Raw genomic sequence first — 72,089 nt, 5'->3', positions numbered from 1 at the left:
TCCTCTGAGGCGATAGGCCCTGCAGTGGGTATGCCTGATTGAATGGTAGCTGAATATTTACCTTTTCAAGGCACCTTGTTTGTGTTTTCATTACTGGCTCTTACCATGTCCCACTTTGAACCAAGGGTATGCATTTCTCCACAACCCCTACAGCATTTATTTTTTACATAAATGTTGCTCATGGCCATTCTGACTGGTGTGAGCTGATAGGTTTTTGTAATTTGGATTTGCATGTCTTTCATAATTCCTAATGTTCAGCATTTTTCCACGCCTTTTTTATATCTGTTAAACAGAAACAGAAAAACAACTGTGAGTACAAGAAACCTCTTGAAATTGTCTTCTTGGAAGGTTGCCCTCTTTTGAATTTTTGGGTCGATTTTGGACCCCAGGATTTTTTTTGAGGGCAGGTGTCATTTACAGGCCTGCAATGAGTGTGAATATATAGTGACCATTCGCCCTAGGTTTAAATCTGCTGTTGTGGGAAATGGCCACAAGGCGGCAGCATTTCTCCATTCCCACACCTGATTACTAGGGCAGCAGAGCCTTTCTGGAACTCGTGTTCCCAGGCTGTAAATTAGAATGGAATGTGCCAGGAAAACCCTTCATAAGATTATGTCACATTACTTCTTGTTTGATATTTTAATTTTTTTAATCGGGGTAACGATTAGAATATTTTTTGTCTTAGGTGTACACAATCTGATTCATTTGTAATACATATGTGTGTATATATATATATATATATATATATATATATATATTCAAATACAGATCCTCTTCCAATGTAAATTATTACAGAGTGTTCCGTAGACCTCCGTTGCTATATGGTCGGTCTTTTTGATATATATATTTAATATGTATTTGTATACCTATGGTAAACCTAATCTTAATTTATCCATTCCCCCCACCTTTCCTTTTAGATAAGCGTGGTTTGTTTTTGAAGTCTCTGAGTGTCTTTCCCTGTGGAAATACGTTCATTTCTGTCAGCTCTTAGATAACGCCTATAAGTGATATCATAGGATATGTGTCTTTTGCTTTCCGACTACCTCATGTCCTGTGATTATATCTAGGCTCATCTATGGTGCCTCAAAGGGCAGTGTTTCGTTGTTTTCCTTCGTTAGTATGCCGTTGTGTACATGGACCGCTTCTTTATCCATTCATTTGTTGATGGACATTTTGGTTGCTTCTGTGCCATGGCTATTGTGAAAATGGCTGCAGTGCAGCTCTTGCAGCCTGTCTCTTCTCGGCTCTGGCCTTCTCAGGTGTGAGGCTCAGCGGAGGCCCTGCTGGATGGAATGGTGGCTCAATTTTTACTTTTAAATGCAGCTCCTTTCTGTTCTCATTACTGGCTCTTACCACTTTACATCTCACCAGCAGTTAGAGGGTACAGAGTTCTCTAAAACCCCTTTGGCATTTATTGTTTGTTGACTTTTTGCTGATGGTAGTTGACTAGTGTGAGTTGAATCCTTTATGTAGATTAGAGTTGCATGAGTCTAATAATTCCTGATGTTGAGCTGGTATCCATTTTTCTTTTTGGAAAAAGAGTGAGTGAAACTTACCTCTGCATACTATCTCCCTGAAACATTTGCCTGTTTTTAATTGTTTTTGGCCATTCCCAGCTCAGGACATTTTTTGAGGTCACGTGTCCTTTACTGCCCTGAGTCCTTGTGTATGTTGAGTGACCGTTAGCCGTGGGTTTAAAGCCGCTTTTGCGGGAAACGGCCACAAGGCGGCAGCACTTCTATATTTCCAAATCTGGGTTTTTGGGCAACAGAGCCTTCCTGGTAATCATGTCAGCAGGCTGCAAATTACACTGAAATGTGCCAGGGCAAACCCCCAAGAGCTTAAACCTCCTTACTTCTTGTTTGTTTTTTAAATTTAATTTTTATTTATTATCAGAGCAAATTTGATAAAAATATTGTGTGTGTTCTAGGTGTACAGAATCTGGTTCATTATATCTATGCATCGATCTATTCATCTTTGGATCCTTTCCCGTGTCGGTTATTACAGAGTTTTGAGTAGACCTGTCTTGGGATTCCATAGGTATTTTGTGATTATATATTTCATAAGTATTAGTACATGTCTGTTAACCCCCATACCCTAATTCATATGTTCCTTACGCCTTTCCATGTGGTTAAACATATTTTTGTTTTCGGAATCCGTGCGTGTCCTTCTCTTGGAACTAATTTCACGGGTATCAATTTTTAGGTAACACCTATAAGTGATATCCTAGGACATGAGTCTTTCTCTTTCTGACTTACTACAAGTTGTGTGATTACCTCTAGACTCATCTATGGTGCTGCAAATGGAATTGTGTCATTTTCTTCCTTGGCTAATATTCCGTGTGTACATTTACCAGTTCTTCTTTGTCCACTCATCTGTTGATGGACTTCTTGGTTGCTTTCATGGCTTGGCTATTGTAATACTGTTGCAATGCAGATTTGCCTGCCTGTGTCTTTCCAATTCTGTCTTCTTAGGTTATAGGCCCAGGAGTAGGCCTGCTGGATCATATGGTAGCTCAATGTTCACCTTGTAGAGGCACGTCCATTCTGTTCTCATTCGTGGCTCTTACCAGGTTACGTCTCACTTAACGTTGAGGGTATGCACTTCTCCACAATCCCTTCAGCATTTATTGTTTGTAGGTTTTTTCTGATTGTTTATTCTGACTGGTGTGAGCTGATACCTCTTTGTGGTTGGATTTGCATGGGTCTTATAATCCCTTGAAACTGAGCTTTCAGGCATGTCCGTTTTTTCTTCAAACTGTGAGTGCAGCTTACCTCTTCATATTGTTTTCCTGAAGTATGTGCCACATTTTGTAATATTTTGGCCATTACCTCCCTCAAGACATTTTGAGGGCAGGTTCATTTACAGCCCTCCAGTACTTGTGCATATGAAGTGGCACTTAGCACAGGTTTTAAGGCTGCTGTTGCAGGTAACGGCCAGAGGGTGGCAGCATTTCTGCTTTCCCCACTCTGGTAACTAGGGAAAGAGACCTTCCTGCCAGTCGTGTTCCTCAGTTATAAATTAGAGTGAAATGTGCCCGGATATTCCCCTAAATGCTGATGTCTCCTTACCTATTTTGGTTTTTTAATTTGAATTTATAGTTTTTATTGGAGCCATATGCCATTGTGTACATGGACCACTTCTTGGTTGTGCATTCCCCTGTTGATGGACATTTTCGTTGCTTCCAAATGTTGGCTATGGTAAATATAGCTGGAGTGCAGGATTGCCAGCCTGTGTCTTTTTCATTCTCATCCTCTGAGGCGATAGGCCCTGCAGTGGGTATGCCTGATTGAATGGTAGCTGAATATTTACCTTTTCAAGGCACCTTGTTTGTGTTTTCATTACTGGCTCTTACCATGTCCCACTTTGAACCAAGGGTATGCATTTCTCCACAACCCCTACAGCATTTATTTTTTACATAAATGTTGCTCATGGCCATTCTGACTGGTGTGAGCTGATAGGTTTTTGTAATTTGGATTTGCATGTCTTTCATAATTCCTAATGTTCAGCATTTTTCCACGCCTTTTTTATATCTGTTAAACAGAAACAGAAAAACAACTGTGAGTACAAGAAACCTTTTGAAATTGTCTTCTTGGAAGGTTGCCCTCTTTTGAATTTTTGGGTCGATTTTGGACCCCAGGATTTTTTTTGAGGGCAGGTGTCATTTACAGGCCTGCAATGAGTGTGAATATATAGTGACCATTCGCCCTAGGTTTAAATCTGCTGTTGTGGGAAATGGCCACAAGGCGGCAGCATTTCTCCATTCCCACACCTGATTACTAGGGCAGCAGAGCCTTTCTGGAACTCGTGTTCCCAGGCTGTAAATTAGAATGGAATGTGCCAGGAAAACCCTTCATAAGATTATGTCACATTACTTCTTGTTTGATATTTTAATTTTTTTAATCGGGGTAACGATTAGAATATTTTTTGTCTTAGGTGTACACAATCTGATTCATTTGTAATACATATGTGTGTATATATATATATATATATATATATTCAAATACAGATCCTCTTCCAATGTAAATTATTACAGAGTGTTCCGTAGACCTCCGTTGCTATATGGTCGGTCTTTTTGATATATATATTTAATATGTATTTGTATACCTATGGTAAACCTAATCTTAATTTATCCATTCCCCCCACCTTTCCTTTTAGATAAGCGTGGTTTGTTTTTGAAGTCTCTGAGTGTCTTTCCCTGCGGAAATACGTTCATTTCTGTCAGCTGTTAGATAACGCCTATAAGTGATATCATAGGATATGTGTCTTTTGCTTTCCGACTACCTCATGTCCTGTGATTATATCTAGGCTCATCTATGGTGCCTCAAAGGGCAGTGTTTCATTGTTTTCCTTCGTTAGTATGCCGTTGTGTACATGGACCGCTTCTTTATCCATTCATTTGTTGATGGACATTTTGGTTGCTTCCGTGCCATGGCTATTGTGAAAATGGCTGCAGTGCAGCTCTTGCAGCCTGTCTCTTCTCGGCTCTGGCCTTCTCAGGTGTGAGGCTCAGCGGAGGCCCTGCTGGATGGAATGGTGGCTCAATTTTTACTTTTAAATGCAGCTCCTTTCTGTTCTCATTACTGGCTCTTACCACTTTACATCTCACCAGCAGTTAGAGGGTACAGAGTTCTCTAAAACCCCTTTGGCATTTATTGTTTGTTGACTTTTTGCTGATGGTAGTTGACTAGTGTGAGTTGAATCCTTTATGTAGATTAGAGTTGCATGAGTCTAATAATTCCTGATGTTGAGCTGGTATCCATTTTTCTTTTTGGAAAAAGAGTGAGTGAAACTTACCTCTGCATACTATCTCCCTGAAACATTTGCCTGTTTTTAATTGTTTTTGGCCATTCCCAGCTCAGGACATTTTTTGAGGTCACGTGTCCTTTACTGCCCTGAGTCCTTGTGTATGTTGAGTGACCGTTAGCCGTGGGTTTAAAGCCGCTTTTGCGGGAAACGGCCACAAGGCGGCAGCACTTCTATATTTCCAAATCTGGGTTTTTGGGCAACAGAGCCTTCCTGGTAATCATGTCAGCAGGCTGCAAATTACACTGAAATGTGCCAGGGCAAACCCCCAAGAGCTTAAACCTCCTTACTTCTTGTTTGTTTTTTAAATTTAATTTTTATTTATTATCAGAGCAAATTTGATAAAAATATTGTGTGTGTTCTAGGTGTACAGAATCTGGTTCATTATATCTATGCATCGATCTATTCATCTTTGGATCCTTTCCCGTGTCGGTTATTACAGAGTTTTGAGTAGACCTCTCTTGGGATTCCATAGGTATTTTGTGATTATATATTTCATAAGTATTAGTACATGTCTGTTAACCCCCATACCCTAATTCATATGTTCCTTACGCCTTTCCATGTGGTTAAACATATTTTTGTTTTCGGAATCCGTGCGTGTCCTTCTCTTGGAACTAATTTCACGGGTATCAATTTTTAGGTAACACCTATAAGTGATATCCTAGGACATGAGTCTTTCTCTTTCTGACTTACTACAAGTTGTGTGATTACCTCTAGACTCATCTATGGTGCTGCAAATGGAATTGTGTCATTTTCTTCCTTGGCTAATATTCCGTGTGTACATTTACCAGTTCTTCTTTGTCCACTCATCTGTTGATGGACTTCTTGGTTGCTTTCATGGCTTGGCTATTGTAATACTGTTGCAATGCAGATTTGCCTGCCTGTGTCTTTCCAATTCTGTCTTCTTAGGTTATAGGCCCAGGAGTAGGCCTGCTGGATCATATGGTAGCTCAATGTTCACCTTGTAGAGGCACGTCCATTCTGTTCTCATTCGTGGCTCTTACCAGGTTACGTCTCACTTAACGTTGAGGGTATGCACTTCTCCACAATCCCTTCAGCATTTATTGTTTGTAGGTTTTTTCTGATTGTTTATTCTGACTGGTGTGAGCTGATACCTCTTTGTGGTTGGATTTGCATGGGTCTTATAATCCCTTGAAACTGAGCTTTCAGGCATGTCCGTTTTTTCTTCAAACTGTGAGTGCAGCTTACCTCTTCATATTGTTTTCCTGAAGTATGTGCCACATTTTGTAATATTTTGGCCATTACCTCCCTCAAGACATTTTGAGGGCAGGTTCATTTACAGCCCTCCAGTACTTGTGCATATGAAGTGGCACTTAGCACAGGTTTTAAGGCTGCTGTTGCAGGTAACGGCCAGAGGGTGGCAGCATTTCTGCTTTCCCCACTCTGGTAACTAGGGAAAGAGACCTTCCTGCCAGTCGTGTTCCTCAGTTATAAATTAGAGTGAAATGTGCCCGGATATTCCCCTAAATGCTGATGTCTCCTTACCTATTTTGGTTTTTTAATTTGAATTTATAGTTTTTATTGGAGCCATATGCCATTGTGTACATGGACCACTTCTTGGTTGTGCATTCCCCTGTTGATGGACATTTTCGTTGCTTCCAAATGTTGGCTATGGTAAATATAGCTGGAGTGCAGGATTGCCAGCCTGTGTCTTTTTCATTCTCATCCTCTGAGGCGATAGGCCCTGCAGTGGGTATGCCTGATTGAATGGTAGCTGAATATTTACCTTTTCAAGGCACCTTGTTTGTGTTTTCATTACTGGCTCTTACCATGTCCCACTTTGAACCAAGGGTATGCATTTCTCCACAACCCCTACAGCATTTATTTTTTACATAAATGTTGCTCATGGCCATTCTGACTGGTGTGAGCTGATAGGTTTTTGTAATTTGGATTTGCATGTCTTTCATAATTCCTAATGTTCAGCATTTTTCCACGCCTTTTTTATATCTGTTAAACAGAAACAGAAAAACAACTGTGAGTACAAGAAACCTTTTGAAATTGTCTTCTTGGAAGGTTGCCCTCTTTTGAATTTTTTGGTCGATTTTGGACCCCAGGATTTTTTTTGAGGGCAGGTGTCATTTACAGGCCTGCAATGAGTGTGAATATATAGTGACCATTCGCCCTAGGTTTAAATCTGCTGTTGTGGGAAATGGCCACAAGGCGGCAGCATTTCTCCATTCCCACACCTGATTACTAGGGCAGCAGAGCCTTTCTGGAACTCGTGTTCCCAGGCTGTAAATTAGAATGGAATGTGCCAGGAAAACCCTTCATAAGATTATGTCACATTACTTCTTGTTTGATATTTTAATTTTTTTAATCGGGGTAACGATTAGAATATTTTTTGTCTTAGGTGTACACAATCTGATTCATTTGTAATACATATGTGTGTATATATATATATATATATATATATATATTCAAATACAGATCCTCTTCCAATGTAAATTATTACAGAGTGTTCCGTAGACCTCCGTTGCTATATGGTCGGTCTTTTTGATATATATATTTAATATGTATTTGTATACCTATGGTAAACCTAATCTTAATTTATCCATTCCCCCCACCTTTCCTTTTAGATAAGCGTGGTTTGTTTTTGAAGTCTCTGAGTGTCTTTCCCTGCGGAAATACGTTCATTTCTGTCAGCTGTTAGATAACGCCTATAAGTGATATCATAGGATATGTGTCTTTTGCTTTCCGACTACCTCATGTCCTGTGATTATATCTAGGCTCATCTATGGTGCCTCAAAGGGCAGTGTTTCATTGTTTTCCTTCGTTAGTATGCCGTTGTGTACATGGACCGCTTCTTTATCCATTCATTTGTTGATGGACATTTTGGTTGCTTCCGTGCCATGGCTATTGTGAAAATGGCTGCAGTGCAGCTCTTGCAGCCTGTCTCTTCTCGGCTCTGGCCTTCTCAGGTGTGAGGCTCAGCGGAGGCCCTGCTGGATGGAATGGTGGCTCAATTTTTACTTTTAAATGCAGCTCCTTTCTGTTCTCATTACTGGCTCTTACCACTTTACATCTCACCAGCAGTTAGAGGGTACAGAGTTCTCTAAAACCCCTTTGGCATTTATTGTTTGTTGACTTTTTGCTGATGGTAGTTGACTAGTGTGAGTTGAATCCTTTATGTAGATTAGAGTTGCATGAGTCTAATAATTCCTGATGTTGAGCTGGTATCCATTTTTCTTTTTGGAAAAAGAGTGAGTGAAACTTACCTCTGCATACTATCTCCCTGAAACATTTGCCTGTTTTTAATTGTTTTTGGCCATTCCCAGCTCAGGACATTTTTTGAGGTCACGTGTCCTTTACTGCCCTGAGTCCTTGTGTATGTTGAGTGACCGTTAGCCGTGGGTTTAAAGCCGCTTTTGCGGGAAACGGCCACAAGGCGGCAGCACTTCTATATTTCCAAATCTGGGTTTTTGGGCAACAGAGCCTTCCTGGTAATCATGTCAGCAGGCTGCAAATTACACTGAAATGTGCCAGGGCAAACCCCCAAGAGCTTAAACCTCCTTACTTCTTGTTTGTTTTTTAAATTTAATTTTTATTTATTATCAGAGCAAATTTGATAAAAATATTGTGTGTGTTCTAGGTGTACAGAATCTGGTTCATTATACCTATGCATCGATCTATTCATCTTTGGATCCTTTCCCGTGTCGGTTATTACAGAGTTTTGAGTAGACCTCTCTTGGGATTCCATAGGTATTTTGTGATTATATATTTCATAAGTATTAGTACATGTCTGTTAACCCCCATACCCTAATTCATATGTTCCTTACGCCTTTCCATGTGGTTAAACATATTTTTGTTTTCGGAATCCGTGCATGTCCTTCTCTTGGAACTAATTTCACGGGTATCAATTTTTAGGTAACACCTATAAGTGATATCCTAGGACATGAGTCTTTCTCTTTCTGACTTACTACAAGTTGTGTGATTACCTCTAGACTCATCTATGGTGCTGCAAATGGAATTGTGTCATTTTCTTCCTTGGCTAATATTCCGTGTGTACATTTACCAGTTCTTCTTTGTCCACTCATCTGTTGATGGACTTCTTGGTTGCTTTCATGGCTTGGCTATTGTAATACTGTTGCAATGCAGATTTGCCTGCCTGTGTCTTTCCAATTCTGTCTTCTTAGGTTATAGGCCCAGGAGTAGGCCTGCTGGATCATATGGTAGCTCAATGTTCACCTTGTAGAGGCACGTCCATTCTGTTCTCATTTGTGGCTCTTACCACGTTACGTCTCACTTAAAGTTGAGGGTATGCACTTCTCCACAATCCCTTCAGCATTTATTGTTTGTAGGTTTTTTCTGATTGTTTATTCTGACTGGTGTGAGCTGATACCTCTTTGTGGTTGGATTTGCATGGGTCTTATAATCCCTTGAAACTGAGCTTTCAGGCATGTCCGTTTTTTCTTCAAACTGTGAGTGCAGCTTACCTCTTCATATTGTTTTCCTGAAGTATGTGCCACATTTTGTAATATTTTGGCCATTACCTCCCTCAAGACATTTTGAGGGCAGGTTCATTTACAGCCCTCCAGTACTTGTGCACATGAAGTGGCACTTAGCACAGGTTTTAAGGCAGCTGTTGTAGGTAACGGCCAGAGGGTGGCAGCATTTCTGCTTTCCCCACTCTGGTAACTAGGGAAAGAGACCTTCCTGCCAGTCGTGTTCCTCATTTATAAATTAGAGTGAAATGTGCCCGGATATTCCCCTAAATGCTGATGTCTCCTTACCTATTTCGGTTTTCTAATTTGAATTTATAGTTTTTATTGGAGCCATATGCCATTGTGTACATGGACCACTTCTTGTTTGTGCATTCCCCTGCCGATGGACATTTTCGTTGCTTCCAAATGTTGGCTATGGTAAATATAGCTGGAGTGCAGGATTGCCAGCCTGTGTCTTTTTCATTCTCATCCTCTGAGGCGATAGGCCCTGCAGTGGGTATGCCTGATTGAATGGTAGCTGAATATTTGCCTTTTCAAGGCACCTTGTTTGTTTTTTCATTACTGGCTCTTACCATGTCCCACTTTGAACCAAGGGTATGCATTTCTCCACAACCCCTACAGCATTTATTTTTTACATAAATGTTGCTCATGGCCATTCTGACTGGTGTGAGCTGATAGGTTTTTGTAATTTGGATTTGCATGTCTTTCATAATTCCTAATGTTCAGCATTTTTCCACGCCTTTTTTATATCTGTTAAACAGAAACAGAAAAACAACTGTGAGTACAAGAAACCTCTTGAAATTGTCTTCTTGGAAGGTTGCCCTCTTTTGAATTTTTTGGTCGATTTTGGACCCCAGGATTTTTTTTGAGGGCAGGTGTCATTTACAGGCCTGCAATGAGTGTGAATATATAGTGACCATGCGCCCTAGGTTTAAATCAGCTGTTGTGGGAAATGGCCACAAGACGGCAGCATTTCTCCATTCCCACACCTGATTACTAGGGCAGCAGAGCCTTTCTGGAACTCGTGTTCCCAGGCTGTAAATTAGAATGGAATGTGCCAGGAAAACCCTTCATAAGATTATGTCACATTACTTCTTGTTTGATATTTTAATTTTTTTAATCGGGGTAACGATTAGAATATTTTTTGTCTTAGGTGTACACAATCTAATTCATTTGTACTACATATGTGTGTATATATATATATATATATATATATATATATATATATATTCAAATACAGATCCTCTTCCAATGTAAATTATTACAGAGTGTTCCGTAGACCTCCGTTGCTATATGGTCGGTCTTTTTGATATATATATTTAATATGTATTTGTATACCTATGGTAAACCTAATCTTAATTTATCCATTCCCCCCACCTTTCCTTTTAGATAAGTGTGGTTTGTTTTTGAAGTCTCTGAGTGTCTTTCCCTGTGGAAATACGTTCATTTCTGTCAGCTGTTAGATAACGCCTATAAGTGATATCATAGGATATGTGTCTTTTGCTTTCCGACTACCTCATGTCCTGTGATTATATCTAGGCTCATCTATGGTGCCTCAAAGGGCAGTGTTTCGTTGTTTTCCTTCGTTAGTATGCCGTTGTGTACATGGACCGCTTCTTTATCCATTCATTTGTTGATGGACATTTTGGTTGCTTCCGTGCCATGGCTATTGTGAAAATGGCTGCAGTGCAGCTCTTGCAGCCTGTCTCTTCTCGGCTCTGGCCTTCTCAGGTGTGAGGCTCAGCGGAGGCCCTGCTGGATGGAATGGTGGCTCAATTTTTACTTTTAAATGCAGCTCCTTTCTGTTCTCATTACTGGCTCTTACCACTTTACATCTCACCAGCAGTTAGAGGGTACAGAGTTCTCTAAAACCCCTTTGGCATTTATTGTTTGTTGACTTTTTGCTGATGGTAGTTGACTAGTGTGAGTTGAATCCTTTATGTAGATTAGAGTTGCATGAGTCTAATAATTCCTGATGTTGAGCTGGTATCCATTTTTCTTTTTGGAAAAAGAGTGAGTGAAACTTACCTCTGCATACTATCTCCCTGAAACATTTGCCTGTTTTTAATTGTTTTTGGCCATTCCCAGCTCAGGACATTTTTTGAGGTCACGTGTCCTTTACTGCCCTGAGTCCTTGTGTATGTTGAGTGACCGTTAGCCGTGGGTTTAAAGCCGCTTTTGCGGGAAACGGCCACAAGGCGGCAGCACTTCTATATTTCCAAATCTGGGTTTTTGGGCAACAGAGCCTTCCTGGTAATCATGTCAGCAGGCTGCAAATTACACTGAAATGTGCCAGGGCAAACCCCCAAGAGCTTAAACCTCCTTACTTCTTGTTTGTTTTTTAAATTTAATTTTTATTTATTATCAGAGCAAATTTGATAAAAATATTGTGTGTGTTCTAGGTGTACAGAATCTGGTTCATTATACCTATGCATCGATCTATTCATCTTTGGATCCTTTCCCGTGTCGGTTATTACAGAGTTTTGAGTAGACCTCTCTTGGGATTCCATAGGTATTTTGTGATTATATATTTCATAAGTATTAGTACATATCTGTTAACCCCCATACCCTAATTCATATGTTCCTTACGCCTTTCCATGTGGTTAAACATATTTTTGTTTTCGGAATCCGTGCGTGTCCTTCTCTTGGAACTAATTTCATGGGTATCAATTTTTAGGTAACACCTATAAGTGATATCCTAGGACATGAGTCTTTCTCTTTCTGACTTACTACAAGTTGTGTGATTACCTCTAGACTCATCTATGGTGCTGCAAATGGAATTGTGTCATTTTCTTCCTTGGCTAATATTCCGTGTGTACATTTACCAGTTCTTCTTTGTCCACTCATCTGTTGATGGACTTCTTGGTTGCTTTCATGGCTTGGCTATTGTAATACTGTTGCAATGCAGATTTGCCTGCCTGTGTCTTTCCAATACTGTCTTCTTAGGTTATAGGCCCAGGAGTAGGCCTGCTGGATCATATGATAGCTCAATGTTCACCTTGTAGAGGCACGTCCATTCTGTTCTCATTCGTGGCTCTTACCAGGTTACGTCTCACTTAAAGTTGAGGGTATGCACTTCTCCACAATCCCTTCAGCATTTATTGTTTGTAGGTTTTTTCTGATTGTTTATTCTGACTGGTGTGAGCTGATACCTCTTTGTGGTTGGATTTGCATGGGTCTTATAATCCCTTGAAACTGAGCTTTCAGGCATGTCCGTTTTTTCTTCAAACTGTGAGTGCAGCTTACCTCTTCATATTGTTTTCCTGAAGTATGTGCCACATTTTGTAATATTTTGGCCATTACCTCCCTCAAGACATTTTGAGGGCAGGTTCATTTACAGCCCTCCAGTACTTGTGCACATGAAGTGGCACTTAGCACAGGTTTTAAGGCTGCTGTTGCAGGTAACGGCCAGAGGGTGGCAGCATTTCTGCTTTCCCCACTCTGGTAACTAGGGAAAGAGACCTTCCTGCCAGTCGTGTTCCTCAGTTATAAATTAGAGTGAAATGTGCCCGGATAATCCCCCAAATGCTGATGTCTCCTTACCTATTTCGGTTTTCTAATTTGAATTTATAGTTTTTATTGGAGCCATATGCCATTGTGTACATGGACCACTTCTTGTTTGTGCATTCCCCTGCCGATGGACATTTTCGTTGCTTCCAAATGTTGGCTATGGTAAATATAGCTGGAGTGCAGGATTGCCAGCCTGTGTCTTTTTCATTCTCATCCTCTGAGGCGATAGGCCCTGCAGTGGGTATGCCTGATTGAATGGTAGCTGAATATTTACCTTTTCAAGGCACCTTGTTTGTGTTTTCATTACTGGCTCTTACCATGTCCCACTTTGAACCAAGGGTATGCATTTCTCCACAACCCCTACAGCATTTATTTTTTACATAAATGTTGCTCATGGCCATTCTGACTGGTGTGAGCTGATAGGTTTTTGTAATTTGGATTTGCATGTCTTTCATAATTCCTAATGTTCAGCATTTTTCCACGCCTTTTTTATATCTGTTAAACAGAAACAGAAAAACAACTGTGAGTACAAGAAACCTTTTGAAATTGTCTTCTTGGAAGGTTGCCCTCTTTTGAATTTTTGGGTCGATTTTGGACCCCAGGATTTTTTTTGAGGGCAGGTGTCATTTACAGGCCTGCAATGAGTGTGAATATATAGTGACCATTCGCCCTAGGTTTAAATCTGCTGTTGTGGGAAATGGCCACAAGGCGGCAGCATTTCTCCATTCCCACACCTGATTACTAGGGCAGCAGAGCCTTTCTGGAACTCGTGTTCCCAGGCTGTAAATTAGAATGGAATGTGCCAGGAAAACCCTTCATAAGATTATGTCACATTACTTCTTGTTTGATATTTTAATTTTTTTAATCGGGGTAACGATTAGAATATTTTTTGTCTTAGGTGTACACAATCTGATTCATTTGTAATACATATGTGTGTATATATATATATATATATATATATATATATATATATATATATATTCAAATACAGATCCTCTTCCAATGTAAATTATTACAGAGTGTTCCGTAGACCTCCGTTGCTATATGGTCGGTCTTTTTGATATATATATTTAATATGTATTTGTATACCTATGGTAAACCTAATCTTAATTTATCCATTCCCCCCACCTTTCCTTTTAGATAAGCGTGGTTTGTTTTTGAAGTCTCTGAGTGTCTTTCCCTGTGGAAATACGTTCATTTCTGTCAGCTGTTAGATAACGCCTATAAGTGATATCATAGGATATGTGTCTTTTGCTTTCCGACTACCTCATGTCCTGTGATTATATCTAGGCTCATCTATGGTGCCTCAAAGGGCAGTGTTTCGTTGTTTTCCTTCGTTAGTATGCCGTTGTGTACATGGACCGCTTCTTTATCCATTCATTTGTTGATGGACATTTTGGTTGCTTCCGTGCCATGGCTATTGTGAAAATGGCTGCAGTGCAGCTCTTGCAGCCTGTGTCTTCTCGGCTCTGGCCTTCTCAGGTGTGAGGCTCAGCGGAGGCCCTGCTGGATGGAATGGTGGCTCAATTTTTACTTTTAAATGCAGCTCCTTTCTGTTCTCATTACTGGCTCTTACCACTTTACATCTCACCAGCAGTTAGAGGGTACAGAGTTCTCTAAAACCCCTTTGGCATTTATTGTTTGTTGACTTTTTGCTGATGGTAGTTGACTAGTGTGAGTTGAATCCTTTATGTAGATTAGAGTTGCATGAGTCTAATAATTCCTGATGTTGAGCTGGTATCCATTTTTCTTTTTGGAAAAAGAGTGAGTGAAACTTACCTCTGCATACTATCTCCCTGAAACATTTGCCTGTTTTTAATTGTTTTTGGCCATTCCCAGCTCAGGACATTTTTTGAGGTCACGTGTCCTTTACTGCCCTGAGTCCTTGTGTATGTTGAGTGACCGTTAGCCGTGGGTTTAAAGCCGCTTTTGCGGGAAACGGCCACAAGGCGGCAGCACTTCTATATTTCCAAATCTGGGTTTTTGGGCAACAGAGCCTTCCTGGTAATCATGTCAGCAGGCTGCAAATTACACTGAAATGTGCCAGGGCAAACCCCCAAGAGCTTAAACCTCCTTACTTCTTGTTTGTTTTTTAAATTTAATTTTTATTTATTATCAGAGCAAATTTGATAAAAATATTGTGTGTGTTCTAGGTGTACAGAATCTGGTTCATTATACCTGTGCATCGATCTATTCATCTTTGGATCCTTTCCCGTGTCGGTTATTACAGAGTTTTGAGTAGACCTCTCTTGGGATTCCATAGGTATTTTGTGATTATATATTTCATAAGTATTAGTACATGTCTGTTAACCCCCATACCCTAATTCATATGTTCCTTACGCCTTTCCATGTGGTTAAACATATTTTTGTTTTCGGAATCCGTGCGTGTCCTTCTCTTGGAACTAATTTCATGGGTATCAATTTTTAGGTAACACCTATAAGTGATATCCTAGGACATGAGTCTTTCTCTTTCTGACTTACTACAAGTTGTGTGATTACCTCTAGACTCATCTATGGTGCTGCAAATGGAATTGTGTCATTTTCTTCCTTGGCTAATATTCCGTGTGTACATTTACCAGTTCTTCTTTGTCCACTCATCTGTTGATGGACTTCTTGGTTGCTTTCATGGCTTGGCTATTGTAATACTGTTGCAATGCAGATTTGCCTGCCTGTGTCTTTCCAATTCTGTCTTCTTAGGTTATAGGCCCAGGAGTAGGCCTGCTGGATCATATGGTAGCTCAATGTTCACCTTGTAGAGGCACGTCCATTCTGTTCTCATTCGTGGCTCTTACCAGGTTACGTCTCACTTAAAGTTGAGGGTATGCACTTCTCCACAATCCCTTCAGCATTTATTGTTTGTAGGTTTTTTCTGATTGTTTATTCTGACTGGTGTGAGCTGATACCTCTTTGTGGTTGGATTTGCATGGGTCTTATAATCCCTTGAAACTGAGCTTTCAGGCATGTCCGTTTTTTCTTCAAACTGTGAGTGCAGCTTACCTCTTCATATTGTTTTCCTGAAGTATGTGCCACATTTTGTAATATTTTGGCCATTACCTCCCTCAAGACATTTTGAGGGCAGGTTCATTTACAGCCCTCCAGTACTTGTGCATATGAAGTGGCACTTAGCACAGGTTTTAAGGCTGCTGTTGCAGGTAACGGCCAGAGGGTGGCAGCATTTCTGCTTTCCCCACTCTGGTAACTAGGGAAAGAGACCTTCCTGCCAGTCGTGTTCCTCAGTTATAAATTAGAGTGAAATGTGCCCGGATATTCCCCTAAATGCTGATGTCTCCTTACCTATTTTGGTTTTTTAATTTGAATTTATAGTTTTTATTGGAGCCATATGCCATTGTGTACATGGACCACTTCTTGGTTGTGCATTCCCCTGTTGATGGACATTTTCGTTGCTTCCAAATGTTGGCTATGGTAAATATAGCTGGAGTGCAGGATTGCCAGCCTGTGTCTTTTTCATTCTCATCCTCTGAGGCGATAGGCCCTGCAGTGGGTATGCCTGATTGAATGGTAGCTGAATATTTACCTTTTCAAGGCACCTTGTTTGTGTTTTCATTACTGGCTCTTACCATGTCCCACTTTGAACCAAGGGTATGCATTTCTCCACAACCCCTACAGCATTTATTTTTTACATAAATGTTGCTCATGGCCATTCTGACTGGTGTGAGCTGATAGGTTTTTGTAATTTGGATTTGCATGTCTTTCATAATTCCTAATGTTCAGCATTTTTCCACGCCTTTTTTATATCTGTTAAACAGAAACAGAAAAACAACTGTGAGTACAAGAAACCTCTTGAAATTGTCTTCTTGGAAGATTGCCCTCTTTTGAATTTTTGGGTCGATTTTGGACCCCAGGATTTTTTTTGAGGGCAGGTGTCATTTACAGGCCTGCAATGAGTGTGAATATATAGTGACCATTCGCCCTAGGTTTAAATCAGCTGTTGTGGGAAATGGCCACAAGGCGGCAGCATTTCTCCATTCCCACACCTGATTACTAGGGCAGCAGAGCCTTTCTGGAACTCGTGTTCCCAGGTTGTAAATTAGAATGGAATGTGCCAGGAAAACCCTTCATAATATTATGTCACATTACTTCTTGTTTGATATTTTAATTTTTTTAATCGGGGTAACGATTAGAATATGTTTTGTCTTAGGTGTACACAATCTGATTCATTTGTACTACATATGTGTGTATATATATATATATATATATATATTCAAATACAGATCCTCTTCCAATGTAAATTATTACAGAGTGTTCCGTAGACCTCCGTTGCTATATGGTCGGTCTTTTTGATATATATATTTAATATGTATTTGTATACCTATGGTAAACCTAATCTTAATTTATCCATTCCCCCCACCATTCCTTTTAGATAAGCGTGGTTTGTTTTTGAAGTCTCTGAGTGTCTTTCCCTGCGGAAATACGTTCATTTCTGTCAGCTGTTAGATAACGCCTATAAGTGATATCATAGGATATGTGTCTTTTGCTTTCCGACTACCTCATGTCCTGTGATTATATCTAGGCTCATCTATGGTGCCTCAAAGGGCAGTGTTTCGTTGTTTTCCTTCGTTAGTATGCCGTTGTGTACATGGACCGCTTCTTTATCCATTCATTAGTTGATGGACATTTTGGTTGCTTCTGTGCCATGGCTATTGTGAAAATGGCTGCAGTGCAGCTCTTGCAGCCTGTCTCTTCTCGGCTCTGGCCTTCTCAGGTGTGAGGCTCAGCGGAGGCCCTGCTGGATGGAATGGTGGCTCAATTTTTACTTTTAAATGCAGCTCCTTTCTGTTCTCATTACTGGCTCTTACCACTTTACATCTCACCAGCAGTTAGAGGGTACAGAGTTCTCTAAAACCCCTTTGGCATTTATTGTTTGTTGACTTTTTGCTGATGGTAGTTGACTAGTGTGAGTTGAATCCTTTATGTAGATTAGAGTTGCATGAGTCTAATAATTCCTGATGTTGAGCTGGTATCCATTTTTCTTTTTGGAAAAAGAGTGAGTGAAACTTACCTCTGCATACTATCTCCCTGAAACATTTGCCTGTTTTTAATTGTTTTTGGCCATTCCCAGCTCAGGACATTTTTTGAGGTCACGTGTCCTTTACTGCCCTGAGTCCTTGTGTATGTTGAGTGACCGTTAGCCGTGGGTTTAAAGCCGCTTTTGCGGGAAACGGCCACAAGGCGGCAGCACTTCTATATTTCCAAATCTGGGTTTTTGGGCAACAGAGCCTTCCTGGTAATCATGTCAGCAGGCTGCAAATTACACTGAAATGTGCCAGGGCAAACCCCCAAGAGCTTAAACCTCCTTACTTCTTGTTTGTTTTTTAAATTTAATTTTTATTTATTATCAGAGCAAATTTGATAAAAATATTGTGTGTGTTCTAGGTGTACAGAATCTGGTTCATTATATCTATGCATCGATCTATTCATCTTTGGATCCTTTCCCGTGTCGGTTATTACAGAGTTTTGAGTAGACCTCTCTTGGGATTCCATAGGTATTTTGTGATTATATATTTCATAAGTATTAGTACATGTCTGTTAACCCCCATACCCTAATTCATATGTTCCTTACGCCTTTCCATGTGGTTAAACATATTTTTGTTTTCGGAATCCGTGCGTGTCCTTCTCTTGGAACTAATTTCACGGGTATCAATTTTTAGGTAACACCTATAAGTGATATCCTAGGACATGAGTCTTTCTCTTTCTGACTTACTACAAGTTGTGTGATTACCTCTAGACTCATCTATGGTGCTGCAAATGGAATTGTGTCATTTTCTTCCTTGGCTAATATTCCGTGTGTACATTTACCAGTTCTTCTTTGTCCACTCATCTGTTGATGGACTTCTTGGTTGCTTTCATGGCTTGGCTATTGTAATACTGTTGCAATGCAGATTTGCCTGCCTGTGTCTTTCCAATTCTGTCTTCTTAGGTTATAGGCCCAGGAGTAGGCCTGCTGGATCATATGGTAGCTCAATGTTCACCTTGTAGAGGCACGTCCATTCTGTTCTCATTCGTGGCTCTTACCAGGTTACGTCTCACTTAAAGTTGAGGGTATGCACTTCTCCACAATCCCTTCAGCATTTATTGTTTGTAGGTTTTTTCTGATTGTTTATTCTGACTGGTGTGAGCTGATACCTCTTTGTGGTTGGATTTGCATGGGTCTTATAATCCCTTGAAACTGAGCTTTCAGGCATGTCCGTTTTTTCTTCAAACTGTGAGTGCAGCTTACCTCTTCATATTGTTTTCCTGAAGTATGTGCCACATTTTGTAATATTTTGGCCATTACCTCCCTCAAGACATTTTGAGGGCAGGTTCATTTACAGCCCTCCAGTACTTGTGCATATGAAGTGGCACTTAGCACAGGTTTTAAGGCTGCTGTTGCAGGTAACGGCCAGAGGGTGGCAGCATTTCTGCTTTCCCCACTCTGGTAACTAGGGAAAGAGACCTTCCTGCCAGTCGTGTTCCTCAGTTATAAATTAGAGTGAAATGTGCCCGGATATTCCCCTAAATGCTGATGTCTCCTTACCTATTTTGGTTTTCTAATTTGAATTTATAGTTCTTATTGGAGCCATATGCCATTGTGTACATGGACCACTTCTTGGTTGTGCATTCCCCTGTTGATGGACATTTTCGTTGCTTCCAAATGTTGGCTATGGTAAATATAGCTGGTGTGCAGGATTGCCGGCCTGTGTCTTTTTCATTCTCATCCTCTGAGGCGATAGGCCCTGCAGTGGGTATGCCTGATTGAATGGTAGCTGAATATTTACCTTTTCAAGGCACCTTGTTTGTGTTTTCATTACTGGCTCTTACCATGTCCCACTTTGAACCAAGGGTATGCATTTCTCCACAACCCCTACAGCATTTATTTTTTACATAAATGTTGCTCATGGCCATTCTGACTGGTGTGAGCTGATAGGTTTTTGTAATTTGGATTTGCATGTCTTTCATAATTCCTAATGTTCAGCATTTTTCCACGCCTTTTTTATATCTGTTAAACAGAAACAGAAAAACAACTGTGAGTACAAGAAACCTCTTGAAATTGTCTTCTTGGAAGGTTGCCCTCTTTTGAATTTTTGGGTCGATTTTGGACCCCAGGATTTTTTTTGAGGGCAGGTGTCATTTACAGGCCTGCAATGAGTGTGAATATATAGTGACCATTCGCCCTAGGTTTAAATCTGCTGTTGTGGGAAATGGCCACAAGGCGGCAGCATTTCTCCATTCCCACACCTGATTACTAGGGCAGCAGAGCCTTTCTGGAACTCGTGTTCCCAGGCTGTAAATTAGAATGGAATGTGCCAGGAAAACCCTTCATAAGATTATGTCACATTACTTCTTGTTTGATATTTTAATTTTTTTAATCGGGGTAACGATTAGAATATTTTTTGTCTTAGGTGTACACAATCTGATTCATTTGTAATACATATGTGTGTATATATATATATATATATATATATATATATATATATATTCAAATACAGATCCTCTTCCAATGTAAATTATTACAGAGTGTTCCGTAGACCTCCGTTGCTATATGGTCGGTCTTTTTGATATATATATTTAATATGTATTTGTATACCTATGGTAAACCTAATCTTAATTTATCCATTCCCCCCACCTTTCCTTTTAGATAAGCGTGGTTTGTTTTTGAAGTCTCTGAGTGTCTTTCCCTGTGGAAATACGTTCATTTCTGTCAGCTGTTAGATAACGCCTATAAGTGATATCATAGGATATGTGTCTTTTGCTTTCCGACTACCTCATGTCCTGTGATTATATCTAGGCTCATCTATGGTGCCTCAAAGGGCAGTGTTTCGTTGTTTTCCTTCGTTAGTATGCCGTTGTGTACATGGACCGCTTCTTTATCCATTCATTTGTTGATGGACATTTTGGTTGCTTCTGTGCCATGGCTATTGTGAAAATGGCTGCAGTGCAGCTCTTGCAGCCTGTGTCTTCTCGGCTCTGGCCTTCTCAGGTGTGAGGCTCAGCGGAGGCCCTGCTGGATGGAATGGTGGCTCAATTTTTACTTTTAAATGCAGCTCCTTTCTGTTCTCATTACTGGCTCTTACCACTTTACATCTCACCAGCAGTTAGAGGGTACAGAGTTCTCTAAAACCCCTTTGGCATTTATTGTTTGTTGACTTTTTGCTGATGGTAGTTGACTAGTGTGAGTTGAATCCTTTATGTAGATTAGAGTTGCATGAGTCTAATAATTCCTGATGTTGAGCTGGTATCCATTTTTCTTTTTGGAAAAAGAGTGAGTGAAACTTACCTCTGCATACTATCTCCCTGAAACATTTGCCTGTTTTTAATTGTTTTTGGCCATTCCCAGCTCAGGACATTTTTTGAGGTCACGTGTCCTTTACTGCCCTGAGTCCTTGTGTATGTTGAGTGACCGTTAGCCGTGGGTTTAAAGCCGCTTTTGCGGGAAACGGCCACAAGGCGGCAGCACTTCTATATTTCCAAATCTGGGTTTTTGGGCAACAGAGCCTTCCTGGTAATCATGTCAGCAGGCTGCAAATTACACTGAAATGTGCCAGGGCAAACCCCCAAGAGCTTAAACCTCCTTACTTCTTGTTTGTTTTTTAAATTTAATTTTTATTTATTATCAGAGCAAATTTGATAAAAATATTGTGTGTGTTCTAGGTGTACAGAATCTGGTTCATTATACCTATGCATCGATCTATTCATCTTTGGATCCTTTCCCGTGTCGGTTATTACAGAGTTTTGAGTAGACCTCTCTTGGGATTCCATAGGTATTTTGTGATTATATATTTCATAAGTATTAGTACATGTCTGTTAACCCCCATACCCTAATTCATATGTTCCTTACGCCTTTCCATGTGGTTAAACATATTTTTGTTTTCGGAATCCATGCGTGTCCTTCTCTTGGAACTAATTTCATGGGTATCAATTTTTAGGTAACACCTATAAGTGATATCCTAGGACATGAGTCTTTCTCTTTCTGACTTACTACAAGTTGTGTGATTACCTCTAGACTCATCTATGGTGCTGCAAATGGAATTGTGTCATTTTCTTCCTTGGCTAATATTCCGTGTGTACATTTACCAGTTCTTCTTTGTCCACTCATCTGTTGATGGACTTCTTGGTTGCTTTCATGGCTTGGCTATTGTAATACTGTTGCAATGCAGATTTGCCTGCCTGTGTCTTTCCAATACTGTCTTCTTAGGTTATAGGCCCAGGAGTAGGCCTGCTGGATCATATGATAGCTCAATGTTCACCTTGTAGAGGCACGTCCATTCTGTTCTCATTCGTGGCTCTTACCAGGTTACGTCTCACTTAAAGTTGAGGGTATGCACTTCTCCACAATCCCTTCAGCATTTATTGTTTGTAGGTTTTTTCTGATTGTTTATTCTGACTGGTGTGAGCTGATACCTCTTTGTGGTTGGATTTGCATGGGTCTTATAATCCCTTGAAACTGAGCTTTCAGGCATGTCCGTTTTTTCTTCAAACTGTGAGTGCAGCTTACCTCTTCATATTGTTTTCCTGAAGTATGTGCCACATTTTGTAATATTTTGGCCATTACCTCCCTCAAGACATTTTGAGGGCAGGTTCATTTACAGCCCTCCAGTACTTGTGCACATGAAATGGCACTTAGCACAGGTTTTAAGGCTGCTGTTACAGGTAACGGCCAGAGGGTGGCAGCATTTCTGCTTTCCCCACTCTGGTAACTAGGGAAAGAGACCTTCCTGCCAGTCGTGTTCCTCAGTTATAAATTAGAGTGAAATGTGCCCGGATAATCCCCCAAATGCTGATGTCTCTTTACCTATTTTGGTTTTCTAATTTGAATTTATAGTTCTTATTGGAGCCATATGCCATTGTGTACATGGACCACTTCTTGTTTGTGCATTCCCCTGCCGATGGACATTTTCATTGCTTCCAAATGTTGGCTATGGTAAATATAGCTGGAGTGCAGGATTGCCAGCCTGTGTCTTTTTCATTCTCATCCTCTGAGGCGATAGGCCCTGCAGTGGGTATGCCTGATTGAATGGTAGCTGAATATTTACCTTTTCAAGGCACCTTGTTTGTGTTTTCATTACTGGCTCTTACCATGTCCCACTTTGAACCAAGGGTATGCATTTCTCCACAACCCCTACAGCATTTATTTTTTACATAAATGTTGCTCATGGCCATTCTGACTGGTGTGAGCTGATAGGTTTTTGTAATTTGGATTTGCATGTCTTTCATAATTCCTAATGTTCAGCATTTTTCCACGCCTTTTTTATATCTGTTAAACAGAAACAGAAAAACAACTGTGAGTACAAGAAACCTCTTGAAATTGTCTTCTTAGAAGGTTGCCCTCTTTTGAATTTTTGGGTCGATTTTGGACCCCAGGATTTTTTTTGAGGGCAGGTGTCATTTACAGGCCTGCAATGAGTGTGAATATATAGTGACCATTCGCCCTAGGTTTAAATCTGCTGTTGTGGGAAATGGCCACAAGGCGGCAGCATTTCTCCATTCCCACACCTGATTACTAGGGCAGCAGAGCCTTTCTGGAACTCGTGTTCCCAGGCTGTAAATTAGAATGGAATGTGCCAGGAAAACCCTTCATAAGATTATGTCACATTACTTCTTGTTTGATATTTTAATTTTTTTAATCGGGGTAACGATTAGAATATTTTTTGTCTTAGGTGTACACAATCTGATTCATTTGTAATACATATGTGTGTATATATATATATATATATATATATATATATATATTCAAATACAGATCCTCTTCCAATGTAAATTATTACAGAGTGTTCCGTAGACCTCCGTTGCTATATGGTCGGTCTTTTTGATATATATATTTAATATGTATTTGTATACCTATGGTAAACCTAATCTTAATTTATCCATTCCCCCCACCTTTCCTTTTAGATAAGCGTGGTTTGTTTTTGAAGTCTCTGAGTGTCTTTCCCTGTGGAAATACGTTCATTTCTGTCAGCTGTTAGATAACGCCTATAAGTGATATCATAGGATATGTGTCTTTTGCTTTCCGACTACCTCATGTCCTGTGATTATATCTAGGCTCATCTATGGTGCCTCAAAGGGCAGTGTTTCGTTGTTTTCCTTCGTTAGTATGCCGTTGTGTACATGGACCGCTTCTTTATCCATTCATTTGTTGATGGACATTTTGGTTGCTTCTGTGCCATGGCTATTGTGAAAATGGCTGCAGTGCAGCTCTTGCAGCCTGTGTCTTCTCGGCTCTGGCCTTCTCAGGTGTGAGGCTCAGCGGAGGCCCTGCTGGATGGAATGGTGGCTCAATTTTTACTTTTAAATGCAGCTCCTTTCTGTTCTCATTACTGGCTCTTACCACTTTACATCTCACCAGCAGTTAGAGGGTACAGAGTTCTCTAAAACCCCTTTGGCATTTATTGTTTGTTGACTTTTTGCTGATGGTAGTTGACTAGTGTGAGTTGAATCCTTTATGTAGATTAGAGTTGCATGAGTCTAATAATTCCTGATGTTGAGCTGGTATCCATTTTTCTTTTTGGAAAAAGAGTGAGTGAAACTTACCTCTGCATACTATCTCCCTGAAACATTTGCCTGTTTTTAATTGTTTTTGGCCATTCCCAGCTCAGGACATTTTTTGAGGTCACGTGTCCTTTACTGCCCTGAGTCCTTGTGTATGTTGAGTGACCGTTAGCCGTGGGTTTAAAGCCGCTTTTGCGGGAAACGGCCACAAGGCGGCAGCACTTCTATATTTCCAAATCTGGGTTTTTGGGCAACAGAGCCTTCCTGGTAATCATGTCAGCAGGCTGCAAATTACACTGAAATGTGCCAGGGCAAACCCCCAAGAGCTTAAACCTCCTTACTTCTTGTTTGTTTTTTAAATTTAATTTTTATTTATTATCAGAGCAAATTTGATAAAAATATTGTGTGTGTTCTAGGTGTACAGAATCTGGTTCATTATACCTATGCATCGATCTATTCATCTTTGGATCCTTTCCCGTGTCGGTTATTACAGAGTTTTGAGTAGACCTGTCTTGGGATTCCATAGGTATTTTGTGATTATATATTTCATAAGTATTAGTACATGTCTGTTAACCCCCATACCCTAATTCATATGTTCCTTACGCCTTTCCATGTGGTTAAACATATTTTTGTTTTCGGAATCCATGCGTGTCCTTCTCTTGGAACTAATTTCATGGGTATCAATTTTTAGGTAACACCTATAAGTGATATCCTAGGACATGAGTCTTTCTCTTTCTGACTTACTACAAGTTGTGTGATTACCTCTAGACTCATCTATGGTGCTGCAAATGGAATTGTGTCATTTTCTTCCTTGGCTAATATTCCGTGTGTACATTTACCAGTTCTTCTTTGTCCACTCATCTGTTGATGGACTTCTTGGTTGCTTTCATGGCTTGGCTATTGTAATACTGTTGCAATGCAGATTTGCCTGCCTGTGTCTTTCCAATACTGTCTTCTTAGGTTATAGGCCCAGGAGTAGGCCTGCTGGATCATATGATAGCTCAATGTTCACCTTGTAGAGGCACGTCCATTCTGTTCTCATTCGTGGCTCTTACCAGGTTATGTCTCACTTAAAGTTGAGGGTATGCACTTCTCCACAATCCCTTCAGCATTTATTGTTTGTAGGTTTTTTCTGATTGTTTATTCTGACTGGTGTGAGCTGATACCTCTTTGTGGTTGGATTTGCATGGGTCTTATAATCCCTTGAAACTGAGCTTTCAGGCATGTCCGTTTTTTCTTCAAACTGTGAGTGCAGCTTACCTCTTCATATTGTTTTCCTGAAGTATGTGCCACATTTTGTAATATTTTGGCCATTACCTCCCTCAAGACATTTTGAGGGCAGGTTCATTTACAGCCCTCCAGTACTTGTGCATATGAAGTGGCACTTAGCACAGGTTTTAAGGCTGCTGTTGCAGGTAACGGCCAGAGGGTGGCAGCATTTCTGCTTTCCCCACTCTGGTAACTAGGGAAAGAGACCTTCCTGCCAGTCGTGTTCCTCAGTTATAAATTAGAGTGAAATGTGCCCGGATATTCCCCTAAATGCTGATGTCTCCTTACCTATTTTGGTTTTTTAATTTGAATTTATAGTTTTTATTGGAGCCATATGCCATTGTGTACATGGACCACTTCTTGGTTGTGCATTCCCCTGTTGATGGACATTTTCGTTGCTTCCAAATGTTGGCTATGGTAAATATAGCTGGAGTGCAGGATTGCCAGCCTGTGTCTTTTTCATTCTCATCCTCTGAGGCGATAGGCCCTGCAGTGGGTATGCCTGATTGAATGGTAGCTGAATATTTACCTTTTCAAGGCACCTTGTTTGTGTTTTCATTACTGGCTCTTACCATGTCCCACTTTGAACCAAGGGTATGCATTTCTCCACAACCCCTACAGCATTTATTTTTTACATAAATGTTGCTCATGGCCATTCTGACTGGTGTGAGCTGATAGGTTTTTGTAATTTGGATTTGCATGTCTTTCATAATTCCTAATGTTCAGCATTTTTCCACGCCTTTTTTATATCTGTTAAACAGAAACAGAAAAACAACTGTGAGTACAAGAAACCTCTTGAAATTGTCTTCTTGGAAGGTTGCCCTCTTTTGAATTTTTGGGTCGATTTTGGACCCCAGGATTTTTTTTGAGGGCAGGTGTCATTTACAGGCCTGCAATGAGTGTGAATATATAGTGACCATTGGCCCTAGGTTTAAATCAGCTGTTGTGGGAAATGGCCACAAGGCGGCAGCATTTCTCCATTCCCACACCTGATTACTAGGGCAGCAGAGCCTTTCTGGAACTCGTGTTCCCAGGTTGTAAATTAGAATGGAATGTGCCAGGAAAACCCTTCATAAGATTATGTGACATTACTGCTTGTTTGATATTTTAATTTTTTTAATCGGGGTAACGATTAGAATATTTTTTGTCTTAGGTGTACACAATCTGATTCATTTGTACTACATATGTGTGTATATATATATATATATATATATATATATATATATTCAAATACAGATCCTCTTCCATTGTAAATTATTACAGAGTGTTCCGTAGACCTCCGTTGCTATATGGTCGGTCTTTTTGATATATATATTTAATATGTATTTGTATACCTATGGTAAACCTAATCTTAATTTATCCATTCCCCCCACCTTTCCTTTTAGATAAGCGTGGTTTGTTTTTGAAGTCTCTGAGTGTCTTTCCCTGCGGAAATACGTTCATTTCTGTCAGCTGTTAGATAACGCCTATAAGTGATATCATAGGATATGTGTCTTTTGCTTTCCGACTACCTCATGTCCTGTGATTATATCTAGGCTCATCTATGGTGCCTCAAAGGGCAGTGTTTCGTTGTTTTCCTTCGTTAGTATGCCGTTGTGTACATGGACCGCTTCTTTATCCATTCATTTGTTGATGGACATTTTGGTTGCTTCCGTGCCATGGCTATTGTGAAAATGGCTGCAGTGCAGCTCTTGCAGCCTGTCTCTTCTCGGCTCTGGCCTTCTCAGGTGTGAGGCTCAGCGGAGGCCCTGCTGGATGGAATGGTGGCTCAATTTTTACTTTTAAATGCAGCTCCTTTCTGTTCTCATTACTGGCTCTTACCACTTTACATCTCACCAGCAGTTAGAGGGTACAGAGTTCTCTAAAACCCCTTTGGCATTTATTGTTTGTTGACTTTTTGCTGATGGTAGTTGACTAGTGTGAGTTGAATCCTTTATGTAGATTAGAGTTGCATGAGTCTAATAATTCCTGATGTTGAGCTGGTATCCATTTTTCTTTTTGGAAAAAGAGTGAGTGAAACTTACCTCTGCATACTATCTCCCTGAAACATTTGCCTGTTTTTAATTGTTTTTGGCCATTCCCAGCTCAGGACATTTTTTGAGGTCACGTGTCCTTTACTGCCCTGAGTCCTTGTGTATGTTGAGTGACCGTTAGCCGTGGGTTTAAAGCCGCTTTTGCGGGAAACGGCCACAAGGCGGCAGCACTTCTATATTTCCAAATCTGGGTTTTTGGGCAACAGAGCCTTCCTGGTAATCATGTCAGCAGGCTGCAAATTACACTGAAATGTGCCAGGGCAAACCCCCAAGAGCTTAAACCTCCTTACTTCTTGTTTGTTTTTTAAATTTAATTTTTATTTATTATCAGAGCAAATTTGATAAAAATATTGTGTGTGTTCTAGGTGTACAGAATCTGGTTCATTATATCTATGCATCGATCTATTCATCTTTGGATCCTTTCCCGTGTCGGTTATTACAGAGTTTTGAGTAGACCTCTCTTGGGATTCCATAGGTATTTTGTGATTATATATTTCATAAGTATTAGTACATGTCTGTTAACCCCCATACCCTAATTCATATGTTCCTTACGCCTTTCCATGTGGTTAAACATATTTTTGTTTTCGGAATCCGTGCGTGTCCTTCTCTTGGAACTAATTTCACGGGTATCAATTTTTAGGTAACACCTATAAGTGATATCCTAGGACATGAGTCTTTCTCTTTCTGACTTACTACAAGTTGTGTGATTACCTCTAGACTCATCTATGGTGCTGCAAATGGAATTGTGTCATTTTCTTCCTTGGCTAATATTCCGTGTGTACATTTACCAGTTCTTCTTTGTCCACTCATCTGTTGATGGACTTCTTGGTTGCTTTCATGGCTTGGCTATTGTAATACTGTTGCAATGCAGATTTGCCTGCCTGTGTCTTTCCAATTCTGTCTTCTTAGGTTATAGGCCCAGGAGTAGGCCTGCTGGATCATATGGTAGCTCAATGTTCACCTTGTAGAGGCACGTCCATTCTGTTCTCATTCGTGGCTCTTACCAGGTTACGTCTCACTTAAAGTTGAGGGTATGCACTTCTCCACAATCCCTTCAGCATTTATTGTTTGTAGGTTTTTTCTGATTGTTTATTCTGACTGGTGTGAGCTGATACCTCTTTGTGGTTGGATTTGCATGGGTCTTATAATCCCTTGAAACTGAGCTTTCAGGCATGTCCGTTTTTTCTTCAAACTGTGAGTGCAGCTTACCTCTTCATATTGTTTTCCTGAAGTATGTGCCACATTTTGTAATATTTTGGCCATTACCTCCCTCAAGACATTTTGAGGGCAGGTTCATTTACAGCCCTCCAGTACTTGTGCATATGAAGTGGCACTTAGCACAGGTTTTAAGGCTGCTGTTGCAGGTAACGGCCAGAGGGTGGCAGCATTTCTGCTTTCCCCACTCTGGTAACTAGGGAAAGAGACCTTCCTGCCAGTCGTGTTCCTCAGTTATAAATTAGAGTGAAATGTGCCCGGATATTCCCCTAAATGCTGATGTCTCCTTACCTATTTTGGTTTTTTAATTTGAATTTATAGTTTTTATTGGAGCCATATGCCATTGTGTACATGGACCACTTCTTGGTTGTGCATTCCCCTGTTGATGGACATTTTCGTTGCTTCCAAATGTTGGCTATGGTAAATATAGCTGGAGTGCAGGATTGCCAGCCTGTGTCTTTTTCATTCTCATCCTCTGAGGCGATAGGCCCTGCAGTGGGTATGCCTGATTGAATGGTAGCTGAATATTTACCTTTTCAAGGCACCTTGTTTGTGTTTTCATTACTGGCTCTTACCATGTCCCACTTTGAACCAAGGGTATGCATTTCTCCACAACCCCTACAGCATTTATTTTTTACATAAATGTTGCTCATGGCCATTCTGACTGGTGTGAGCTGATAGGTTTTTGTAATTTGGATTTGCATGTCTTTCATAATTCCTAATGGTCAGCATTTTTCCACGCCTTTTTTATATCTGTTAAACAGAAACAGAAAAACAACTGTGAGTACAAGAAACCTCTTGAAATTGTCTTCTTGGAAGGTTGCCCTCTTTTGAATTTTTGGGTCGATTTTGGACCCCAGGATTTTTTTTGAGGGCAGGTGTCATTTACAGGCCTGCAATGAGTGTGAATATATAGTGACCATTGGCCCTAGGTTTAAATCAGCTGTTGTGGGAAATGGCCACAAGGCGGCAGCATTTCTCCATTCCCACACCTGATTACTAGGGCAGCAGAGCCTTTCTGGAACTCGTGTTCCCAGGTTGTAAATTAGAATGGAATGTGCCAGGAAAACCCTTCATAAGATTATGTGACATTACTGCTTGTTTGATATTTTAATTTTTTTAATCGGGGTAACGATTAGAATATTTTTTGTCTTAGGTGTACACAATCTGATTCATTTGTACTACATATGTGTGTATATATATATATATATATATATATATATATATTCAAATACAGATCCTCTTCCATTGTAAATTATTACAGAGTGTTCCGTAGACCTCCGTTGCTATATGGTCGGTCTTTTTGATATATATATTTAATATGTATTTGTATACCTATGGTAAACCTAATCTTAATTTATCCATTCCCCCCACCTTTCCTTTTAGATAAGCGTGGTTTGTTTTTGAAGTCTCTGAGTGTCTTTCCCTGCGGAAATACGTTCATTTCTGTCAGCTGTTAGATAACGCCTATAAGTGATATCATAGGATATGTGTCTTTTGCTTTCCGACTACCTCATGTCCTGTGATTATATCTAGGCTCATCTATGGTGCCTCAAAGGGCAGTGTTTCGTTGTTTTCCTTCGTTAGTATGCCGTTGTGTACATGGACCGCTTCTTTATCCATTCATTTGTTGATGGACATTTTGGTTGCTTCCGTGCCATGGCTATTGTGAAAATGGCTGCAGTGCAGCTCTTGCAGCCTGTCTCTTCTCGGCTCTGGCCTTCTCAGGTGTGAGGCTCAGCGGAGGCCCTGCTGGATGGAATGGTGGCTCAATTTTTACTTTTAAATGCAGCTCCTTTCTGTTCTCATTACTGGCTCTTACCACTTTACATCTCACCAGCAGTTAGAGGGTACAGAGTTCTCTAAAACCCCTTTGGCATTTATTGTTTGTTGACTTTTTGCTGATGGTAGTTGACTAGTGTGAGTTGAATCCTTTATGTAGATTAGAGTTGCATGAGTCTAATAATTCCTGATGTTGAGCTGGTATCCATTTTTCTTTTTGGAAAAAGAGTGAGTGAAACTTACCTCTGCATACTATCTCCCTGAAACATTTGCCTGTTTTTAATTGTTTTTGGCCATTCCCAGCTCAGGACATTTTTTGAGGTCACGTGTCCTTTACTGCCCTGAGTCCTTGTGTATGTTGAGTGACCGTTAGCCGTGGGTTTAAAGCCGCTTTTGCGGGAAACGGCCACAAGGCGGCAGCACTTCTATATTTCCAAATCTGGGTTTTTGGGCAACAGAGCCTTCCTGGTAATCATGTCAGCAGGCTGCAAATTACACTGAAATGTGCCAGGGCAAACCCCCAAGAGCTTAAACCTCCTTACTTCTTGTTTGTTTTTTAAATTTAATTTTTATTTATTATCAGAGCAAATTTGATAAAAATATTGTGTGTGTTCTAGGTGTACAGAATCTGGTTCATTATATCTATGCATCGATCTATTCATCTTTGGATCCTTTCCCGTGTCGGTTATTACAGAGTTTTGAGTAGACCTCTCTTGGGATTCCATAGGTATTTTGTGATTATATATTTCATAAGTATTAGTACATGTCTGTTAACCCCCATACCCTAATTCATATGTTCCTTACGCCTTTCCATGTGGTTAAACATATTTTTGTTTTCAGAATCCGTGCGTGTCCTTCTCTTGGAACTAATTTCACGGGTATCAATTTTTAGGTAACACCTATAAGTGATATCCTAGGACATGAGTCTTTCTCTTTCTGACTTACTACAAGTTGTGTGATTACCTCTAGACTCATCTATGGTGCTGCAAATGGAATTGTGTCATTTTCTTCCTTGGCTAATATTCCGTGTGTACATTTACCAGTTCTTCTTTGTCCACTCATCTGTTGATGGACTTCTTGGTTGCTTTCATGGCTTGGCTATTGTAATACTGTTGCAATGCAGATTTGCCTGCCTGTGTCTTTCCAATTCTGTCTTCTTAGGTTATAGGCCCAGGAGTAGGCCTGCTGGATCATATGGTAGCTCAATGTTCACCTTGTAGAGGCACGTCCATTCTGTTCTCATTCGTGGCTCTTACCAGGTTACGTCTCACTTAAAGTTGAGGGTATGCACTTCTCCACAATCCCTTCAGCATTTATTGTTTGTAGGTTTTTTCTGATTGTTTATTCTGACTGGTGTGAGCTGATACCTCTTTGTGGTTGGATTTGCATGGGTCTTATAATCCCTTGAAACTGAGCTTTCAGGCATGTCCGTTTTTTCTTCAAACTGTGAGTGCAGCTTACCTCTTCATATTGTTTTCCTGAAGTATGTGCCACATTTTGTAATATTTTGGCCATTACCTCCCTCAAGACATTTTGAGGGCAGGTTCATTTACAGCCCTCCAGTACTTGTGCATATGAAGTGGCACTTAGCACAGGTTTTAAGGCTGCTGTTGCAGGTAACGGCCAGAGGGTGGCAGCATTTCTGCTTTCCCCACTCTGGTAACTAGGGAAAGAGACCTTCCTGCCAGTCGTGTTCCTCAGTTATAAATTAGAGTGAAATGTGCCCGGATATTCCCCTAAATGCTGATGTCTCCTTACCTATTTTGGTGTTTTAATTTGAATTTATAGTTTTTATTGGAGCCATATGCCATTGTGTACATGGACCACTTCTTGGTTGTGCATTCCCCTGTTGATGGACATTTTCGTTGCTTCCAAATGTTGGCTATGGTAAATATAGCTGGAGTGCAGGATTGCCAGCCTGTGTCTTTTTCATTCTCATCCTCTGAGGCGATAGGCCCTGCAGTGGGTATGCCTGATTGAATGGTAGCTGAATATTTACCTTTTCAAGGCACCTTGTTTGTGTTTTCATTACTGGCTCTTACCATGTCCCACTTTGAACCAAGGGTATGCATTTCTCCACAACCCCTACAGCATTTATTTTTTACATAAATGTTGCTCATGGCCATTCTGACTGGTGTGAGCTGATAGGTTTTTGTAATTTGGATTTGCATGTCTTTCATAATTCCTAATGGTCAGCATTTTTCCACGCCTTTTTTATATCTGTTAAACAGAAACAGAAAAACAACTGTGAGTACAAGAAACCTCTTGAAATTGTCTTCTTGGAAGGTTGCCCTCTTTTGAATTTTTGGGTCGATTTTGGACCCCAGGATTTTTTTTGAGGGCAGGTGTCATTTACAGGCCTGCAATGAGTGTGAATATATAGTGACCATTGGCCCTAGGTTTAAATCAGCTGTTGTGGGAAATGGCCACAAGGCGGCAGCATTTCTCCATTCCCACACCTGATTACTAGGGCAGCAGAGCCTTTCTGGAACTCGTGTTCCCAGGTTGTAAATTAGAATGGAATGTGCCAGGAAAACCCTTCATAAGATTATGTGACATTACTGCTTGTTTGATATTTTAATTTTTTTAATCGGGGTAACGATTAGAATATTTTTTGTCTTAGGTGTACACAATCTGATTCATTTGTACTACATATGTGTGTATATATATATATATATATATATATATTCAAATACAGATCCTCTTCCATTGTAAATTATTACAGAGTGTTCCGTAGACCTCCGTTGCTATATGGTCGGTCTTTTTGATATATATATTTAATATGTATTTGTATACCTATGGTAAACCTAATCTTAATTTATCCATTCCCCCCACCTTTCCTTTTAGATAAGCGTGGTTTGTTTTTGAAGTCTCTGAGTGTCTTTCCCTGCGGAAATACGTTCATTTCTGTCAGCTGTTAGATAACGCCTATAAGTGATATCATAGGATATGTGTCTTTTGCTTTCCGACTACCTCATGTCCTGTGATTATATCTAGGCTCATCTATGGTGCCTCAAAGGGCAGTGTTTCGTTGTTTTCCTTCGTTAGTATGCCGTTGTGTACATGGACCGCTTCTTTATCCATTCATTTGTTGATGGACATTTTGGTTGCTTCCGTGCCATGGCTATTGTGAAAATGGCTGCAGTGCAGCTCTTGCAGCCTGTCTCTTCTCGGCTCTGGCCTTCTCAGGTGTGAGGCTCAGCGGAGGCCCTGCTGGATGGAATGGTGGCTCAATTTTTACTTTTAAATGCAGCTCCTTTCTGTTCTCATTACTGGCTCTTACCACTTTACATCTCACCAGCAGTTAGAGGGTACAGAGTTCTCTAAAACCCCTTTGGCATTTATTGTTTGTTGACTTTTTGCTGATGGTAGTTGACTAGTGTGAGTTGAATCCTTTATGTAGATTAGAGTTGCATGAGTCTAATAATTCCTGATGTTGAGCTGGTATCCATTTTTCTTTTTGGAAAAAGAGTGAGTGAAACTTACCTCTGCATACTATCTCCCTGAAACATTTGCCTGTTTTTAATTGTTTTTGGCCATTCCCAGCTCAGGACATTTTTTGAGGTCACGTGTCCTTTACTGCCCTGAGTCCTTGTGTATGTTGAGTGACCGTTAGCCGTGGGTTTAAAGCCGCTTTTGCGGGAAACGGCCACAAGGCGGCAGCACTTCTATATTTCCAAATCTGGGTTTTTGGGCAACAGAGCCTTCCTGGTAATCATGTCAGCAGGCTGCAAATTACACTGAAATGTGCCAGGGCAAACCCCCAAGAGCTTAAACCTCCTTACTTCTTGTTTGTTTTTTAAATTTAATTTTTATTTATTATCAGAGCAAATTTGATAAAAATATTGTGTGTGTTCTAGGTGTACAGAATCTGGTTCATTATATCTATGCATCGATCTATTCATCTTTGGATCCTTTCCCGTGTCGGTTATTACAGAGTTTTGAGTAGACCTCTCTTGGGATTCCATAGGTATTTTGTGATTATATATTTCATAAGTATTAGTACATGTCTGTTAACCCCCATACCCTAATTCATATGTTCCTTACGCCTTTCCATGTGGTTAAACATATTTTTGTTTTCGGAATCCGTGCGTGTCCTTCTCTTGGAACTAATTTCACGGGTATCAATTTTTAGGTAACACCTATAAGTGATATCCTAGGACATGAGTCTTTCTCTTTCTGACTTACTACAAGTTGTGTGATTACCTCTAGACTCATCTATGGTGCTGCAAATGGAATTGTGTCATTTTCTTCCTTGGCTAATATTCCGTGTGTACATTTACCAGTTCTTCTTTGTCCACTCATCTGTTGATGGACTTCTTGGTTGCTTTCATGGCTTGGCTATTGTAATACTGTTGCAATGCAGATTTGCCTGCCTGTGTCTTTCCAATTCTGTCTTCTTAGGTTATAGGCCCAGGAGTAGGCCTGCTGGATCATATGGTAGCTCAATGTTCACCTTGTAGAGGCACGTCCATTCTGTTCTCATTCGTGGCTCTTACCAGGTTACGTCTCACTTAAAGTTGAGGGTATGCACTTCTCCACAATCCCTTCAGCATTTATTGTTTGTAGGTTTTTTCTGATTGTTTATTCTGACTGGTGTGAGCTGATACCTCTTTGTGGTTGGATTTGCATGGGTCTTATAATCCCTTGAAACTGAGCTTTCAGGCATGTCCGTTTTTTCTTCAAACTGTGAGTGCAGCTTACCTCTTCATATTGTTTTCCTGAAGTATGTGCCACATTTTGTAATATTTTGGCCATTACCTCCCTCAAGACATTTTGAGGGCAGGTTCATTTACAGCCCTCCAGTACTTGTGCATATGAAGTGGCACTTAGCACAGGTTTTAAGGCTGCTGTTGCAGGTAACGGCCAGAGGGTGGCAGCATTTCTGCTTTCCCCACTCTGGTAACTAGGGAAAGAGACCTTCCTGCCAGTCGTGTTCCTCAGTTATAAATTAGAGTGAAATGTGCCCGGATATTCCCCTAAATGCTGATGTCTCCTTACCTATTTTGGTGTTTTAATTTGAATTTATAGTTTTTATTGGAGCCATATGCCATTGTGTACATGGACCACTTCTTGGTTGTGCATTCCCCTGTTGATGGACATTTTCGTTGCTTCCAAATGTTGGCTATGGTAAATATAGCTGGAGTGCAGGATTGCCAGCCTGTGTCTTTTTCATTCTCATCCTCTGAGGCGATAGGCCCTGCAGTGGGTATGCCTGATTGAATGGTAGCTGAATATTTACCTTTTCAAGGCACCTTGTTTGTGTTTTCATTACTGGCTCTTACCATGTCCCACTTTGAACCAAGGGTATGCATTTCTCCACAACCCCTACAGCATTTATTTTTTACATAAATGTTGCTCATGGCCATTCTGACTGGTGTGAGCTGATAGGTTTTTGTAATTTGGATTTGCATGTCTTTCATAATTCCTAATGGTCAGCATTTTTCCACGCCTTTTTTATATCTGTTAAACAGAAACAGAAAAACAACTGTGAGTACAAGAAACCTCTTGAAATTGTCTTCTTGGAAGGTTGCCCTCTTTTGAATTTTTGGGTCGATTTTGGACCCCAGGATTTTTTTTGAGGGCAGGTGTCATTTACAGGCCTGCAATGAGTGTGAATATATAGTGACCATTGGCCCTAGGTTTAAATCAGCTGTTGTGGGAAATGGCCACAAGGCGGCAGCATTTCTCCATTCCCACACCTGATTACTAGGGCAGCAGAGCCTTTCTGGAACTCGTGTTCCCAGGTTGTAAATTAGAATGGAATGTGCCAGGAAAACCCTTCATAAGATTATGTGACATTACTGCTTGTTTGATATTTTAATTTTTTTAATCGGGGTAACGATTAGAATATTTTTTGTCTTAGGTGTACACAATCTGATTCATTTGTACTACATATGTGTGTATATATATATATATATATATATATATTCAAATACAGATCCTCTTCCATTGTAAATTATTACAGAGTGTTCCGTAGACCTCCGTTGCTATATGGTCGGTCTTTTTGATATATATATTTAATATGTATTTGTATACCTATGGTAAACCTAATCTTAATTTATCCATTCCCCCCACCTTTCCTTTTAGATAAGCGTGGTTTGTTTTTGAAGTCTCTGAGTGTCTTTCCCTGCGGAAATACGTTCATTTCTGTCAGCTGTTAGATAACGCCTATAAGTGATATCATAGGATATGTGTCTTTTGCTTTCCGACTACCTCATGTCCTGTGATTATATCTAGGCTCATCTATGGTGCCTCAAAGGGCAGTGTTTCGTTGTTTTCCTTCGTTAGTATGCCGTTGTGTACATGGACCGCTTCTTTATCCATTCATTTGTTGATGGACATTTTGGTTGCTTCCGTGCCATGGCTATTGTGAAAATGGCTGCAGTGCAGCTCTTGCAGCCTGTCTCTTCTCGGCTCTGGCCTTCTCAGGTGTGAGGCTCAGCGGAGGCCCTGCTGGATGGAATGGTGGCTCAATTTTTACTTTTAAATGCAGCTCCTTTCTGTTCTCATTACTGGCTCTTACCACTTTACATCTCACCAGCAGTTAGAGGGTACAGAGTTCTCTAAAACCCCTTTGGCATTTATTGTTTGTTGACTTTTTGCTGATGGTAGTTGACTAGTGTGAGTTGAATCCTTTATGTAGATTAGAGTTGCATGAGTCTAATAATTCCTGATGTTGAGCTGGTATCCATTTTTCTTTTTGGAAAAAGAGTGAGTGAAACTTACCTCTGCATACTATCTCCCTGAAACATTTGCCTGTTTTTAATTGTTTTTGGCCATTCCCAGCTCAGGACATTTTTTGAGGTCACGTGTCCTTTACTGCCCTGAGTCCTTGTGTATGTTGAGTGACCGTTAGCCGTGGGTTTAAAGCCGCTTTTGCGGGAAACGGCCACAAGGCGGCAGCACTTCTATATTTCCAAATCTGGGTTTTTGGGCAACAGAGCCTTCCTGGTAATCATGTCAGCAGGCTGCAAATTACACTGAAATGTGCCAGGGCAAACCCCCAAGAGCTTAAACCTCCTTACTTCTTGTTTGTTTTTTAAATTTAATTTTTATTTATTATCAGAGCAAATTTGATAAAAATATTGTGTGTGTTCTAGGTGTACAGAATCTGGTTCATTATATCTATGCATCGATCTATTCATCTTTGGATCCTTTCCCGTGTCGGTTATTACAGAGTTTTGAGTAGACCTCTCTTGGGATTCCATAGGTATTTTGTGATTATATATTTCATAAGTATTAGTACATGTCTGTTAACCCCCATACCCTAATTCATATGTTCCTTACGCCTTTCCATGTGGTTAAACATATTTTTGTTTTCGGAATCCGTGCGTGTCCTTCTCTTGGAACTAATTTCACGGGTATCAATTTTTAGGTAACACCTATAAGTGATATCCTAGGACATGAGTCTTTCTCTTTCTGACTTACTACAAGTTGTGTGATTACCTCTAGACTCATCTATGGTGCTGCAAATGGAATTGTGTCATTTTCTTCCTTGGCTAATATTCCGTGTGTACATTTACCAGTTCTTCTTTGTCCACTCATCTGTTGATGGACTTCTTGGTTGCTTTCATGGCTTGGCTATTGTAATACTGTTGCAATGCAGATTTGCCTGCCTGTGTCTTTCCAATTCTGTCTTCTTAGGTTATAGGCCCAGGAGTAGGCCTGCTGGATCATATGGTAGCTCAATGTTCACCTTGTAGAGGCACGTCCATTCTGTTCTCATTCGTGGCTCTTACCAGGTTACGTCTCACTTAAAGTTGAGGGTATGCACTTCTCCACAATCCCTTCAGCATTTATTGTTTGTAGGTTTTTTCTGATTGTTTATTCTGACTGGTGTGAGCTGATACCTCTTTGTGGTTGGATTTGCATGGGTCTTATAATCCCTTGAAACTGAGCTTTCAGGCATGTCCGTTTTTTCTTCAAACTGTGAGTGCAGCTTACCTCTTCATATTGTTTTCCTGAAGTATGTGCCACATTTTGTAATATTTTGGCCATTACCTCCCTCAAGACATTTTGAGGGCAGGTTCATTTACAGCCCTCCAGTACTTGTGCATATGAAGTGGCACTTAGCACAGGTTTTAAGGCTGCTGTTGCAGGTAACGGCCAGAGGGTGGCAGCATTTCTGCTTTCCCCACTCTGGTAACTAGGGAAAGAGACCTTCCTGCCAGTCGTGTTCCTCAGTTATAAATTAGAGTGAAATGTGCCCGGATATTCCCCTAAATGCTGATGTCTCCTTACCTATTTTGGTGTTTTAATTTGAATTTATAGTTTTTATTGGAGCCATATGCCATTGTGTACATGGACCACTTCTTGGTTGTGCATTCCCCTGTTGATGGACATTTTCGTTGCTTCCAAATGTTGGCTATGGTAAATATAGCTGGAGTGCAGGATTGCCAGCCTGTGTCTTTTTCATTCTCATCCTCTGAGGCGATAGGCCCTGCAGTGGGTATGCCTGATTGAATGGTAGCTGAATATTTACCTTTTCAAGGCACCTTGTTTGTGTTTTCATTACTGGCTCTTACCATGTCCCACTTTGAACCAAGGGTATGCATTTCTCCACAACCCCTACAGCATTTATTTTTTACATAAATGTTGCTCATGGCCATTCTGACTGGTGTGAGCTGATAGGTTTTTGTAATTTGGATTTGCATGTCTTTCATAATTCCTAATGTTCAGCATTTTTCCACGCCTTTTTTATATCTGTTAAACAGAAACAGAAAAACAACTGTGAGTACAAGAAACCTCTTGAAATTGTCTTCTTGGAAGGTTGCCCTCTTTTGAATTTTTGGGTCGATTTTGGACCCCAGGATTTTTTTTGAGGGCAGGTGTCATTTACAGGCCTGCAATGAGTGTGAATATATAGTGACCATTGGCCCTAGGTTTAAATCAGCTGTTGTGGGAAATGGCCACAAGGCGGCAGCATTTCTCCATTCCCACACCTGATTACTAGGGCAGCAGAGCCTTTCTGGAACTCGTGTTCCCAGGTTGTAAATTAGAATGGAATGTGCCAGGAAAACCCTTCATAAGATTATGTCACATTACTTCTTGTTTGATATTTTAATTTTTTTAATCGGGGTAACGATTAGAATATTTTTTGTCTTAGGTGTACACAATCTGATTCATTTGTACTACATATGTGTGTATATATATATATATATATATATATATATATATTCAAATACAGATCCTCTTCCAATGTAAATTATTACAGAGTGTTCCGTAGACCTCCGTTGCTATATGGTCGGTCTTTTTGATATATATATTTAATATGTATTTGTATACCTATGGTAAACCTAATCTTAATTTATCCATTCCCCCCACCTTTCCTTTTAGATAAGCGTGGTTTGTTTTTGAAGTCTCTGAGTGTCTTTCCCTGCGGAAATACGTTCATTTCTGTCAGCTGTTAGATAACGCCTATAAGTGATATCATAGGATATGTGTCTTTTGCTTTCCGACTACCTCATGTCCTGTGATTATATCTAGGCTCATCTATGGTGCCTCAAAGGGCAGTGTTTCGTTGTTTTCCTTCGTTAGTATGCCGTTGTGTACATGGACCGCTTCTTTATCCATTCATTTGTTGATGGACATTTTGGTTGCTTCCGTGCCATGGCTATTGTGAAAATGGCTGCAGTGCAGCTCTTGCAGCCTGTCTCTTCTCGGCTCTGGCCTTCTCAGGTGTGAGGCTCAGCGGAGGCCCTGCTGGATGGAATGGTGGCTCAATTTTTACTTTTAAATGCAGCTCCTTTCTGTTCTCATTACTGGCTCTTACCACTTTACATCTCACCAGCAGTTAGAGGGTACAGAGTTCTCTAAAACCCCTTTGGCATTTATTGTTTGTTGACTTTTTGCTGATGGTAGTTGACTAGTGTGAGTTGAATCCTTTATGTAGATTAGAGTTGCATGTGTCTAATAATTCCTGATGTTGAGCTGGTATCCATTTTTCTTTTTGGAAAAAGAGTGAGTGAAACTTACCTCTGCATACTATCTCCCTGAAACATTTGCCTGTTTTTAATTGTTTTTGGCCATTCCCAGCTCAGGACATTTTTTGAGGTCACGTGTCCTTTACTGCCCTGAGTCCTTGTGTATGTTGAGTGACCGTTAGCCGTGGGTTTAAAGCCGCTTTTGCGGGAAACGGCCACAAGGCGGCAGCACTTCTATATTTCCAAATCTGGGTTTTTGGGCAACAGAGCCTTCCTGGTAATCATGTCAGCAGGCTGCAAATTACACTGAAATGTGCCAGGGCAAACCCCCAAGAGCTTAAACCTCCTTACTTCTTGTTTGTTTTTTAAATTTAATTTTTATTTATTATCAGAGCAAATTTGATAAAAATATTGTGTGTGTTCTAGGTGTACAGAATCTGGTTCATTATATCTATGCATCGATCTATTCATCTTTGGATCCTTTCCCGTGTCGGTTATTACAGAGTTTTGAGTAGACCTCTCTTGGGATTCCATAGGTATTTTGTGATTATATATTTCATAAGTATTAGTACATGTCTGTTAACCCCCATACCCTAATTCATATGTTCCTTACGCCTTTCCATGTGGTTAAACATATTTTTGTTTTCGGAATCCGTGCGTGTCCTTCTCTTGGAACTAATTTCACGGGTATCAATTTTTAGGTAACACCTATAAGTGATATCCTAGGACATGAGTCTTTCTCTTTCTGACTTACTACAAGTTGTGTGATTACCTCTAGACTCATCTATGGTGCTGCAAATGGAATTGTGTCATTTTCTTCCTTGGCTAATATTCCGTGTGTACATTTACCAGTTCTTCTTTGTCCACTCATCTGTTGATGGACTTCTTGGTTGCTTTCATGGCTTGGCTATTGTAATACTGTTGCAATGCAGATTTGCCTGCCTGTGTCTTTCCAATTCTGTCTTCTTAGGTTATAGGCCCAGGAGTAGGCCTGCTGGATCATATGGTAGCTCAATGTTCACCTTGTAGAGGCACGTCCATTCTGTTCTCATTCGTGGCTCTTACCAGGTTACGTCTCACTTAAAGTTGAGGGTATGCACTTCTCCACAATCCCTTCAGCATTTATTGTTTGTAGGTTTTTTCTGATTGTTTATTCTGACTGGTGTGAGCTGATACCTCTTTGTGGTTGGATTTGCATGGGTCTTATAATCCCTTGAAACTGAGCTTTCAGGCATGTCCGTTTTTTCTTCAAACTGTGAGTGCAGCTTACCTCTTCATATTGTTTTCCTGAAGTATGTGCCACATTTTGTAATATTTTGGCCATTACCTCCCTCAAGACATTTTGAGGGCAGGTTCATTTACAGCCCTCCAGTACTTGTGCATATGAAGTGGCACTTAGCACAGGTTTTAAGGCTGCTGTTGCAGGTAACGGCCAGAGGGTGGCAGCATTTCTGCTTTCCCCACTCTGGTAACTAGGGAAAGAGACCTTCCTGCCAGTCGTGTTCCTCAGTTATAAATTAGAGTGAAATGTGCCCGGATATTCCCCTAAATGCTGATGTCTCCTTACCTATTTTGGTGTTTTAATTTGAATTTATAGTTTTTATTGGAGCCATATGCCATTGTGTACATGGACCACTTCTTGGTTGTGCATTCCCCTGTTGATGGACATTTTCGTTGCTTCCAAATGTTGGCTATGGTAAATATAGCTGGAGTGCAGGATTGCCAGCCTGTGTCTTTTTCATTCTCATCCTCTGAGGCGATAGGCCCTGCAGTGGGTATGCCTGATTGAATGGTAGCTGAATATTTACCTTTTCAAGGCACCTTGTTTGTGTTTTCATTACTGGCTCTTACCATGTCCCACTTTGAACCAAGGGTATGCATTTCTCCACAACCCCTACAGCATTTATTTTTTACATAAATGTTGCTCATGGCCATTCTGACTGGTGTGAGCTGATAGGTTTTTGTAATTTGGATTTGCATGTCTTTCATAATTCCTAATGTTCAGCATTTTTCCACGCCTTTTTTATATCTGTTAAACAGAAACAGAAAAACAACTGTGAGTACAAGAAACCTCTTGAAATTGTCTTCTTGGAAGGTTGCCCTCTTTTGAATTTTTGGGTCGATTTTGGACCCCAGGATTTTTTTTGAGGGCAGGTGTCATTTACAGGCCTGCAATGAGTGTGAATATATAGTGACCATTGGCCCTAGGTTTAAATCAGCTGTTGTGGGAAATGGCCACAAGGCGGCAGCATTTCTCCATTCCCACACCTGATTACTAGGGCAGCAGAGCCTTTCTGGAACTCGTGTTCCCAGGTTGTAAATTAGAATGGAATGTGCCAGGAAAACCCTTCATAAGATTATGTCACATTACTTCTTGTTTGATATTTTAATTTTTTTAATTGGGGTAACGATTAGAATATTTTTTGTCTTAGGTGTACACAATCTGATTCATTTGTACTACATATGTGTGTATATATATATATATATATATATATATATATATATATATTCAAATACAGATCCTCTTCCAATGTAAATTATTACAGAGTGTTCCGTAGACCTCCGTTGCTATATGGTCGGTCTTTTTGATATATATATTTAATATGTATTTGTATACCTATGGTAAACCTAATCTTAATTTATCCATTCCCCCCACCTTTCCTTTTAGATAAGCGTGGTTTGTTTTTGAAGTCTCTGAGTGTCTTTCCCTGCGGAAATACGTTCATTTCTGTCAGCTGTTAGATAACGCCTATAAGTGATATCATAGGATATGTGTCTTTTGCTTTCCGACTACCTCATGTCCTGTGATTATATCTAGGCTCATCTATGGTGCCTCAAAGGGCAGTGTTTCGTTGTTTTCCTTCGTTAGTATGCCGTTGTGTACATGGACCGCTTCTTTATCCATTCATTTGTTGATGGACATTTTGGTTGCTTCCGTGCCATGGCTATTGTGAAAATGGCTGCAGTGCAGCTCTTGCAGCCTGTCTCTTCTCGGCTCTGGCCTTCTCAGGTGTGAGGCTCAGCGGAGGCCCTGCTGGATGGAATGGTGGCTCAATTTTTACTTTTAAATGCAGCTCCTTTCTGTTCTCATTACTGGCTCTTACCACTTTACATCTCACCAGCAGTTAGAGGGTACAGAGTTCTCTAAAACCCCTTTGGCATTTATTGTTTGTTGACTTTTTGCTGATGGTAGTTGACTAGTGTGAGTTGAATCCTTTATGTAGATTAGAGTTGCATGTGTCTAATAATTCCTGATGTTGAGCTGGTATCCATTTTTCTTTTTGGAAAAAGAGTGAGTGAAACTTACCTCTGCATACTATCTCCCTGAAACATTTGCCTGTTTTTAATTGTTTTTGGCCATTCCCAGCTCAGGACATTTTTTGAGGTCACGTGTCCTTTACTGCCCTGAGTCCTTGTGTATGTTGAGTGACCGTTAGCCGTGGGTTTAAAGCCGCTTTTGCGGGAAACGGCCACAAGGCGGCAGCACTTCTATATTTCCAAATCTGGGTTTTTGGGCAACAGAGCCTTCCTGGTAATCATGTCAGCAGGCTGCAAATTACACTGAAATGTGCCAGGGCAAACCCCCAAGAGCTTAAACCTCCTTACTTCTTGTTTGTTTTTTAAATTTAATTTTTATTTATTATCAGAGCAAATTTGATAAAAATATTGTGTGTGTTCTAGGTGTACAGAATCTGGTTCATTATATCTATGCATCGATCTATTCATCTTTGGATCCTTTCCCGTGTCGGTTATTACAGAGTTTTGAGTAGACCTCTCTTGGGATTCCATAGGTATTTTGTGATTATATATTTCATAAGTATTAGTACATGTCTGTTAACCCCCATACCCTAATTCATATGTTCCTTACGCCTTTCCATGTGGTTAAACATATTTTTGTTTTCGGAATCCGTGCGTGTCCTTCTCTTGGAACTAATTTCACGGGTATCAATTTTTAGGTAACACCTATAAGTGATATCCTAGGACATGAGTCTTTCTCTTTCTGACTTACTACAAGTTGTGTGATTACCTCTAGACTCATCTATGGTGCTGCAAATGGAATTGTGTCATTTTCTTCCTTGGCTAATATTCCGTGTGTACATTTACCAGTTCTTCTTTGTCCACTCATCTGTTGATGGACTTCTTGGTTGCTTTCATGGCTTGGCTATTGTAATACTGTTGCAATGCAGATTTGCCTGCCTGTGTCTTTCCAATTCTGTCTTCTTAGGTTATAGGCCCAGGAGTAGGCCTGCTGGATCATATGGTAGCTCAATGTTCACCTTGTAGAGGCACGTCCATTCTGTTCTCATTCGTGGCTCTTACCAGGTTACGTCTCACTTAAAGTTGAGGGTATGCACTTCTCCACAATCCCTTCAGCATTTATTGTTTGTAGGTTTTTTCTGATTGTTTATTCTGACTGGTGTGAGCTGATACCTCTTTGTGGTTGGATTTGCATGGGTCTTATAATCCCTTGAAACTGAGCTTTCAGGCATGTCCGTTTTTTCTTCAAACTGTGAGTGCAGCTTACCTCTTCATATTGTTTTCCTGAAGTATGTGCCACATTTTGTAATATTTTGGCCATTACCTCCCTCAAGACATTTTGAGGGCAGGTTCATTTACAGCCCTCCAGTACTTGTGCATATGAAGTGGCACTTAGCACAGGTTTTAAGGCTGCTGTTGCAGGTAACGGCCAGAGGGTGGCAGCATTTCTGCTTTCCCCACTCTGGTAACTAGGGAAAGAGACCTTCCTGCCAGTCGTGTTCCTCAGTTATAAATTAGAGTGAAATGTGCCCGGATATTCCCCTAAATGCTGATGTCTCCTTACCTATTTTGGTGTTTTAATTTGAATTTATAGTTTTTATTGGAGCCATATGCCATTGTGTACATGGACCACTTCTTGGTTGTGCATTCCCCTGTTGATGGACATTTTCGTTGCTTCCAAATGTTGGCTATGGTAAATATAGCTGGAGTGCAGGATTGCCAGCCTGTGTCTTTTTCATTCTCATCCTCTGAGGCGATAGGCCCTGCAGTGGGTATGCCTGATTGAATGGTAGCTGAATATTTACCTTTTCAAGGCACCTTGTTTGTGTTTTCATTACTGGCTCTTACCATGTCCCACTTTGAACCAAGGGTATGCATTTCTCCACAACCCCTACAGCATTTATTTTTTACATAAATGTTGCTCATGGCCATTCTGACTGGTGTGAGCTGATAGGTTTTTGTAATTTGGATTTGCATGTCTTTCATAATTCCTAATGTTCAGCATTTTTCCACGCCTTTTTTATATCTGTTAAACAGAAACAGAAAAACAACTGTGAGTACAAGAAACCTCTTGAAATTGTCTTCTTGGAAGGTTGCCCTCTTTTGAATTTTTGGTCGATTTTGGACCCCAGGATTTTTTTTGAGGGCAGGTGTCATTTACAGGCCTGCAATGAGTGTGAATATATAGTGACCATTGGCCCTAGGTTTAAATCAGCTGTTGTGGGAAATGGCCACAAGGCGGCAGCATTTCTCCATTCCCACACCTGATTACTAGGGCAGCAGAGCCTTTCTGGAACTCGTGTTCCCAGGTTGTAAATTAGAATGGAATGTGCCAGGAAAACCCTTCATAAGATTATGTGACATTACTGCTTGTTTGATATTTTAATTTTTTTAATCGGGGTAACGATTAGAATATTTTTTGTCTTAGGTGTACACAATCTGATTCATTTGTACTACATATGTGTGTATATATATATATATATATATATATATATATATATTCAAATACAGATCCTCTTCCAATGTAAATTATTACAGAGTGTTCCGTAGACCTCCGTTGCTATATGGTCGGTCTTTTTGATATATATATTTAATATGTATTTGTATACCTATGGTAAACCTAATCTTAATTTATCCATTCCCCCCACCTTTCCTTTTAGATAAGCGTGGTTTGTTTTTGAAGTCTCTGAGTGTCTTTCCCTGCGGAAATACGTTCATTTCTGTCAGCTGTTAGATAACGCCTATAAGTGATATCATAGGATATGTGTCTTTTGCTTTCCGACTACCTCATGTCCTGTGATTATATCTAGGCTCATCTATGGTGCCTCAAAGGGCAGTGTTTCGTTGTTTTCCTTCGTTAGTATGCCGTTGTGTACATGGACCGCTTCTTTATCCATTCATTTGTTGATGGACATTTTGGTTGCTTCCGTGCCATGGCTATTGTGAAAATGGCTGCAGTGCAGCTCTTGCAGCCTGTGTCTTCTCGGCTCTGGCCTTCTCAGGTGTGAGGCTCAGCGGAGGCCCTGCTGGATGGAATGGTGGCTCAATTTTTACTTTTAAATGCAGCTCCTTTCTGTTCTCATTACTGGCTCTTACCACTTTACATCTCACCAGCAGTTAGAGGGTACAGAGTTCTCTAAAACCCCTTTGGCATTTATTGTTTGTTGACTTTTTGCTGATGGTAGTTGACTAGTGTGAGTTGAATCCTTTATGTAGATTAGAGTTGCATGAGTCTAATAATTCCTGATGTTGAGCTGGTATCCATTTTTCTTTTTGGAAAAAGAGTGAGTGAAACTTACCTCTGCATACTATCTCCCTGAAACATTTGCCTGTTTTTAATTGTTTTTGGCCATTCCCAGCTCAGGACATTTTTTGAGGTCACGTGTCCTTTACTGCCCTGAGTCCTTGTGTATGTTGAGTGACCGTTAGCCGTGGGTTTAAAGCCGCTTTTGCGGGAAACGGCCACAAGGCGGCAGCACTTCTATATTTCCAAATCTGGGTTTTTGGGCAACAGAGCCTTCCTGGTAATCATGTCAGCAGGCTGCAAATTACACTGAAATGTGCCAGGGCAAACCCCCAAGAGCTTAAACCTCCTTACTTCTTGTTTGTTTTTTAAATTTAATTTTTATTTATTATCAGAGCAAATTTGATAAAAATATTGTGTGTGTTCTAGGTGTACAGAATCTGGTTCATTATACCTATGCATCGATCTATTCATCTTTGGATCCTTTCCCGTGTCGGTTATTACAGAGTTTTGAGTAGACCTCTCTTGGGATTCCATAGGTATTTTGTGATTATATATTTCATAAGTATTAGTACATGTCTGTTAACCCCCATACCCTAATTCATATGTTCCTTACGCCTTTCCATGTGGTTAAACATATTTTTGTTTTCGGATTCCGTGTGTGTCCTTCTCTTGGAACTAATTTCACGGGTATCAATTTTTAGGTAACACCTATAAGTGATATCCTAGGACATGAGTCTTTCTCTTTCTGACTTACTACAAGTTGTGTGATTACCTCTAGACTCATCTATGGTGCTGCAAATGGAATTGTGTCATTTTCTTCCTTGGCTAATATTCCGTGTGTACATTTACCAGTTCTTCTTTGTCCACTCATCTGTTGATGGACTTCTTGGTTGCTTTCATGGCTTGGCTATTGTAATACTGTTGCAATGCAGATTTGCCTGCCTGTGTCTTTCCAATACTGTCTTCTTAGGTGATAGGCCCAGGAGTAGGCCTGCTGGATCATATGGTAGCTCTATGTTCACCTTGTAGAGGCACGTCCATTCTGTTCTCATTCGTGGCTCTTACCAGGTTACGTCTCACTTAAAGTTGAGGGTATGCACTTCTCCATAATCCCTTCAGCATTTATTGTTTGTAGGTTTTTTCTGATTGTTTATTCTGACTGGTGTGAGCTGATACCTCTTTGTGGTTGGATTTGCATGGGTCTTATAATCCCTTGAAACTGAGCTTTCAGGCATGTCCGTTTTTTCTTCAAACTGTGAGTGCAGCTTACCTCTTCATATTGTTTTCCTGAAGTATGTGCCACATTTTGTAATATTTTGGCCATTACCTCCCTCAAGACATTTTGAGGGCAGGTTCATTTACAGCCCTCCAGTACTTGTGCACATGAAGTGGCACTTAGCACAGGTTTTAAGGCTGCTGTTGCAGGTAACGGCCAGAGGGTGGCAGCGTTTCTGCTTTCCCCACTCTGGTAACTAGGGAAAGAGACCTTCCTGCCAGTCGTGTTCCTCAGTTATAAATTAGAGTGAAATGTGCCCGGATAATCCCCCAAATGCTGATGTCTCCTTACCTATTTCGGTTTTCTAATTTGAATTTATAGTTTTTATTGGAGCCATATGCCATTGTGTACATGGACCACTTCTTGGTTGTGCATTCCCCTGTTGATGGACATTTTCGTTGCTTCCAAATGTTGGCTATGGTAAATATAGCTGGAGTGCAGGATTGCCAGCCTGTGTCTTTTTCATTCTCATCCTCTGAGGCGATAGGCCCTGCAGTGGGTATGCCTGATTGAATGGTAGCTGAATATTTACCTTTTCAAGGCACCTTGTTTGTGTTTTCATTACTGGCTCTTACCATGTCCCACTTTGAACCAAGGGTATGCATTTCTCCACAACCCCTACAGCATTTATTTTTTACATAAATGTTGCTCATGGCCATTCTGACTGGTGTGAGCTGATAGGTTTTTGTAATTTGGATTTGCATGTCTTTCATAATTCCTAATGTTCAGCATTTTTCCACGCCTTTTTTATATCTGTTAAACAGAAACAGAAAAACAACTGTGAGTACAAGAAACCTCTTGAAATTGTCTTCTTGGAAGGTTGCCCTCTTTTGAATTTTTGGTCGATTTTGGACCCCAGGATTTTTTTTGAGGGCAGGTGTCATTTACAGGCCTGCAATGAGTGTGAATATATAGTGACCATTGGCCCTAGGTTTAAATCAGCTGTTGTGGGAAATGGCCACAAGGCGGCAGCATTTCTCCATTCCCACACCTGATTACTAGGGCAGCAGAGCCTTTCTGGAACTCGTGTTCCCAGGTTGTAAATTAGAATGGAATGTGCCAGGAAAACCCTTCATAAGATTATGTGACATTACTGCTTGTTTGATATTTTAATTTTTTTAATCGGGGTAACGATTAGAATATTTTTTGTCTTAGGTGTACACAATCTGATTCATTTGTACTACATATGTGTGTATATATATATATATATATATATATATTCAAATACAGATCCTCTTCCATTGTAAATTATTACAGAGTGTTCCGTAGACCTCCGTTGCTATATGGTCGGTCTTTTTGATATATATATTTAATATGTATTTGTATACCTATGGTAAACCTAATCTTAATTTATCCATTCCCCCCACCTTTCCTTTTAGATAAGCGTGGTTTGTTTTTGAAGTCTCTGAGTGTCTTTCCCTGCGGAAATACGTTCATTTCTGTCAGCTGTTAGATAACGCCTATAAGTGATATCATAGGATATGTGTCTTTTGCTTTCCGACTACCTCATGTCCTGTGATTATATCTAGGCTCATCTATGGTGCCTCAAAGGGCAGTGTTTCGTTGTTTTCCTTCGTTAGTATGCCGTTGTGTACATGGACCGCTTCTTTATCCATTCATTTGTTGATGGACATTTTGGTTGCTTCCGTGCCATGGCTATTGTGAAAATGGCTGCAGTGCAGCTCTTGCAGCCTGTCTCTTCTCGGCTCTGGCCTTCTCAGGTGTGAGGCTCAGCGGAGGCCCTGCTGGATGGAATGGTGGCTCAATTTTTACTTTTAAATGCAGCTCCTTTCTGTTCTCATTACTGGCTCTTACCACTTTACATCTCACCAGCAGTTAGAGGGTACAGAGTTCTCTAAAACCCCTTTGGCATTTATTGTTTGTTGACTTTTTGCTGATGGTAGTTGACTAGTGTGAGTTGAATCCTTTATGTAGATTAGAGTTGCATGTGTCTAATAATTCCTGATGTTGAGCTGGTATCCATTTTTCTTTTTGGAAAAAGAGTGAGTGAAACTTACCTCTGCATACTATCTCCCTGAAACATTTGCCTGTTTTTAATTGTTTTTGGCCATTCCCAGCTCAGGACATTTTTTGAGGTCACGTGTCCTTTACTGCCCTGAGTCCTTGTGTATGTTGAGTGACCGTTAGCCGTGGGTTTAAAGCCGCTTTTGCGGGAAACGGCCACAAGGCGGCAGCACTTCTATATTTCCAAATCTGGGTTTTTGGGCAACAGAGCCTTCCTGGTAATCATGTCAGCAGGCTGCAAATTACACTGAAATGTGCCAGGGCAAACCCCCAAGAGCTTAAACCTCCTTACTTCTTGTTTGTTTTTTAAATTTAATTTTTATTTATTATCAGAGCAAATTTGATAAAAATATTGTGTGTGTTCTAGGTGTACAGAATCTGGTTCATTATATCTATGCATCGATCTATTCATCTTTGGATCCTTTCCCGTGTCGGTTATTACAGAGTTTTGAGTAGACCTCTCTTGGGATTCCATAGGTATTTTGTGATTATATATTTCATAAGTATTAGTACATGTCTGTTAACCCCCATACCCTAATTCATATGTTCCTTACGCCTTTCCATGTGGTTAAACATATTTTTGTTTTCGGAATCCGTGCGTGTCCTTCTCTTGGAACTAATTTCACGGGTATCAATTTTTAGGTAACACCTATAAGTGATATCCTAGGACATGAGTCTTTCTCTTTCTGACTTACTACAAGTTGTGTGATTACCTCTAGACTCATCTATGGTGCTGCAAATGGAATTGTGTCATTTTCTTCCTTGGCTAATATTCCGTGTGTACATTTACCAGTTCTTCTTTGTCCACTCATCTGTTGATGGACTTCTTGGTTGCTTTCATGGCTTGGCTATTGTAATACTGTTGCAATGCAGATTTGCCTGCCTGTGTCTTTCCAATTCTGTCTTCTTAGGTTATAGGCCCAGGAGTAGGCCTGCTGGATCATATGGTAGCTCAATGTTCACCTTGTAGAGGCACGTCCATTCTGTTCTCATTCGTGGCTCTTACCAGGTTACGTCTCACTTAAAGTTGAGGGTATGCACTTCTCCACAATCCCTTCAGCATTTATTGTTTGTAGGTTTTTTCTGATTGTTTATTCTGACTGGTGTGAGCTGATACCTCTTTGTGGTTGGATTTGCATGGGTCTTATAATCCCTTGAAACTGAGCTTTCAGGCATGTCCGTTTTTTCTTCAAACTGTGAGTGCAGCTTACCTCTTCATATTGTTTTCCTGAAGTATGTGCCACATTTTGTAATATTTTGGCCATTACCTCCCTCAAGACATTTTGAGGGCAGGTTCATTTACAGCCCTCCAGTACTTGTGCATATGAAGTGGCACTTAGCACAGGTTTTAAGGCTGCTGTTGCAGGTAACGGCCAGAGGGTGGCAGCATTTCTGCTTTCCCCACTCTGGTAACTAGGGAAAGAGACCTTCCTGCCAGTCGTGTTCCTCAGTTATAAATTAGAGTGAAATGTGCCCGGATATTCCCCTAAATGCTGATGTCTCCTTACCTATTTTGGTGTTTTAATTTGAATTTATAGTTTTTATTGGAGCCATATGCCATTGTGTACATGGACCACTTCTTGGTTGTGCATTCCCCTGTTGATGGACATTTTCGTTGCTTCCAAATGTTGGCTATGGTAAATATAGCTGGAGTGCAGGATTGCCAGCCTGTGTCTTTTTCATTCTCATCCTCTGAGGCGATAGGCCCTGCAGTGGGTATGCCTGATTGAATGGTAGCTGAATATTTACCTTTTCAAGGCACCTTGTTTGTGTTTTCATTACTGGCTCTTACCATGTCCCACTTTGAACCAAGGGTATGCATTTCTCCACAACCCCTACAGCATTTATTTTTTACATAAATGTTGCTCATGGCCATTCTGACTGGTGTGAGCTGATAGGTTTTTGTAATTTGGATTTGCATGTCTTTCATAATTCCTAATGTTCAGCATTTTTCCACGCCTTTTTTATATCTGTTAAACAGAAACAGAAAAACAACTGTGAGTACAAGAAACCTCTTGAAATTGTCTTCTTGGAAGGTTGCCCTCTTTTGAATTTTTGGGTCGATTTTGGACCCCAGGATTTTTTTTGAGGGCAGGTGTCATTTACAGGCCTGCAATGAGTGTGAATATATAGTGACCATTGGCCCTAGGTTTAAATCAGCTGTTGTGGGAAATGGCCACAAGGCGGCAGCATTTCTCCATTCCCACACCTGATTACTAGGGCAGCAGAGCCTTTCTGGAACTCGTGTTCCCAGGTTGTAAATTAGAATGGAATGTGCCAGGAAAACCCTTCATAAGATTATGTCACATTACTTCTTGTTTGATATTTTAATTTTTTTAATCGGGGTAACGATTAGAATATTTTTTGTCTTAGGTGTACACAATCTGATTCATTTGTACTACATATGTGTGTATATATATATATATATATATATATATTCAAATACAGATCCTCTTCCAATGTAAATTATTACAGAGTGTTCCGTAGACCTCCGTTGCTATATGGTCGGTCTTTTTGATATATATATTTAATATGTATTTGTATACCTATGGTAAACCTAATCTTAATTTATCCATTCCCCCCACCTTTCCTTTTAGATAAGCGTGGTTTGTTTTTGAAGTCTCTGAGTGTCTTTCCCTGCGGAAATACGTTCATTTCTGTCAGCTGTTAGATAACGCCTATAAGTGATATCATAGGATATGTGTCTTTTGCTTTCCGACTACCTCATGTCCTGTGATTATATCTAGGCTCATCTATGGTGCCTCAAAGGGCAGTGTTTCGTTGTTTTCCTTCGTTAGTATGCCGTTGTGTACATGGACCGCTTCTTTATCCATTCATTTGTTGATGGACATTTTGGTTGCTTCCGTGCCATGGCTATTGTGAAAATGGCTGCAGTGCAGCTCTTGCAGCCTGTCTCTTCTCGGCTCTGGCCTTCTCAGGTGTGAGGCTCAGCGGAGGCCCTGCTGGATGGAATGGTGGCTCAATTTTTACTTTTAAATGCAGCTCCTTTCTGTTCTCATTACTGGCTCTTACCACTTTACATCTCACCAGCAGTTAGAGGGTACAGAGTTCTCTAAAACCCCTTTGGCATTTATTGTTTGTTGACTTTTTGCTGATGGTAGTTGACTAGTGTGAGTTGAATCCTTTATGTAGATTAGAGTTGCATGAGTCTAATAATTCCTGATGTTGAGCTGGTATCCATTTTTCTTTTTGGAAAAAGAGTGAGTGAAACTTACCTCTGCATACTATCTCCCTGAAACATTTGCCTGTTTTTAATTGTTTTTGGCCATTCCCAGCTCAGGACATTTTTTGAGGTCACGTGTCCTTTACTGCCCTGAGTCCTTGTGTATGTTGAGTGACCGTTAGCCGTGGGTTTAAAGCCGCTTTTGCGGGAAACGGCCACAAGGCGGCAGCACTTCTATATTTCCAAATCTGGGTTTTTGGGCAACAGAGCCTTCCTGGTAATCATGTCAGCAGGCTGCAAATTACACTGAAATGTGCCAGGGCAAACCCCCAAGAGCTTAAACCTCCTTACTTCTTGTTTGTTTTTTAAATTTAATTTTTATTTATTATCAGAGCAAATTTGATAAAAATATTGTGTGTGTTCTAGGTGTACAGAATCTGGTTCATTATATCTATGCATCGATCTATTCATCTTTGGATCCTTTCCCGTGTCGGTTATTACAGAGTTTTGAGTAGACCTCTCTTGGGATTCCATAGGTATTTTGTGATTATATATTTCATAAGTATTAGTACATGTCTGTTAACCCCCATACCCTAATTCATATGTTCCTTACGCCTTTCCATGTGGTTAAACATATTTTTGTTTTCGGAATCCGTGCGTGTCCTTCTCTTGGAACTAATTTCACGGGTATCAATTTTTAGGTAACACCTATAAGTGATATCCTAGGACATGAGTCTTTCTCTTTCTGACTTACTACAAGTTGTGTGATTACCTCTAGACTCATCTATGGTGCTGCAAATGGAATTGTGTCATTTTCTTCCTTGGCTAATATTCCGTGTGTACATTTACCAGTTCTTCTTTGTCCACTCATCTGTTGATGGACTTCTTGGTTGCTTTCATGGCTTGGCTATTGTAATACTGTTGCAATGCAGATTTGCCTGCCTGTGTCTTTCCAATACTGTCTTCTTAGGTGATAGGCCCAGGAGTAGGCCTGCTGGATCATATGGTAGCTCTATGTTCACCTTGTAGAGGCACGTCCATTCTGTTCTCATTCGTGGCTCTTACCAGGTTACGTCTCACTTAAAGTTGAGGGTATGCACTTCTCCACAATCCCTTCAGCATTTATTGTTTGTAGGTTTTTTCTGATTGTTTATTCTGACTGGTGTGAGCTGATACCTCTTTGTGGTTGGATTTGCATGGGTCTTATAATCCCTTGAAACTGAGCTTTCAGGCATGTCCGTTTTTTCTTCAAACTGTGAGTGCAGCTTACCTCTTCATATTGTTTTCCTGAAGTATGTGCCACATTTTGTAATATTTTGGCCATTACCTCCCTCAAGACATTTTGAGGGCAGGTTCATTTACAGCCCTCCAGTACTTGTGCACATGAAGTGGCACTTAGCACAGGTTTTAAGGCTGCTGTTGCAGGTAACGGCCAGAGGGTGGCAGCATTTCTGCTTTCCCCACTCTGGTAACTAGGGAAAGAGACCTTCCTGCCAGTCGTGTTCCTCAGTTATAAATTAGAGTGAAATGTGCCCGGATAATCCCCCAAATGCTGATGTCTCCTTACCTATTTCGGTTTTCTAATTTGAATTTATAGTTTTTATTGGAGCCATATGCCATTGTGTACATGGACCACTTCTTGGTTGTGCATTCCCCTGTTGATGGACATTTTCGTTGCTTCCAAATGTTGGCTATGGTAAATATAGCTGGAGTGCAGGATTGCCAGCCTGTGTCTTTTTCATTCTCATCCTCTGAGGCGATAGGCCCTGCAGTGGGTATGCCTGATTGAATGGTAGCTGAATATTTACCTTTTCAAGGCACCTTGTTTGTGTTTTCATTACTGGCTCTTACCATGTCCCACTTTGAACCAAGGGTATGCATTTCTCCACAACCCCTACAGCATTTATTTTTTACATAAATGTTGCTCATGGCCATTCTGACTGGTGTGAGCTGATAGGTTTTTGTAATTTGGATTTGCATGTCTTTCATAATTCCTAATGTTCAGCATTTTTCCACGCCTTTTTTATATCTGTTAAACAGAAACAGAAAAACAACTGTGAGTACAAGAAACCTCTTGAAATTGTCTTCTTGGAAGGTTGCCCTCTTTTGAATTTTTGGTCGATTTTGGACCCCAGGATTTTTTTTGAGGGCAGGTGTCATTTACAGGCCTGCAATGAGTGTGAATATATAGTGACCATTGGCCCTAGGTTTAAATCAGCTGTTGTGGGAAATGGCCACAAGGCGGCAGCATTTCTCCATTCCCACACCTGATTACTAGGGCAGCAGAGCCTTTCTGGAACTCGTGTTCCCAGGTTGTAAATTAGAATGGAATGTGCCAGGAAAACCCTTCATAAGATTATGTGACATTACTGCTTGTTTGATATTTTAATTTTTTTAATCGGGGTAACGATTAGAATATTTTTTGTCTTAGGTGTACACAATCTGATTCATTTGTACTACATATGTGTGTATATATATATATATATATATATATATTCAAATACAGATCCTCTTCCATTGTAAATTATTACAGAGTGTTCCGTAGACCTCCGTTGCTATATGGTCGGTCTTTTTGATATATATATTTAATATGTATTTGTATACCTATGGTAAACCTAATCTTAATTTATCCATTCCCCCCACCTTTCCTTTTAGATAAGCGTGGTTTGTTTTTGAAGTCTCTGAGTGTCTTTCCCTGCGGAAATACGTTCATTTCTGTCAGCTGTTAGATAACGCCTATAAGTGATATCATAGGATATGTGTCTTTTGCTTTCCGACTACCTCATGTCCTGTGATTATATCTAGGCTCATCTATGGTGCCTCAAAGGGCAGTGTTTCGTTGTTTTCCTTCGTTAGTATGCCGTTGTGTACATGGACCGCTTCTTTATCCATTCATTTGTTGATGGACATTTTGGTTGCTTCCGTGCCATGGCTATTGTGAAAATGGCTGCAGTGCAGCTCTTGCAGCCTGTCTCTTCTCGGCTCTGGCCTTCTCAGGTGTGAGGCTCAGCGGAGGCCCTGCTGGATGGAATGGTGGCTCAATTTTTACTTTTAAATGCAGCTCCTTTCTGTTCTCATTACTGGCTCTTACCACTTTACATCTCACCAGCAGTTAGAGGGTACAGAGTTCTCTAAAACCCCTTTGGCATTTATTGTTTGTTGACTTTTTGCTGATGGTAGTTGACTAGTGTGAGTTGAATCCTTTATGTAGATTAGAGTTGCATGTGTCTAATAATTCCTGATGTTGAGCTGGTATCCATTTTTCTTTTTGGAAAAAGAGTGAGTGAAACTTACCTCTGCATACTATCTCCCTGAAACATTTGCCTGTTTTTAATTGTTTTTGGCCATTCCCAGCTCAGGACATTTTTTGAGGTCACGTGTCCTTTACTGCCCTGAGTCCTTGTGTATGTTGAGTGACCGTTAGCCGTGGGTTTAAAGCCGCTTTTGCGGGAAACGGCCACAAGGCGGCAGCACTTCTATATTTCCAAATCTGGGTTTTTGGGCAACAGAGCCTTCCTGGTAATCATGTCAGCAGGCTGCAAATTACACTGAAATGTGCCAGGGCAAACCCCCAAGAGCTTAAACCTCCTTACTTCTTGTTTGTTTTTTAAATTTAATTTTTATTTATTATCAGAGCAAATTTGATAAAAATATTGTGTGTGTTCTAGGTGTACAGAATCTGGTTCATTATATCTATGCATCGATCTATTCATCTTTGGATCCTTTCCCGTGTCGGTTATTACAGAGTTTTGAGTAGACCTCTCTTGGGATTCCATAGGTATTTTGTGATTATATATTTCATAAGTATTAGTACATGTCTGTTAACCCCCATACCCTAATTCATATGTTCCTTACGCCTTTCCATGTGGTTAAACATATTTTTGTTTTCGGAATCCGTGCGTGTCCTTCTCTTGGAACTAATTTCACGGGTATCAATTTTTAGGTAACACCTATAAGTGATATCCTAGGACATGAGTCTTTCTCTTTCTGACTTACTACAAGTTGTGTGATTACCTCTAGACTCATCTATGGTGCTGCAAATGGAATTGTGTCATTTTCTTCCTTGGCTAATATTCCGTGTGTACATTTACCAGTTCTTCTTTGTCCACTCATCTGTTGATGGACTTCTTGGTTGCTTTCATGGCTTGGCTATTGTAATACTGTTGCAATGCAGATTTGCCTGCCTGTGTCTTTCCAATTCTGTCTTCTTAGGTTATAGGCCCAGGAGTAGGCCTGCTGGATCATATGGTAGCTCAATGTTCACCTTGTAGAGGCACGTCCATTCTGTTCTCATTCGTGGCTCTTACCAGGTTACGTCTCACTTAAAGTTGAGGGTATGCACTTCTCCACAATCCCTTCAGCATTTATTGTTTGTAGGTTTTTTCTGATTGTTTATTCTGACTGGTGTGAGCTGATACCTCTTTGTGGTTGGATTTGCATGGGTCTTATAATCCCTTGAAACTGAGCTTTCAGGCATGTCCGTTTTTTCTTCAAACTGTGAGTGCAGCTTACCTCTTCATATTGTTTTCCTGAAGTATGTGCCACATTTTGTAATATTTTGGCCATTACCTCCCTCAAGACATTTTGAGGGCAGGTTCATTTACAGCCCTCCAGTACTTGTGCATATGAAGTGGCACTTAGCACAGGTTTTAAGGCTGCTGTTGCAGGTAACGGCCAGAGGGTGGCAGCATTTCTGCTTTCCCCACTCTGGTAACTAGGGAAAGAGACCTTCCTGCCAGTCGTGTTCCTCAGTTATAAATTAGAGTGAAATGTGCCCGGATATTCCCCTAAATGCTGATGTCTCCTTACCTATTTTGGTGTTTTAATTTGAATTTATAGTTTTTATTGGAGCCATATGCCATTGTGTACATGGACCACTTCTTGGTTGTGCATTCCCCTGTTGATGGACATTTTCGTTGCTTCCAAATGTTGGCTATGGTAAATATAGCTGGAGTGCAGGATTGCCAGCCTGTGTCTTTTTCATTCTCATCCTCTGAGGCGATAGGCCCTGCAGTGGGTATGCCTGATTGAATGGTAGCTGAATATTTACCTTTTCAAGGCACCTTGTTTGTGTTTTCATTACTGGCTCTTACCATGTCCCACTTTGAACCAAGGGTATGCATTTCTCCACAACCCCTACAGCATTTATTTTTTACATAAATGTTGCTCATGGCCATTCTGACTGGTGTGAGCTGATAGGTTTTTGTAATTTGGATTTGCATGTCTTTCATAATTCCTAATGTTCAGCATTTTTCCACGCCTTTTTTATATCTGTTAAACAGAAACAGAAAAACAACTGTGAGTACAAGAAACCTCTTGAAATTGTCTTCTTGGAAGGTTGCCCTCTTTTGAATTTTTGGGTCGATTTTGGACCCCAGGATTTTTTTTGAGGGCAGGTGTCATTTACAGGCCTGCAATGAGTGTGAATATATAGTGACCATTGGCCCTAGGTTTAAATCAGCTGTTGTGGGAAATGGCCACAAGGCGGCAGCATTTCTCCATTCCCACACCTGATTACTAGGGCAGCAGAGCCTTTCTGGAACTCGTGTTCCCAGGTTGTAAATTAGAATGGAATGTGCCAGGAAAACCCTTCATAAGATTATGTCACATTACTTCTTGTTTGATATTTTAATTTTTTTAATCGGGGTAACGATTAGAATATTTTTTGTCTTAGGTGTACACAATCTGATTCATTTGTACTACATATGTGTGTATATATATATATATATATATATATATATATATATATATATATATATATTCAAATACAGATCCTCTTCCAATGTAAATTATTACAGAGTGTTCCGTAGACCTCCGTTGCTATATGGTCGGTCTTTTTGATATATATATTTAATATGTATTTGTATACCTATGGTAAACCTAATCTTAATTTATCCATTCCCCCCACCTTTCCTTTTAGATAAGCGTGGTTTGTTTTTGAAGTCTCTGAGTGTCTTTCCCTGCGGAAATACGTTCATTTCTGTCAGCTGTTAGATAACGCCTATAAGTGATATCATAGGATATGTGTCTTTTGCTTTCCGACTACCTCATGTCCTGTGATTATATCTAGGCTCATCTATGGTGCCTCAAAGGGCAGTGTTTCGTTGTTTTCCTTCGTTAGTATGCCGTTGTGTACATGGACCGCTTCTTTATCCATTCATTTGTTGATGGACATTTTGGTTGCTTCCGTGCCATGGCTATTGTGAAAATGGCTGCAGTGCAGCTCTTGCAGCCTGTCTCTTCTCGGCTCTGGCCTTCTCAGGTGTGAGGCTCAGCGGAGGCCCTGCTGGATGGAATGGTGGCTCAATTTTTACTTTTAAATGCAGCTCCTTTCTGTTCTCATTACTGGCTCTTACCACTTTACATCTCACCAGCAGTTAGAGGGTACAGAGTTCTCTAAAACCCCTTTGGCATTTATTGTTTGTTGACTTTTTGCTGATGGTAGTTGACTAGTGTGAGTTGAATCCTTTATGTAGATTAGAGTTGCATGAGTCTAATAATTCCTGATGTTGAGCTGGTATCCATTTTTCTTTTTGGAAAAAGAGTGAGTGAAACTTACCTCTGCATACTATCTCCCTGAAACATTTGCCTGTTTTTAATTGTTTTTGGCCATTCCCAGCTCAGGACATTTTTTGAGGTCACGTGTCCTTTACTGCCCTGAGTCCTTGTGTATGTTGAGTGACCGTTAGCCGTGGGTTTAAAGCCGCTTTTGCGGGAAACGGCCACAAGGCGGCAGCACTTCTATATTTCCAAATCTGGGTTTTTGGGCAACAGAGCCTTCCTGGTAATCATGTCAGCAGGCTGCAAATTACACTGAAATGTGCCAGGGCAAACCCCCAAGAGCTTAAACCTCCTTACTTCTTGTTTGTTTTTTAAATTTAATTTTTATTTATTATCAGAGCAAATTTGATAAAAATATTGTGTGTGTTCTAGGTGTACAGAATCTGGTTCATTATATCTATGCATCGATCTATTCATCTTTGGATCCTTTCCCGTGTCGGTTATTACAGAGTTTTGAGTAGACCTCTCTTGGGATTCCATAGGTATTTTGTGATTATATATTTCATAAGTATTAGTACATGTCTGTTAACCCCCATACCCTAATTCATATGTTCCTTACGCCTTTCCATGTGGTTAAACATATTTTTGTTTTCGGAATCCGTGCGTGTCCTTCTCTTGGAACTAATTTCACGGGTATCAATTTTTAGGTAACACCTATAAGTGATATCCTAGGACATGAGTCTTTCTCTTTCTGACTTACTACAAGTTGTGTGATTACCTCTAGACTCATCTATGGTGCTGCAAATGGAATTGTGTCATTTTCTTCCTTGGCTAATATTCCGTGTGTACATTTACCAGTTCTTCTTTGTCCACTCATCTGTTGATGGACTTCTTGGTTGCTTTCATGGCTTGGCTATTGTAATACTGTTGCAATGCAGATTTGCCTGCCTGTGTCTTTCCAATTCTGTCTTCTTAGGTTATAGGCCCAGGAGTAGGCCTGCTGGATCATATGGTAGCTCAATGTTCACCTTGTAGAGGCACGTCCATTCTGTTCTCATTCGTGGCTCTTACCAGGTTACGTCTCACTTAAAGTTGAGGGTATGCACTTCTCCACAATCCCTTCAGCATTTATTGTTTGTAGGTTTTTTCTGATTGTTTATTCTGACTGGTGTGAGCTGATACCTCTTTGTGGTTGGATTTGCATGGGTCTTATAATCCCTTGAAACTGAGCTTTCAGGCATGTCCGTTTTTTCTTCAAACTGTGAGTGCAGCTTACCTCTTCATATTGTTTTCCTGAAGTATGTGCCACATTTTGTAATATTTTGGCCATTACCTCCCTCAAGACATTTTGAGGGCAGGTTCATTTACAGCCCTCCAGTACTTGTGCATATGAAGTGGCACTTAGCACAGGTTTTAAGGCTGCTGTTGCAGGTAACGGCCAGAGGGTGGCAGCATTTCTGCTTTCCCCACTCTGGTAACTAGGGAAAGAGACCTTCCTGCCAGTCGTGTTCCTCAGTTATAAATTAGAGTGAAATGTGCCCGGATAATCCCCCAAATGCTGATGTCTCCTTACCTATTTTGGTGTTTTAATTTGAATTTATAGTTTTTATTGGAGCCATATGCCATTGTGTACATGGACCACTTCTTGGTTGTGCATTCCCCTGTTGATGGACATTTTCGTTGCTTCCAAATGTTGGCTATGGTAAATATAGCTGGAGTGCAGGATTGCCAGCCTGTGTCTTTTTCATTCTCATCCTCTGAGGCGATAGGCCCTGCAGTGGGTATGCCTGATTGAATGGTAGCTGAATATTTACCTTTTCAAGGCACCTTGTTTGTGTTTTCATTACTGGCTCTTACCATGTCCCACTTTGAACCAAGGGTATGCATTTCTCCACAACCCCTACAGCATTTATTTTTTACATAAATGTTGCTCATGGCCATTCTGACTGGTGTGAGCTGATAGGTTTTTGTAATTTGGATTTGCATGTCTTTCATAATTCCTAATGTTCAGCATTTTTCCACGCCTTTTTTATATCTGTTAAACAGAAACACAACTGTGAGTACAAGAAACCTCTTGAAATTGTCTTCTTGGAAGGTTGCCCTCTTTTGAATTTTTGGGTCGATTTTGGACCCCAGGATTTTTTTTGAGGGCAGGTGTCATTTACAGGCCTGCAATGAGTGTGAATATATAGTGACCATTGGCCCTAGGTTTAAATCAGCTGTTGTGGGAAATGGCCACAAGGCGGCAGCATTTCTCCATTCCCACACCTGATTACTAGGGCAGCAGAGCCTTTCTGGAACTCGTGTTCCCAGGTTGTAAATTAGAATGGAATGTGCCAGGAAAACCCTTCATAAGATTATGTCACATTACTTCTTGTTTGATATTTTAATTTTTTTAATCGGGGTAACGATTAGAATATTTTTTGTCTTAGGTGTACACAATCTGATTCATTTGTACTACATATGTGTGTATATATATATATATATATATATATATATATATATATATATATATTCAAATACAGATCCTCTTCCAATGTAAATTATTACAGAGTGTTCCGTAGACCTCCGTTGCTATATGGTCGGTCTTTTTGATATATATATTTAATATGTATTTGTATACCTATGGTAAACCTAATCTTAATTTATCCATTCCCCCCACCTTTCCTTTTAGATAAGCGTGGTTTGTTTTTGAAGTCTCTGAGTGTCTTTCCCTGCGGAAATACGTTCATTTCTGTCAGCTGTTAGATAACGCCTATAAGTGATATCATAGGATATGTGTCTTTTGCTTTCCGACTACCTCATGTCCTGTGATTATATCTAGGCTCATCTATGGTGCCTCAAAGGGCAGTGTTTCGTTGTTTTCCTTCGTTAGTATGCCGTTGTGTACATGGACCGCTTCTTTATCCATTCATTTGTTGATGGACATTTTGGTTGCTTCCGTGCCATGGCTATTGTGAAAATGGCTGCAGTGCAGCTCTTGCAGCCTGTCTCTTCTCGGCTCTGGCCTTCTCAGGTGTGAGGCTCAGCGGAGGCCCTGCTGGATGGAATGGTGGCTCAATTTTTACTTTTAAATGCAGCTCCTTTCTGTTCTCATTACTGGCTCTTACCACTTTACATCTCACCAGCAGTTAGAGGGTACAGAGTTCTCTAAAACCCCTTTGGCATTTATTGTTTGTTGACTTTTTGCTGATGGTAGTTGACTAGTGTGAGTTGAATCCTTTATGTAGATTAGAGTTGCATGAGTCTAATAATTCCTGATGTTGAGCTGGTATCCATTTTTCTTTTTGGAAAAAGAGTGAGTGAAACTTACCTCTGCATACTATCTCCCTGAAACATTTGCCTGTTTTTAATTGTTTTTGGCCATTCCCAGCTCAGGACATTTTTTGAGGTCACGTGTCCTTTACTGCCCTGAGTCCTTGTGTATGTTGAGTGACCGTTAGCCGTGGGTTTAAAGCCGCTTTTGCGGGAAACGGCCACAAGGCGGCAGCACTTCTATATTTCCAAATCTGGGTTTTTGGGCAACAGAGCCTTCCTGGTAATCATGTCAGCAGGCTGCAAATTACACTGAAATGTGCCAGGGCAAACCCCCAAGAGCTTAAACCTCCTTACTTCTTGTTTGTTTTTTAAATTTAATTTTTATTTATTATCAGAGCAAATTTGATAAAAATATTGTGTGTGTTCTAGGTGTACAGAATCTGGTTCATTATATCTATGCATCGATCTATTCATCTTTGGATCCTTTCCCGTGTCGGTTATTACAGAGTTTTGAGTAGACCTCTCTTGGGATTCCATAGGTATTTTGTGATTATATATTTCATAAGTATTAGTACATGTCTGTTAACCCCCATACCCTAATTCATATGTTCCTTACGCCTTTCCATGTGGTTAAACATATTTTTGTTTTCGGAATCCGTGCGTGTCCTTCTCTTGGAACTAATTTCACGGGTATCAATTTTTAGGTAACACCTATAAGTGATATCCTAGGACATGAGTCTTTCTCTTTCTGACTTACTACAAGTTGTGTGATTACCTCTAGACTCATCTATGGTGCTGCAAATGGAATTGTGTCATTTTCTTCCTTGGCTAATATTCCGTGTGTACATTTACCAGTTCTTCTTTGTCCACTCATCTGTTGATGGACTTCTTGGTTGCTTTCATGGCTTGGCTATTGTAATACTGTTGCAATGCAGATTTGCCTGCCTGTGTCTTTCCAATTCTGTCTTCTTAGGTTATAGGCCCAGGAGTAGGCCTGCTGGATCATATGGTAGCTCAATGTTCACCTTGTAGAGGCACGTCCATTCTGTTCTCATTCGTGGCTCTTACCAGGTTACGTCTCACTTAAAGTTGAGGGTATGCACTTCTCCACAATCCCTTCAGCATTTATTGTTTGTAGGTTTTTTCTGATTGTTTATTCTGACTGGTGTGAGCTGATACCTCTTTGTGGTTGGATTTGCATGGGTCTTATAATCCCTTGAAACTGAGCTTTCAGGCATGTCCGTTTTTTCTTCAAACTGTGAGTGCAGCTTACCTCTTCATATTGTTTTCCTGAAGTATGTGCCACATTTTGTAATATTTTGGCCATTACCTCCCTCAAGACATTTTGAGGGCAGGTTCATTTACAGCCCTCCAGTACTTGTGCATATGAAGTGGCACTTAGCACAGGTTTTAAGGCTGCTGTTGCAGGTAACGGCCAGAGGGTGGCAGCATTTCTGCTTTCCCCACTCTGGTAACTAGGGAAAGAGACCTTCCTGCCAGTCGTGTTCCTCAGTTATAAATTAGAGTGAAATGTGCCCGGATATTCCCCTAAATGCTGATGTCTCCTTACCTATTTTGGTGTTTTAATTTGAATTTATAGTTTTTATTGGAGCCATATGCCATTGTGTACATGGACCACTTCTTGGTTGTGCATTCCCCTGTTGATGGACATTTTCGTTGCTTCCAAATGTTGGCTATGGTAAATATAGCTGGAGTGCAGGATTGCCAGCCTGTGTCTTTTTCATTCTCATCCTCTGAGGCGATAGGCCCTGCAGTGGGTATGCCTGATTGAATGGTAGCTGAATATTTACCTTTTCAAGGCACCTTGTTTGTGTTTTCATTACTGGCTCTTACCATGTCCCACTTTGAACCAAGGGTATGCATTTCTCCACAACCCCTACAGCATTTATTTTTTACATAAATGTTGCTCATGGCCATTCTGACTGGTGTGAGCTGATAGGTTTTTGTAATTTGGATTTGCATGTCTTTCATAATTCCTAATGTTCAGCATTTTTCCACGCCTTTTTTATATCTGTTAAACAGAAACACAACTGTGAGTACAAGAAACCTCTTGAAATTGTCTTCTTGGAAGGTTGCCCTCTTTTGAATTTTTGGGTCGATTTTGGACCCCAGGATTTTTTTTGAGGGCAGGTGTCATTTACAGGCCTGCAATGAGTGTGAATATATAGTGACCATTGGCCCTAGGTTTAAATCAGCTGTTGTGGGAAATGGCCACAAGGCGGCAGCATTTCTCCATTCCCACACCTGATTACTAGGGCAGCAGAGCCTTTCTGGAACTCGTGTTCCCAGGTTGTAAATTAGAATGGAATGTGCCAGGAAAACCCTTCATAAGATTATGTCACATTACTTCTTGTTTGATATTTTAATTTTTTTAATCGGGGTAACGATTAGAATATTTTTTGTCTTAGGTGTACACAATCTGATTCATTTGTACTACATATGTGTGTATATATATATATATATATATATATATATATATATATATATATATATTCAAATACAGATCCTCTTCCAATGTAAATTATTACAGAGTGTTCCGTAGACCTCCGTTGCTATATGGTCGGTCTTTTTGATATATATATTTAATATGTATTTGTATACCTATGGTAAACCTAATCTTAATTTATCCATTCCCCCCACCTTTCCTTTTAGATAAGCGTGGTTTGTTTTTGAAGTCTCTGAGTGTCTTTCCCTGCGGAAATACGTTCATTTCTGTCAGCTGTTAGATAACGCCTATAAGTGATATCATAGGATATGTGTCTTTTGCTTTCCGACTACCTCATGTCCTGTGATTATATCTAGGCTCATCTATGGTGCCTCAAAGGGCAGTGTTTCGTTGTTTTCCTTCGTTAGTATGCCGTTGTGTACATGGACCGCTTCTTTATCCATTCATTTGTTGATGGACATTTTGGTTGCTTCCGTGCCATGGCTATTGTGAAAATGGCTGCAGTGCAGCTCTTGCAGCCTGTCTCTTCTCGGCTCTGGCCTTCTCAGGTGTGAGGCTCAGCGGAGGCCCTGCTGGATGGAATGGTGGCTCAATTTTTACTTTTAAATGCAGCTCCTTTCTGTTCTCATTACTGGCTCTTACCACTTTACATCTCACCAGCAGTTAGAGGGTACAGAGTTCTCTAAAACCCCTTTGGCATTTATTGTTTGTTGACTTTTTGCTGATGGTAGTTGACTAGTGTGAGTTGAATCCTTTATGTAGATTAGAGTTGCATGAGTCTAATAATTCCTGATGTTGAGCTGGTATCCATTTTTCTTTTTGGAAAAAGAGTGAGTGAAACTTACCTCTGCATACTATCTCCCTGAAACATTTGCCTGTTTTTAATTGTTTTTGGCCATTCCCAGCTCAGGACATTTTTTGAGGTCACGTGTCCTTTACTGCCCTGAGTCCTTGTGTATGTTGAGTGACCGTTAGCCGTGGGTTTAAAGCCGCTTTTGCGGGAAACGGCCACAAGGCGGCAGCACTTCTATATTTCCAAATCTGGGTTTTTGGGCAACAGAGCCTTCCTGGTAATCATGTCAGCAGGCTGCAAATTACACTGAAATGTGCCAGGGCAAACCCCCAAGAGCTTAAACCTCCTTACTTCTTGTTTGTTTTTTAAATTTAATTTTTATTTATTATCAGAGCAAATTTGATAAAAATATTGTGTGTGTTCTAGGTGTACAGAATCTGGTTCATTATATCTATGCATCGATCTATTCATCTTTGGATCCTTTCCCGTGTCAGTTATTACAGAGTTTTGAGTAGACCTCTCTTGGGATTCCATAGGTATTTTGTGATTATATATTTCATAAGTATTAGTACATGTCTGTTAACCCCCATACCCTAATTCATATGTTCCTTACGCCTTTCCATGTGGTTAAACATATTTTTGTTTTCGGAATCCGTGCGTGTCCTTCTCTTGGAACTAATTTCACGGGTATCAATTTTTAGGTAACACCTATAAGTGATATCCTAGGACATGAGTCTTTCTCTTTCTGACTTACTACAAGTTGTGTGATTACCTCTAGACTCATCTATGGTGCTGCAAATGGAATTGTGTCATTTTCTTCCTTGGCTAATATTCCGTGTGTACATTTACCAGTTCTTCTTTGTCCACTCATCTGTTGATGGACTTCTTGGTTGCTTTCATGGCTTGGCTATTGTAATACTGTTGCAATGCAGATTTGCCTGCCTGTGTCTTTCCAATTCTGTCTTCTTAGGTTATAGGCCCAGGAGTAGGCCTGCTGGATCATATGGTAGCTCAATGTTCACCTTGTAGAGGCACGTCCATTCTGTTCTCATTCGTGGCTCTTACCAGGTTACGTCTCACTTAAAGTTGAGGGTATGCACTTCTCCACAATCCCTTCAGCATTTATTGTTTGTAGGTTTTTTCTGATTGTTTATTCTGACTGGTGTGAGCTGATACCTCTTTGTGGTTGGATTTGCATGGGTCTTATAATCCCTTGAAACTGAGCTTTCAGGCATGTCCGTTTTTTCTTCAAACTGTGAGTGCAGCTTACCTCTTCATATTGTTTTCCTGAAGTATGTGCCACATTTTGTAATATTTTGGCCATTACCTCCCTCAAGACATTTTGAGGGCAGGTTCATTTACAGCCCTCCAGTACTTGTGCATATGAAGTGGCACTTAGCACAGGTTTTAAGGCTGCTGTTGCAGGTAACGGCCAGAGGGTGGCAGCATTTCTGCTTTCCCCACTCTGGTAACTAGGGAAAGAGACCTTCCTGCCAGTCGTGTTCCTCAGTTATAAATTAGAGTGAAATGTGCCCGGATATTCCCCTAAATGCTGATGTCTCCTTACCTATTTTGGTGTTTTAATTTGAATTTATAGTTTTTATTGGAGCCATATGCCATTGTGTACATGGACCACTTCTTGGTTGTGCATTCCCCTGTTGATGGACATTTTCGTTGCTTCCAAATGTTGGCTATGGTAAATATAGCTGGAGTGCAGGATTGCCAGCCTGTGTCTTTTTCATTCTCATCCTCTGAGGCGATAGGCCCTGCAGTGGGTATGCCTGATTGAATGGTAGCTGAATATTTACCTTTTCAAGGCACCTTGTTTGTGTTTTCATTACTGGCTCTTACCATGTCCCACTTTGAACCAAGGGTATGCATTTCTCCACAACCCCTACAGAATTTATTTTTTACATAAATGTTGCTCATGGCCATTCTGACTGGTGTGAGCTGATAGGTTTTTGTAATTTGGATTTGCATGTCTTTCATAATTCCTAATGTTCAGCATTTTTCCACGCCTTTTTTATATCTGTTAAACAGAAACAGAAAAACAACTGTGAGTACAAGAAACCTCTTGAAATTGTCTTCTTGGAAGGTTGCCCTCTTTTGAATTTTTGGGTCGATTTTGGACCCCAGGATTTTTTTTGAGGGCAGGTGTCATTTACAGGCCTGCAATGAGTGTGAATATATAGTGACCATTGGCCCTAGGTTTAAATCAGCTGTTGTGGGAAATGGCCACAAGGCGGCAGCATTTCTCCATTCCCACACCTGATTACTAGGGCAGCAGAGCCTTTCTGGAACTCGTGTTCCCAGGTTGTAAATTAGAATGGAATGTGCCAGGAAAACCCTTCATAAGATTATGTCACATTACTTCTTGTTTGATATTTTAATTTTTTTAATCGGGGTAACGATTAGAATATTTTTTGTCTTAGGTGTACACAATCTGATTCATTTGTACTACATATGTGTGTATATATATATATATATATATATATATATATATATTCAAATACAGATCCTCTTCCAATGTAAATTATTACAGAGTGTTCCGTAGACCTCCGTTGCTATATGGTCGGTCTTTTTGATATATATATTTAATATGTATTTGTATACCTATGGTAAACCTAATCTTAATTTATCCATTCCCCCCACCTTTCCTTTTAGATAAGCGTGGTTTGTTTTTGAAGTCTCTGAGTGTCTTTCCCTGCGGAAATACGTTCATTTCTGTCAGCTGTTAGATAACGCCTATAAGTGATATCATAGGATATGTGTCTTTTGCTTTCCGACTACCTCATGTCCTGTGATTATATCTAGGCTCATCTATGGTGCCTCAAAGGGCAGTGTTTCGTTGTTTTCCTTCGTTAGTATGCCGTTGTGTACATGGACCGCTTCTTTATCCATTCATTTGTTGATGGACATTTTGGTTGCTTCCGTGCCATGGCTATTGTGAAAATGGCTGCAGTGCAGCTCTTGCAGCCTGTCTCTTCTCGGCTCTGGCCTTCTCAGGTGTGAGGCTCAGCGGAGGCCCTGCTGGATGGAATGGTGGCTCAATTTTTACTTTTAAATGCAGCTCCTTTCTGTTCTCATTACTGGCTCTTACCACTTTACATCTCACCAGCAGTTAGAGGGTACAGAGTTCTCTAAAACCCCTTTGGCATTTATTGTTTGTTGACTTTTTGCTGATGGTAGTTGACTAGTGTGAGTTGAATCCTTTATGTAGATTAGAGTTGCATGTGTCTAATAATTCCTGATGTTGAGCTGGTATCCATTTTTCTTTTTGGAAAAAGAGTGAGTGAAACTTACCTCTGCATACTATCTCCCTGAAACATTTGCCTGTTTTTAATTGTTTTTGGCCATTCCCAGCTCAGGACATTTTTTGAGGTCACGTGTCCTTTACTGCCCTGAGTCCTTGTGTATGTTGAGTGACCGTTAGCCGTGGGTTTAAAGCCGCTTTTGCGGGAAACGGCCACAAGGCGGCAGCACTTCTATATTTCCAAATCTGGGTTTTTGGGCAACAGAGCCTTCCTGGTAATCATGTCAGCAGGCTGCAAATTACACTGAAATGTGCCAGGGCAAACCCCCAAGAGCTTAAACCTCCTTACTTCTTGTTTGTTTTTTAAATTTAATTTTTATTTATTATCAGAGCAAATTTGATAAAAATATTGTGTGTGTTCTAGGTGTACAGAATCTGGTTCATTATATCTATGCATCGATCTATTCATCTTTGGATCCTTTCCCGTGTCGGTTATTACAGAGTTTTGAGTAGACCTCTCTTGGGATTCCATAGGTATTTTGTGATTATATATTTCATAAGTATTAGTACATGTCTGTTAACCCCCATACCCTAATTCATATGTTCCTTACGCCTTTCCATGTGGTTAAACATATTTTTGTTTTCGGAATCCGTGCGTGTCCTTCTCTTGGAACTAATTTCACGGGTATCAATTTTTAGGTAACACCTATAAGTGATATCCTAGGACATGAGTCTTTCTCTTTCTGACTTACTACAAGTTGTGTGATTACCTCTAGACTCATCTATGGTGCTGCAAATGGAATTGTGTCATTTTCTTCCTTGGCTAATATTCCGTGTGTACATTTACCAGTTCTTCTTTGTCCACTCATCTGTTGATGGACTTCTTGGTTGCTTTCATGGCTTGGCTATTGTAATACTGTTGCAATGCAGATTTGCCTGCCTGTGTCTTTCCAATTCTGTCTTCTTAGGTTATAGGCCCAGGAGTAGGCCTGCTGGATCATATGGTAGCTCAATGTTCACCTTGTAGAGGCACGTCCATTCTGTTCTCATTCGTGGCTCTTACCAGGTTACGTCTCACTTAAAGTTGAGGGTATGCACTTCTCCACAATCCCTTCAGCATTTATTGTTTGTAGGTTTTTTCTGATTGTTTATTCTGACTGGTGTGAGCTGATACCTCTTTGTGGTTGGATTTGCATGGGTCTTATAATCCCTTGAAACTGAGCTTTCAGGCATGTCCGTTTTTTCTTCAAACTGTGAGTGCAGCTTACCTCTTCATATTGTTTTCCTGAAGTATGTGCCACATTTTGTAATATTTTGGCCATTACCTCCCTCAAGACATTTTGAGGGCAGGTTCATTTACAGCCCTCCAGTACTTGTGCATATGAAGTGGCACTTAGCACAGGTTTTAAGGCTGCTGTTGCAGGTAACGGCCAGAGGGTGGCAGCATTTCTGCTTTCCCCACTCTGGTAACTAGGGAAAGAGACCTTCCTGCCAGTCGTGTTCCTCAGTTATAAATTAGAGTGAAATGTGCCCGGATATTCCCCTAAATGCTGATGTCTCCTTACCTATTTTGGTGTTTTAATTTGAATTTATAGTTTTTATTGGAGCCATATGCCATTGTGTACATGGACCACTTCTTGGTTGTGCATTCCCCTGTTGATGGACATTTTCGTTGCTTCCAAATGTTGGCTATGGTAAATATAGCTGGAGTGCAGGATTGCCAGCCTGTGTCTTTTTCATTCTCATCCTCTGAGGCGATAGGCCCTGCAGTGGGTATGCCTGATTGAATGGTAGCTGAATATTTACCTTTTCAAGGCACCTTGTTTGTGTTTTCATTACTGGCTCTTACCATGTCCCACTTTGAACCAAGGGTATGCATTTCTCCACAACCCCTACAGCATTTATTTTTTACATAAATGTTGCTCATGGCCATTCTGACTGGTGTGAGCTGATAGGTTTTTGTAATTTGGATTTGCATGTCTTTCATAATTCCTAATGTTCAGCATTTTTCCACGCCTTTTTTATATCTGTTAAACAGAAACAGAAAAACAACTGTGAGTACAAGAAACCTCTTGAAATTGTCTTCTTGGAAGGTTGCCCTCTTTTGAATTTTTGGGTCGATTTTGGACCCCAGGATTTTTTTTGAGGGCAGGTGTCATTTACAGGCCTGCAATGAGTGTGAATATATAGTGACCATTGGCCCTAGGTTTAAATCAGCTGTTGTGGGAAATGGCCACAAGGCGGCAGCATTTCTCCATTCCCACACCTGATTACTAGGGCAGCAGAGCCTTTCTGGAACTCGTGTTCCCAGGTTGTAAATTAGAATGGAATGTGCCAGG

The sequence above is a fragment of the Phocoena phocoena genome, chromosome 2, assembly GCF_963924675.1.
Source record: "Phocoena phocoena chromosome 2, mPhoPho1.1, whole genome shotgun sequence".
NCBI classification, from domain to species: Eukaryota; Metazoa; Chordata; class Mammalia; order Artiodactyla; family Phocoenidae; genus Phocoena; species Phocoena phocoena.
Note: the sequence above shows the minus strand (reverse complement) of the source record.